The sequence below is a fragment of the Phoenix dactylifera genome, unplaced genomic scaffold, assembly GCF_009389715.1.
Source record: "Phoenix dactylifera cultivar Barhee BC4 unplaced genomic scaffold, palm_55x_up_171113_PBpolish2nd_filt_p 000373F, whole genome shotgun sequence".
In the NCBI taxonomy this organism is placed as follows: Eukaryota; Viridiplantae; Streptophyta; class Magnoliopsida; order Arecales; family Arecaceae; genus Phoenix; species Phoenix dactylifera.
Window position 1 is genome coordinate 188,912 of NW_024067824.1, and position 72,089 is coordinate 261,000.

Here is a 72,089-nt window from a genome sequence, read left to right on the forward strand (position 1 = left end):
CCAATAATTCTTTGTCAATTTTTTTTGGGTATCTTTACTTTGCTTTTTTTATTGCAATTTCTTATACTCTGTTGCGACAAATTTCGGGGATTGAAACTTAGGGGAAGGTCCATCCAAACCGTAAATTAGATTGTATTAAGCCTATGAAAGGCTTGGTGGTGGTTTTCGTTGATTTTCAGAAAAAATCAGTTGAGTTGGTTGTGAGCCCAGTCAAAACAATTGTACTGTAATATTGGAGAGATTATAGTAAAAAAATTTAAAAAAGATGTCTTAGGGAGTGGACATAGGTGCAGGGTTAGCACCGAATCACTATAAACCTTTTGTGTTTGTAGTGTTTGATTTGTATACTTTATTCTCTTTGCATATTTACTTGCTTATAGTTTATATTTTCTATTGCACATTACACCCACATTAAATTTTCATTCCGCTGCACTTATACCTTTGAGTTTTGAAAAGCCCAATTCACACCCCTCCCCCCTCTTAGGCTGCATAGTTGGGCAATAAGTGGTCTCAGAGCTTTGGTACTCTAGTCCCTCTTTGACCAAACTGTCAAGAGATAAAAATCAATAGCAGCCCCAATTGGATCCTCTCTTGCTGAGACACAATCTACCAATGGACCTCATCTTTTCAATAGCACAAATCATACATATTGAAAAGCACACATGTACATTTTTGTACAAGTATTAGATTATGACATTTGGAGTATCATAACTAATGGATCCCACATACCCACCAAAGTCATAGATGGTGCATCTCTTCCTAAGCCCGAAAGAGAATGGGATGAATTTGACAAAAAAATGGCTCAGCCGGATGCTAAAGCCATGAATGTTGTGCATTATGCATTAAATGCTAGTGAATCCAATTGAATTTCTACTTGTATTTCTGCAAAAGAAATATGCGATAGACTAAAAGTTACTCATGAAGGAACTAACCAAGTAAAAGATCAAAGATAGATATGCTTGTACATAAATATGAATTATTCAAATTGAAATCAAATGAATCTATGGTTGACATATTTACCTATTTTACTGATATTATAAATAGTCTCAAAAGTCTTGAAAAATCTTACTTTAACAATGATCTTGTGAGAAAGGTTCTTACGTCATTACCAAGAACATAGGAGGCCAAGGTGACTGCAATTCAACAAGTGAAATACCTCCACAACCTTCCTCTAAAAAAGTTGTCGGGATCCTTAATGACTCATGAACTTACCATGAAGCAGTACAATGAAGAAGAGTCAAGAAAGAAAAAGACAATTGCCCTCAAGTCTATAGCTCAATAGGAAAAGAAAAGTAAGATCTCGAAGGACGCTGAGGATGATGAAGCAATGGCTTTAATCACTAGAAAGTTTGGATGATTCATGAGGAGAAGAAGGCAAGGAATGAGAAAAAGACCAATGGCTAAGGAGGAGTCAAGCAAAGAAAAAAAAACAAAAAAAAAGAGAAACAACTTGCAAGCTATGAATGTAAGAAATCTGGCTATTTCAGAGTGGATTGCCCACTACTCAAGAAAGCTCCCAAGAAGCTAAAAAAGAAGGTCATGGTTGCGACTTGGGAGTGATAGCAATGAGTCAAGTTCAGAGGAGGAAGCACATGAAACAACAAATTTATGTCTCATGGCAAACAAGGAAGAGGTAATTTTTAAAACTCATACTGAGTTTACTTTAGAAGAAATGCAAGATGCTCTACAAGATCTATTGTGTGAATTGAGAAAAGTAAGGCATAAAATAAAGAACTTAAAAAGATAAATCAGGAGTTAATCAAAGAAAAGAAAAACTTTCTTCAAGAAAAGAAACTCCTAACTACTGAAAATCAAAAACTAAAAGAAGAAGTAGATAGATTAAAGCCTATTATAGATAAATCAACTTTAAGTTCTAAAAAACTAAAAATGATCTTAGATAGCCAATGTGTTGTTTACAATAGGGCAGGGTTTGGCTATAATCGTCTGCAAAAATAGAAACTCCTGAAATCATGTTTGTTAAGTCATCATGTAATTACTTTAGTAATGTAAGATGTTTCATCTATGGAAAAATAAATCACAAATGTTTTACCTACAATTCTATGATAAGTGGCAAAATAGGTGAAGTAACAATTAAAAAGATATGGGTACCTAAATGAACCATAATTGTTAACCATCAAGGACACAAGAAAGTATTAATATCACCCCTTCCACCCTTATTAAAAATATATTATTAGTAGATGGATTAAAGCATGACTTACTTAGTATTAGTCAATTATATGATAAAAATTTTAAAGTTGCTTTTGAAGCTTCTATGTGGCTTGTGTCTAATCCCATTGACAATGGAATACAATTCATTGGACATAGACATAGAAACATTTACATGGTTGATCTTGATAATCTCCCCATGCTAAGCGTGAAGTGTCTAGTAACAATGAATGCTAAAACCAATGAGAATAGTTGATTGTGGCATCGTAGATTAGCTCATACAAGCATAGATCTAATTTCAAAATTAGCCAGAAAAGATCTTGTTATAGGTTAATCTAAGATAAGTATTGAAAAAGATAAAGTTTGTAATGCATGTCGATTAGAAAAACAAACTAGAGTTTTATTTAAAGCAAAGAATGTGATTTTCACTTCTAGTCCATTAGAACTTTTGCATATGGATTTGTTTGGGCCAACTAGAATCATAAGTCTAGGTAGCAAACATTTTAGATTTGTTATTATTGATGATTTTTTAAGAGTTACATAGATATTGTTCTTAGCTCATAAAGATAAAGTATTTTCTACATTTTCAAAACTATACAAAAAAATGTTAAATAAAAAAGATTTAAAAGTTTTAAGAATTAGAAGTGACCATGAATAGAATTTGATAATCAAAATTTTAAAAAATAGCATTGAAATAGCATTGAACACAACTTTTCTGCACCTAGGACATCTCAACAACATGAGATGGTAGGAAAAAAAATGAACACTTGAAGAAACGACAAGAATAATGTTGTGTAAAAGTCATCTTCCAAGATATTTTTGGGTTAAGGTAATTAACACAACATGTGGCACTTTAAGTTAGTGCATTAATAAGAATAATTTTAAAGAAAACACATTAAGAACTTTGCAAAAGAAGAAAGCATAATATAAGATACTTTCATATTTTTGGTTGCAAATATTTTGTTCTTAATAATGGAAAAGATAGACTTGGAAAATTTGATGCTAAATCAGATAAAGCTATCTTTCTAGTAGATCATATAGAGTTTTTAATAAAAGAACCATAGTGGTAGAAGAATCCATTTATTTTACTTTTAATGAGACAAACAATCTTTCATCAAGGAAGATAGAAGTGTGTGATGATGCAGATGCTATAAAAGAAGTGATGGAACAATTCACCCTAAGGGACACACCAGTTGAAGATAGAAGGATGATGGATAAGAGGATGAAGAAGATGAATAAGGAAAAAATACTTAAATTAAAGATCAAGGAAATAATGATCTACCCAAGAAATAGAGGTATGCTCGCAATCATCCCAAAGATTTAATTATTGGTGATCCATCGCATGGTGTTAGGACTAGATCATCTTTTATGGGCATGTGTAATCACATAGCTTTTGTATCTCAAATTAAACCTAAAACCATAAAAGAAGCTGAACAAGATCATAATTGAATAAATGCTATGCAAGAGAAATTAAATCAATTTGAAAAGAAATAATATATGGATACTTGTATGTAGACCTAAAGACTATTCTATAATTGAAACTAAATGGGTGTACATAAATAAATTAAATGAGAATAAAAATGTAATTAGAAACAAAGCTAAATTAGTTACTCAAGATCACAACCAAGAAGAATGTATTGATTTTGATAAAACTTTTTTTTCTATTAGCAGATTAGAAGCTATTAGATTATTACTTGCTTTGGCTTGTTATATGAATTTCAAATTATTTCAAATGGATATTAAAAGTGCTTTTTTTAATTGGGTATGTAGTTGAAGAAGTATATGTAGAATGGCCACCCAGTTTTAGAAATTATAAATTTCTAAACCATATTTTCAAATTGAATAAAGCTTTGTATAGTTTAAAGCAAGAACCATGAGCTTGGCATGAAAGATTGAACAAATTTCTATGAAATAACAAGTTTACAAGAGAAAATGTAGATACCACCTTGTACATAAAAAAAGATAATAACTTATTAATTGTTCAAATATATATCGATGACATCATTGTTGGTACCACTAATAAAGTTTTATATCAAGACATTGCGAAGCTCATGCAAGAAGAACTCGAGATGAGCATGATGGAAGAACTCACATTCTTTCTTAGACTCCAAATCAAGCAAACCAAGGAAGGCATTCAATTAGCCAAAGCAAGTATACAAGAGAGATCTTAAAAAGAATTGGCATGGAGAAGGCCAAGCACATTGGTACTCTTATGAGCCTCTCATGTAAGCTAGACAAAGATGAGCATGGTAAAAGTGTAGATTTAAAAATTTATAGAGGCATGATAGGTTCATTATCGTATCTTACTTCTAGTAGACCAGTTACCATATTTAGTGTTTGTTTGTGTACTCGAATTCAAGATAATCCTAAAAAAACATACTTAATTGTTGTTAAAAGAATATCAAGATATCTAAATGGCGCACAAAATTTAATCTTATAGTACTCAAAACAATCATAAATTAACTTAATCGGATATTTAGATGCAGATTTTGCTGGTTGTAAAATTGATAGAAAATATACTAGCAAAATTTATCAATTTCTTGGAGTTAACTTAATCTCTTGATTTAGCAAAAAATTAAAATTTGGTGGCTTTATATACGGCCGCAGCTAAATGCATTGCAGTCGAAGGTTTTTGTGCTCAAATCTTATGGATTAAGTAACAACTTGAGGACTATGGCATCAAAATTAACAAAATTTCTATAAGACGTGCTAATACTAGTGCAATAAACTTAAGTAAAAATTCTATAAAATATTGAAGAGCTAAACACATTGAGATAAGACATCATTTCATGAGAGATTATGTTCAAAATGATGATATGATGCTTGATTTTGTTATCACTGATAAATTATTAGCTGGCTTCTTTACCAAATCCCATAATGAAGATAAATTTAGCATGATAAGGGATGAGGTAGGAGTGTGTGATCCTTTTAATTAAAAATCACTCCTCTAAGTGCTTGATTGTTCATTAATTTCCTTGCTGATCAATCTGATTTCATTCCAATTTTTGACTCAAAAGAAAACCCCATTGTATTATCTCCTTCCTTCTGAAGAGCCGACTCTTAGTCTGAAGAGTTAACCCTTTGGAGTGAGGGGGAGCTTTGAGTCAATTTAAAAGTGAATGAGAGTCAACTCGAGGTTCTGCAGGCTAGGGAGGAGTTGACTTATAAAAATTGACAAGTTGACCCCCCCACTCAGGAGTTGACTGAAGGATTAATTTGAGTCGCCCCCTGTGCCGAGAGACGGGTTTTATACCTGAATCATCCCTATTCCATTTCATTTCAAATGCTCTTCTTTCTCATTCAAAGCTTTCTCTTACTCTCCTCTCTTCCAAAATCACCCATTCCAAGCCCTAGATTTCCTCTCCTTTGGGTCAATTTGGTATCTCTTGGCTTCATGGGAGCAACTCACTCAACAGATGAAGCGGACAAAAATCTTAATTCTGTTAGAATAGCAAAGAAAGGCAAGGCCGGACTACATTCCTCCACTAGTTGAAGAGCTAGTTCCCTCTCCTCCTCAAACAACTTCTAGTAAGATACCCCTCTCTGCTAGAATTGATGCCAATGGGAGAAAGGTGGACTTCGATTTTTTGGAACAAGAGGGTTTCTCTATCGGGAGGAAGTTCAAAAAGATGGGATGGAAGTTTGTTTTCTCTTTGGATGTCCCTACTTACACCAACCTAGTCAGAAAATTCTGTGGAAGCATGAAGTTTGGCGTTTGAAGCTTGGATTCCACAAACAAGAGGACTCAAATTCTTCTAATGTGCTGAGTTTGAGGAGGCTTCTTCGAATGCTGACTGATGGATCTTCTGTAGGCCATCTAGACGAGCATAGGTGATGCAGAACCTATTCCGGGAAGAAAGATTTCAGTGGTATTTGAAATCAGAAACAGAAGAAGAGGGAGAAGAGGAGGAAGAGAAGGAGAAGAAGGAGAAGAGAAGAAGAGAAGAAGAGAATACGTGGGGGAGAAAATTTCTTAATTCTTCATTAACCCTAATCAACATAAAAGTTCCCTATAAATAGGGCCCAATAAGAACAATTAAAATAAAACCCCTTACATAAAATAATTCCCAATAAACCCATAAATAAGCCCTAAAAATGCAAATAAGCCCAGAAATAAAATAAACCACAAATAAACCCTAAAACACAAATAAACCCAGAAATAAAAATAAACAAATATGCAAATAAAATGGGGACCTAGCTGATGTCCCCATCAATAGGATTGGACTCCAACACATTTTGGGATGTGAGGACATTGGTGAGCTAGAGGAAGTCAATGCTAGTCAGCTGTCTATGGAGATGAGGCTCTTTCATCACATGATCAGCAGAATATTCTTTTCCAAGTTGGAAAATTTTGATTTTGTATCTGAAAGAAATATTATAGTGATGTTTCATGTTCTTAGGGAGTATCCCCTAAATTTTCCCACACTTATGTTCTGCCAGATGCATAAGGCAGTGAGTACGTCGAAGATATCTCTATCTTATGGCATAATCTTGATCTTACTATTTAGGAAATATAGTGTTGAGCTCGAGAAAGAAACCTCAAGAGTATTGTTGCACACTGACACCTACAATGACTGCTCACTACACAAGATGGGATACAATAAGATTGACGGTCAATGGGTGCGTCATCATGGAGGTGGTAGGCATGATGAGACTAGAGGAGATGAGCACTATCATCCAGAGGTTGGACCCAGTGAGCCTGCTAAAGATATCGACCCGACTGCCCTCGATGCCTTCTGTAGTACCGAAGATTCTAGTGCAGCATGGAGCTGGAGATTTCTCTGCATCTTTTGACTTTTAACCTCCACATTCAAAGAGCAGCACAACTCATACCGTCAGATTGGATGAGGATCAGATTAGATCTATAATGGAGCAGGTGATTACTGGACTGATAGCATCTGAAGCCTTCAAGAAAGGAGAGCAGAGGGCACTTGTGTGGTGCACTACCTACTGATCAAATAGTGGAGCCTTGTGTTTCCACTCAAACTCAGATGGTGATGGACTTGAGGCATGACATCTGAGATATTCATCTCTTGGTGAGTAGCTAGCTTAGGAGGTTGCCGATATCGAGAGTGGGGCGAGATTTGTGTGGACCTCTGTCCAGGTTGACATGAAGAGATTCACTGCTGAAGCATAGAGGTTGGGGAGCGAGATTCATAGTATGATCAGGGAGGCTCGAGATGAGTCAAGGAGACAGATCGATTCTCTCACTACTATCATCCAAGCGCTTGAGGTATTCACTCAGAAGATGAGAGCCAATCGACCCTTCATCCTTTTTTTGCTCAGCCTATACCCTCTAGACCATTAGCCTCTAGATCTAGAAGATCTGCCATTCACTGTACCTATCGAAACTCATTTCATCTTCATCCTTATATTCTGATTAGTCATCTAGGAAACCTCTATCCTCTTTTTGTACAGACTCCTAGGATTTTCAGAATTTCAACTTATATAAGTTCTTAAAAGAAGAATATGATGAAGTTATCTTTTTGTATGACTCTTTGCATGAAGTTATTTCTTTGTATGTATATATAGCTATGTACTATTGAACTTATATGTGATTTTGTCTTAATTGTATCTTGTGGAATTCTCACTTCCATCTTTTGCGTATATGCCTCTTAGCGTCTCTTACTTTCACTTTTATGTGTTTATATGGTCAACATAACTTTTTGATTTTGACAAAAAGAGGAAGAATTATGGTAGTACGAAATAACCAAAATTTTAAAGGAGAATTTCTCAAATCTTAAAAGATTTTAACATTAAGAGGATAAAAGTCTTATACAAACTTTTTTAAGAAAATTATAAAGCAATGCAAATCAATAGAAATTGAAGCACTATTTCTATATGATTAAGCACTATTTTTTGTATGATTCAATTAAGAGTAATAGCGAATTCTATAAATCAATTTAGTATCAAAAGGGATGTTGTTCTCTTCTATACTATTTTCTTTTGATTCAATTAAGCACTTATATGGTCTCCTAATTTTCTTAAACCTTAGTGGAGGACGGGTGGCAATCCAGGTGTCTAGTACAATCACAAAGAGACTTAACAACTTCTAGGCCAAGATATTTAAAATTTATTCATGGTTTCATTTATGTGCATTCTAGAGTTCAAATGTTGGAATAAGTGTAGTAGAGTGCTTAGAAAATGCTACTATTGTAGATGCTAATGGTTTTTCTTATCACCCAAATTTGAAAGTAACTTTTCATTGTTATTAAATCCACAAACTAATCAACAGCAACTTTCCCTAGTATTTCTAATTTCAATTTGAAAAGAAAAGGTACCATTTTTTTAAGAAATAGGTTGGGGGCTTAAAAGCTGATAGTTTACATGATAAACTTCATTAGATCCACATTAACATTAATATGATTTGCGAAAAAAGAAAAAGTATGTTGCTTTTACTTGCTATACCTATTTCCAATCAACATGTCTATAAATTTATAAAAATTAGGCAAGTGAAACATGTATAAATGTGAACAACTTCGACTGTCAAATTTTTCATCCCTAAAAAGTTAATATACACAAGTGGCATATAAAAATATGTACAATATATCATTGAAATGTTTAATATTTTTTCTCTGAATTTTTAAAGATTCTTCCATCTTCCTATGTTCATTGTTCCAACAACCTTTCTCAATAAGAAAAAAATAGAAAACCTTATTAAGTTTGCTCCTATCACCCCACCTCTCTCTCTCTCTCCTCTCTCTATTCAAATAGCCATTCATAAATTATTGACTTTTCCTTGGCCTCTCTTATTCCCTAACTTTGTCTATTTGGTGAATTGAACCAATCTGAATTATAGAAATTTAAAATAGAAAGATAACAAACATACCCGTGATAGTAGAGATGACAAGATTATCATTAGTCTTTCCAACAATCTCCCTTAAGTTGGAGTATGAAAATTTTGACCATCCAATTTGTCAAGATTTAATATGGTGCATCATTTTTTAAGAAGTATCTTTATCCATATTTTTACATATGTCTACATACTAGATGTACAACAAACTTGTTGCATAGCTTCAAAAAAATTGTGCATCATTTTACTGAACACTATATAACTTCAATGCAAGTTGTGCAGATTATGGGCTATGAAATACTCACATAGTGTGAAGTAAAAGTTGTGGATCTTTTAAGAATATTTTTGAAATTTAATATATTGTACACATACCTTTACTTGTTATTGCATAGTTTAATCATTATAGAAAAACTTGCTTAGCATGATAACATAAGTTGTGCATCTTTTGAAGAAATTTGCACACAATACTATATAATATGCACCTTATATGCCATTGTGCACATTAACCTTAATAGATAACATGTGTAACTTGACAAATATGCTTGATACACCTTTATATATATAGTATGTAGCTAGACCAAGGGAGAGAGGGAGGGAGAGGGAGAAGCTGATGAGGATCTTCCTTTCCTCTGTAGTTCAAAATTGCTAACCAATATTATGAATATCATTATAACAAATAGAAGAAACAAAGCATGAATTACAACAATATAAAGAAAATTTTGCATCTTTAATACTGTGCATATCAACCATGATGGATAGCCAACATAAGTTGACCACAAGAGTTACACATCTTTATATTCAAGTTGCCTCCCTTGGTTTCTTGAAAAGTTAGTAATGGACCGTCATAAGGTAGGTACCGTGAAAATCAAATATTTACATAAAATATTGCAACCATGTCATTTGTGATATATTGTTCACATTAGAATGACAATTCAATCTACAATCTCCTTACACATCATAATTTCTTCTATTAATTCAAATATTTCATATATTTATCATCATATTGGGACTATGCATAAAGTTTATATGAGGGAAGAAGGGGTAGAAAGGAGAGCAAGGAGACTTCAGTGGCATGGAGCTTATTATAAAATGAAGTATTAGAGATCGACAAACCACAATAAATAGTCAATGACATTATATCAATCTTGATCTAATTGATTATTTATGATAGATTAATTTTAGCCACTTGTGACACATGCAAGAGCTTACGTTTAGATAGATGTTTGCTTGAATTGACTATCCAAGAGAAGCAATTAGGATGAGTTATTTCTGCATGTCACCACTAGCAACCACTACGAAAAGAGTTGCCAAGTCATGAAACTACTAAAAAATGATAGTAATTGCTAGAAATAACTACAAATCTATATCATAAAAAAAGAAAGATCAAAGCGAAAGAAGGCTAATTAACTAATAATGATTGATCGACAATGTTGCTCAACTATACAGCCCAAGAGGAAAAGTAAATTAGATTTTTCAAAAACTTTAACTAACAATGCAGAAGAATTAAATGCTTGATAAAGAAAAATAAATTCCAGCAAGTGATTAATTAGTGAAAGAATTGAAGATAAAGGTAAAAAAGATCAAGCAATGCAAATACAAAAAAAATTATAATAGTTTGGTGCCAACCCTGTACCTACATCCACTCTCCAAGATTTTTTTCTTGAAAATTCTACTAAAATCTATAACCCATATTACAACCCAATTATTTTCTAGATTCACAACCAAACTCAATTAATTTTTTTAGGTTAATCAACTAAAATCTAAACTGATTGTTTTCCAAGTTCACAACCAATCTAGTTGATTTTTTAGGCAATTAACCAAAACCTTCCTTCCGAGCCTATCCTAGGCTCAACACAATCCAATTTCAAATTTGAATGGACCTTTCTCAAGTTTCAATCCCTAAAACTTGTTACAGTAAAGAATAAAAATAATTAAATGTTGATACAGTAAATACAACTCTAGGACAATAAATACAAAATAATAAATGGAGCTACACTTTATTGGTTGACTTGAATGCTTATGAATACGCTTCACCAACTCAATGATGTTGATTTGAATATGCTTCACCACTCTATTGGTTGACTTGTATGTCCTCTAAGACTGCTCTGCGGCCGACTTGCGATCCGTTGGAGTCGGCTCGTGAAGGTGTATCAGTTAGCGACAGTGTACTAAGGTCGACTCGTTGCAAGCTTGGGGTCGACTCTAGTGGCAGCTCAGAATGAAATTTTCTATGCTTATATGTGAGCTTCCAATAAATATTTTCATAGTTTTTTGGAGTTTAGCTTCTTGATGTGGAGTTAATCTTCTTTTGAGAGTGGTTGAAGGCTTTCTTCTTTACTTTCTGAAATTTATCACATAAACTCAAAGCAAATAAATTAGTCAACTCTTGACTCAATTGTTTTGCATCATCAAAATCAACTTTTTAGGTTCAACTGACCAAGACCAGAGTATGCCATTCAACAAAATTGAACAACTAAGGCCAAAAATTACTAGGCAATTGAAAGCATTAAATGGATCAAGACAAGGAAAGGTCAATTAACTAGAATAGCCAATTGACCAAAAAATACTTATTGATCAAAACATTTCTTCATGTCGACTACAAACAATAGCATGAATGATGACAATTGATCGTACAAAATCATTTTTTGTGTTATTTATTTTTACCTTATTTGGCTATTATGGGTGCTCATTTAGTAAGAACTTGTGCAATGCTGTAAGTACTCATAGTGCATATATCTACACTAAATAAGATGTGTCTCTAATTATCCACTACCATGGCTGATAGACTTTGGTCAATATTTTTTATAGTCAATCGATAAAGTATTGGCTTATGTTTTTTGGCTCAATATATATGTTCATTTTAATTAAGCTAAATGGGGTATTGATTTTTATAAAAAGTAAAATTCTCAACTACAATAGATAGTTAATGACAGTATGTCAACCTTGGTTCAATTAATCATTTATGGATAATATGTAAATAGATTATAATTGCCACTTGTGACACCTACAGGAGGCTACATTTGGGTAGTTAGTTGCAAGAATTAACCATCCAAGAGTAGTTAATAGGACAATAAGGAGTTATTCCAGAAAATAACTACCAGCAACCACCAAGAAGAGTTTGCAAGATACCGCCAAAAGAGAGTAGCCTCTAATTTTAGATTTAGGTTTCTTAAGTGAAATTGATCTCCAAATTAAATCTTAGTTTCATATCAAATATCTATGAAATCAGATTGAATGAAGGTGGATTCTTTTTTTTTTTTCTGGTTTTGTGCATGAAATGTGTCACGGTATATTTATTTGGATCAATGGAAGTCGATCCATTTTTTATTCTAATCTAGCTCATCTCTTTGACGCTTCGCCTAGTCAATCATTTGGTATATCGAAGAGATACGAAATGGGATTGGATAAAGATCAATATTTTTTCCTTTCCTTTTATCTAATTCATTCTTTTTGATTCTCATCTCTCTTTTTTTTTTCATGTCTACTTAACATATTTTAAATTCTCTTACTCGAGGCATGAAAAGGAATCCGGGCAGTCCTCTAATCAATCTAAACTAAGGTCGAGTATGAGAGGAAATTAAAATGTGGGAACACATGGCGTGCAGCATAATCCCAAAGACCAAAACCCGACCATATGTTTTGGAGGAATGATATGGAAATAAGAGGAACACAGGCATGTCTATGTATATTTGGGATATTTTGCATGCGGAATAAGGTTTTTTTCCTGTGACCAATCATTCTATTCCATTAACTTCCATAAAGTATTGCTGGGTGGGCTGGTTTGGAATTCAAAATTCCATGCTCAAATCTTTTCAGCATAATAACATAAGAAATTATGGCATGTTACATGATGCACATAAGATAGGGTGCTCATAATGATACTCGGAAATAATAACCAATTTTGAGAATAGTGCTTTTTCTATGCATGCATTGAATTTTCTAGATCGAGTATATATCCACAATCAAAATGGATGTCTGACCATCTTCTCTCTTACCTAGCACCACGGCGAGGAAAAGGATATACAGATGTGTGGATCTTTAGTCAGATGGGATGTACATCAGGTGCAATGCAAACTGTGAAACCAATAGTTCATCGAAATGCCAATGGAAGCAAATGAAAGATATTAGAAATCCATCTTCATATATTTCCCAATTAACATCGTTCATTTGATACATGATGCTTTGTGGATTATGTGATATAAAACAGCATTAATTTCAAACTCCTATCTCAAAAAATTGCCAAAAAAAGAATGAATGTGCCAATTCCAGTTCTATTTCTTTTTTTTAACAGATTTTTGTTTTTCGAATGAAGAAGGCTTTTCTTCTTCTATTTTTCAAAAAACATAAGATGAATTTTTGTTCTCGTAGCTATAAAATTGTGGATAATCCAGAACATTTAATAGTTATAGTTACATCAAAGAATTAGTTTTGAGGGTGAAAAACTCACTCCATCGCAATAAATTTAAACACCGAGGCTCTGTTTGATTGCCAAGAAAAAAATATATACCAAATTTGGAATCAGAATTTTCTCCAACCACTGTTAAATTTTTCCCCTCCAAGAGATAGAGATTTAAAAAATAAAATAAAATAAAATAAAATAACTTTAAATAATGATTTAGTTAACATAACACCTATTCTATCAAACAAGAAAAAATTTTCAACTTTTTTCTTGACCTTTCTACTGCAACTAAACAATAGTTTTTTCCTTCCATTTTCCATAATAGAAATTTTTATTATTCAGACTTTCTCAGCAACCAAAGTCGTGGCCAACTCTTAAAAAATATCAAACAGTGAAAATGATAAGTGACCCACAGCCGCAGAACAAGGGCAGCCGGACCTAAGAAGGCCTCCAAAACTTCTTGACCCATAGAGTAACGCAAATCCGCAGCCAGTTAATTTCTTTTCCATTCATTTCTTTTTCTTTTTGCGATGCATAAAGATCACCTGTCAGGCTTTGAAAAGTTTAATAAGATCTCCGATACAATAGCAGGAAATCTAAATAACAAGTATATTAAAGCTCTCTCTGGTACCGTTGAACAAAACATGAAAATTGAAACGAAAACCTATTTGATAGAGAAACCTATTTTTTATTTCTAAAAGATTCTATTTTGATTTTTCAGAAACAAAAAATCTATATTAAAAATAACTCTTTTAAAAAGAGAGACAGATCTTTTTATCCCTCTCTTTCCTACCACCACCGCCACAACTGCTCTGGCCATCACCGCCAACATCATCTCAACTGCTGCTGCCTCTACCACCATCATTGCTATTCCTGCGATCGCCATCATGGCTAACACCACTTATAAAACATATATTAATATTTTTTATGGACAATAGAATATGCCACACGCCTTTTTTACGATTCAGAAAAAACAGAGATAATTTAAATTTTTAGATTTCAAAAACAGAAAACTGGGCAAAATGGCAAAGCAAATGCAGCAAAAGTTTTTTACTTACTACTTACTGCTAACAATTCAATTTTTTCAGGAAAAACAAACTAGGATAGAAAATCCTGGCCAAAATCACAGCTTTTCAATTCTCACCACATAATCACAGCTTTTCCAAGATCTGTAGCCACGAACTCTGAAGACATCAAATGATACAGCATGCAACGTACTTCAGTCTCATCATCACCTCACGAGTAAATGAACAGTATAACTAGGCTAGAACTACAACTCCCCAACATAAAACAGCATCCCCAGGGATCTGCAAGCAAGGGGAACCACGAGTTCAGAGCACATCTACAACTCAAATTAATGAGAAGACAGCTCGCACTAAATTGAAGGCTTATATCCAAAACCAACTCATTCACTGCTGATAATATCCCCAATGATCAATATGACTGAAATGGTGAAAATAAATTACAAAGATGATGCCAGAACTAATCTGCAAAAGGGCGATGTTACATTAAAAGAAACTTCGGAAAAAAAAAGAGCTATTGTGAGATCTTAAAGTTTTTACAAAAAATAGTGGAAAATAGTTCAACATTGATTAGTACCAAAAGCTACCCCCGGCCATGGGACCTCCTTGGCGACCTCCTCGAAAAATCAGAAGAGGTTCTATTTCTTCCATCTGCATCTGGCTTCTCCTTGGGATCAGATGCTGCTTTCTGCTTTCGCATCATGTCTTCCACATATCGGTGCCAGAGGTACTCTCGGTCTTTAGTAGGCATTTTCAAGTACCTTGGATCAGGCTTTAGAAGGCGTTTTGCTTCTGACCAAGAACTCAGAATAGTCTTTCCATCATCTCTTGTTTGGGCAGCTGCTTCTGCAGTTATAACTTCAGATAGCAGCAACCGGAAGTCGCGTGCACAACGCTGGACATGATACAGGGCAATATAAGGACTATGCCTTTGTACTACTATAAAGGATAAGCCTATGAACTGGCCATTCAAAGACAACTACTAATTGACATCTGAGAAGTGAACCATTTAAAAAATGCAAACACAAATGGCTCAAGGATACGTATTTCAGATTTTAAACAAAATGAGCAAAACTACCAATGGCTTCTTATGCATTAACTGAAAGTAAAACTAGAAATAAAAATTTCTTTTAAGAATAGTTCAGCAAACAAGATGCCACTTCTTATTTACAAGCCATTATGTTTAATCTCTTGAGCTCAAGCTTGCCATGGAATGTTAGCTTTTTAAATTATAACTAGAAAATTAGTTTATTGCACATCTTGAGTGGACAACCCTTCTAAGATTAGGAGGGCAGAATTCCCATATTTTTCTCGTATACCCACTCCACCCATCGAGGGTTGACTCCAACTCAAGGTCTACTATGCCAGTACCGAGCACCGAACCGGTTGCCCGGCGGCACGAATCGGTACAGGCCATACCGGGCCCATAGCAGGAGAGAAAACCAGCCAAAGCCGGAAAAGGAGAAGAGAGAACGAGCGAGGGAGGGAGGGAGAGAGAAGGAGCGGCCGCGAACGCCTGCGGAGGGCCGCGGGAGCGCGGCAAAGGCCAAGACCGCAGCTACGTCCCTTGTTTTGATTTTTATTCTAGTTGTTTTTTTCTATAAAGCTGTCCATATTTTTGAAATGAGCAGTTTATATTTGTCATCCTGTCCAGATGATAACCTGTTATCCCATGAAAATCTTCCACCTGAACTCTCCACAGTCCACACCCCTCTCTAGGCTTGCCCTTTCTCGCATTCTCTTTCTATCTTCCTACCTCTTTTCACACAGTTGAGAGAGAGCAAGAGAGATCCTATTTTTTAGAAAAATTGGTAACTAGAATCGTAAACATTTAAATATCTATTTTGCCCTTCATAATTTTAAAGGCTGAGATTTAATGCAGAGAATAGTAACTATCTTTTAAAAAAAATGAATCGAAGCAAAACTCATCATAATTAAACTGGGTAACATAACCTCAGTGTTGGTACAAGATCTGAACCTAAAGGATAAATATGATTGAACATAAAATCATAGTATATCAAAGTGAGTGCCTGGAAATAATTAAATGAAAGCAAACATTCATGAGTTGATTAGTTGACCTAACAAGTCTGTTTTATCATTCTTGTTCAAGACAGACCCTGTGGATCTGATAATTCTACAGCAATTTTTTCTCCAAAAAAGAAAAAGATATTCCTACAGCATTAAGCTTAACTGTAATTACTGTGAAAACAATAAGAAATTTGATGGAGAATTGAGTATGGAGCTCATGCTATATGTCAAACAGTTCATGGTATGGTTCTAGTGCAGGCAGCATTATGACAATGATTTAGCAAAACACAACCAATAAGCAGTTGCAAGTAAGCAGAATAGAATTACCTCATACAAGTCCTTGACATGATCCCGAAATAGTTTCTCTGCATCTCCTTGGCCCAGATCAAGATTTGTTGCACGGCCCTGAGGATCCTTCTCTAGTTTGGGCTTAGATTCAGTCCAAGATGCCTATGAAAGATACGGCAATTTAAAGTTCAAGACATTACATTAAAGTTGCAGAAAGAAGAAAGCAGCAACTGCCAATTGCCTACTGAAATTAGTCCTGCAGTTTGGATACCGAATAGTTAACTGGGTTTTTCCTTTTTTTTTAAGAAGGGGGGGGGTTGATAAATTAACTAAACCATTGGTAACCACTCCCTAACCAGATATCCAGGGATGTGAGTTATTCACTGTTTGGTTGACATTTTGAGGGTTAGAGAGATAAGCTGTGGAAAAAGTATAAACAGAGAAGTGAGAGCGTTGGGGGTTAACCCTAATTCATGCTCCCCTTGAAATAAAGTTAATCAAGTTAGGCTGCTTCTTTAGGCTATGATTGGACATTCCATTTTTAAGTTATCTAGAAGTATCAACCAAAGTTCGCCGTCATGATACCGGACCCTGTACTGCTACCATCCTGTTATTATGTCGATGCGCTCGGTACAGGGGCCAATTCTGCATACGACACTCGGTATGCCTCGTGTACCATATATCGTTTATGTACCGGTACGGTATGATTGGCACACAGCAGTACCGATTGGTACGGCAAACCAGTGTGTCAACACTTCTAGATACGTGGACACAGCAAGACACAATATGACATAGCTAGAAACTCCACTTTAAAGTGTCTTGCCGACATCAGCAAAAAGTGTCCAGCACTTGACACTTTTTAGGGTGCAGAGGATTAGTTTTTAATACCACACTTCCATTGCAGAGTCTCCAAGTTTTTCTCTATACGTCAAGCAAAATTTCCGTATGTTTCTAATATAAAGTTATCACGATTATAGACATTTTAAGCAATGTATCATTATATTTTTAATATAATGTTACCGTTAGCTGTATGAAAACTTAAGCAAAATGTCCTTATATTCTAAATATAAATATACCAAGGTTAGTTATCATTTAAAGTATCTCAACACAACTTGAATGAACCTAGAAATAAATTAAACAACTTGCCAAACTTATGACCATGGTATTAATTTATTTGTTAAATATAATTTAAAGTTTCTGATTTCTTTGAATAAGTCAGTACTCGATTAGTTGGTACCACCCAACCAATTTTGTTCAGCCAATTCAATCGTTTTACTCAAAAAATGAGTCAATTTTGTTCAGCCAATTCTTTTTGAAAAATGTCAAGTAGATGAAATCGTGATCCCCTATATCGAACACTCATTACTATCTATTGATAGAAAGATCTAAGAATCAAAATGCACAAATACACTACATACACAGATACATAAACAAACAGATACACATAAAGACATGTAAATCCATATACTTATGTATGTGTTTATGTATATATATATATGTACATGTATATATTTATAACTATATCTATATAGATATGTATATGTATGCATGTATGTCTATATGTATATGCATATGAGACACTTGCACACTTGGCACCTATGCCTGAGTGTCTAGGTAACATGGATTTTAATTTGGGATGTCAACCAAGTTTAACAACACCATTTTGGGATCTTGTTTGGCTGGTTAAAACCGCTAACCCACCCCTAACCATCACATAACTAGCAACCAAAACAGCACCTAAGAAATAACAATGTAATAGGCATTCACATGGCCTATCAAGTTAAGGAAAAAGATGGAAGTATATTAAATTCAATCAACAAGCCCTAGACATTTAGGCTAATAGATGAACATTAACTGCACCACAAACTATATACAGGAAATTTAACGGAGCAAGTTCTGTAAGTCTGTAACTCTACAATACTGTCGCCAGGGAAGTCTTTGGGTAATCTTATCTACAATTAGCAATAAATTGGCAGCATCGGCTGGAACATGAAATAACGTCGAAAGTGATTTTTTAGGATAGCAAACCACCTTAGGATCTTTTATTGTTTCAACGAGTAAAGCTTGATAAGAAGCTACTGCCTCTTTCCTGCGAACTTTCAATCTCACTCTCTCCATTTCTTGTTCTTCTCTTTCTTTTCTTTTTCGCGTCTCCCGCTCCCTCTCCTTTAATTTCTCCTGGAAAGATTAATATTAACATATAGATGAGAGAATCCCATGTGCAACTTGCATGCATGCTTAATGTACCACCTCGCATACCAGATCTATGAATCAAACAAAACTAGATTAAGAAGAGCGATTTCAAACTTGACTAGAAATTCAATTGACCTGCTCATCCCTTTTGGCCCTTGCAGATCGTTCTGCTTCCTCTTCAGCAGCTTTCAGTTCAGATATATACTCATTAAACAAGTTACCCTCTCTTCGTGCTTCACGGCCTTGTATCTTGGATCGTTCCTTAAATTATCTTTCACCTGAAAATATTATGTCACGTATTCATAAGAAGACTAAACAGAAAAATGGTAGAACATCTAATCAAAAATAATTTCACGTGTTTGTGATCATACACATTAGAAAAAAGGATATCCTTTCCTATAGAAAAAATGGGCTAAGTATATTACAGCAGTTCTTGACATGAGAGAAGAAAATATAAATGCAGAATTAATTACAAAGACCAAATAATAGTTATTATGAAGGTAGTATCTGAAAAGGTTTTACATCTTGTACTTCATATTAACACCTGGATCAAATGCTCAGATAGCCAATCGACCATAATTGAACAAATGCTCAATAGTAAAACTACCACAAATGCAAGGCAGTCATAATAGTTCGAAAAAGTACAGTTGAACGGAAATGCATACATGATCGACGACACGAAGCATGGCTTTGTTCTCATAAAAAAACTTTGCATGTAAACTTAAAAAAGAAGAGATAAAGGCATGTGCATTGCAGAGATTCATGCAGATACAGCTGACATCCGATTGAAACCCAAAAAATGTGTTAAATGGTGATTGCATCAACAGAATTTAATATGGGCCATTGTTGATGAACATGCAAATAAATGATTGTGATACACATGACAATCACATGACAACTTGTGGGTTAAGCAGCAGGGACACGCAAAAGCAAATTTAAAATGGCTATCAGGGAAACCACCTCAAAGTAATAGATTTACTCCAAAAGAGGGGGGGAAATGTACTTGATAGTTGAGTTGGCCTCACAAGGGCTTGAAGGGGGTATATATACATACATGCATGCACACACGTGCACACACACAAATACACGTCTATACATACATACGTATACATACGTCTATACATACATACGTATATACAGATGTCTATCTCACACACACAAGATATATATATATATTATATATATATATATATATATATATATATATATACACACACACGGAGAGGGGGAGCAGAGAGTAAAATTAGAAACTTATTAAAAGCTAAAAGATGCAAACTGCAAAGCAAGGCTATAGGTTTCGCCAAAAATGATTAGATTTTTGGTCGAAGTCAACAAAATTTTGATTTCTTGTTTTAATAAGTTAATGTGTTTACTATTCTCTTTTAACAAGTAATATGTTTACTATTCTAGATAATTAATAAGTTCTAATATTATTTGATCATTAATATTATTTATTAATATGTTTATTCAGGACATTTATTCCATCAAGGGTATCACCTATCAGCATGTTTACATGATGACAGCTTTGAAATGTTGTGACATAGCTTAGACAGGAGATTTTTTGGAAATGGACTATTTAAGGAGAGAGCATTTTAACATGTGAACCATAAAAATGCAATGTGCTATTAGACTTGAAGAATATTGCAACCTGTAAAGATAGCAGTGCAACTGTCTGGGGAGAAAGATTTCTTTAATTTAACGTATCAAGCTTCAATATAGTTCAACTTCAGCCTAAAAGTACCCAAAACTACACAAATTGTGATGTGAAATGGCTTCTCTTGATTTATTTCTTACTTTTTCCTTAACTTTTATATTATTTGTATTTTTTCTGATTTTTTCAGCTGCATCTCTGAAACTCACAGCAGAACCACAAAAAACTATCAAAGCTTCCAAAATCGAAACTCTGCCAGGCAGCCCTAACCAAAACCAAGTTTCAAAACCTTGCAGCAAATCTTTTTAAGGGATTCGTTCTTATTGGAGCCATGGAGATGAGATCATGATAAGAGGTATGCTACGGAAGATCAAATAAGGAACAAAGTTACCAGGTTACAGGTGGAAAAAGAGAAAGTCACCATTGTAGACATGCAGATCTGATTTTATAGTCTCATGCAAAGTTGTTGCCGGCTCATTGAGTTGGGCTTCATGAAAGTTTTGGATATACAGAACATAAACTAGGCCCATTGATAATCCTGGAGGACAGCATATGGTTCATCGGGGAAAGGTCACAATAGGAGGATAAAATGCATAGCAAAGGAAAGGACTTAAGGCCTTTGGCAACCAATGGATAAGCAAAGGGTGATGGTAGTTATTAGAAGATAGGAGGATATGCTGGATGGAAGGCATGAATAGAGATGACAATTGATAAGCAAGCGGGCCTACCCTTCCATTCCAACTTAACACTGATTAAATTACTTTTATGGCTGATTGGTCAAGTAATCTAAATTTAGATACAGATAGGGGTGCAAATGGGTCGGGTCGGGTCGGGTCCTAGGTGACCCCGATCCGACCCGGTTTTTTGTTCGAGTCCCAATTTTGGACCCGGACCCGACCCGGTTGAAGATCGGGTTGGGTCGGGTCGGGTCCGAGTCGGGTTCGGGTCGGATCCGGGTCTGATTCGGGTCGGGTCCGGGTCCGATCGGTTCCAATTTTTTTGTGCTTTTGGAAAAAAAATTAGGCAAATCTAATTTGGTCATATCATAATTATGAGGTGCTGGGTGACCCATGACTTGAAAGACTTTGCAATTGAGCTCCAGTCAGAACAGATGACCCATGACTTACTAACTAAGTCGGTCTACAAGCCAAATTTCATATCACACTATTTTTTATCTATATCACTGATTGGACGGAACTCGGTGTCTCCCAGCTCCCCTCTCATGAGGACAAAAAAAATCCTAGACCTTCTTCCAAAATCCAATTCCATTACAGAAAACTGGCACATGACCCATATTCAGTTGCAGTGTTCCCTCACTTTCTCCCTTCAAAAGTTAAAAGAAACAAAAACCAAAAAACAGAAGGAAAAAAAAAAAGGCAGCTACCGAGACCACCAGAGGTCTCAACAGTGTAATAGATCCAGAGAGAATCCTGACGGGCCGACGTTCCTTTGGATTCTGTGAACCTATGCTTGTTGCTAACTTGCTATCCTCCCACACTGACCAACAGTACCACAACCCACGCCAAAAAAAAAAAAAAAAGAAAAAGAAAAGGCTTTCTTTTGCTTTTTCCTCTCTCCCTTCGGGTCCATTCGGGTCGGGTCGGGTCGGGTCCGTTTGGTAAACCCAGACCCGACCCAGAAAATGATTCGGGTCCAATTTAGGACCCGACCCGGACCCGCGGGTAATTGGTCGGGTCGGGTCTACGCGGGTCGGGTCGGGTCACGGGTCGACCCGACCCATTTGCAGCCTTAGATACAGTGAATGTTGATAAAACATCACAAATTCATAACCATTTCTTTACTGCATGATATAATGTTTTCTACAGATGTCATCTGCTGTACCATACGTATTCTATATTTGATATTTTTATTTAATTTTATCCATCCTAGAAATGTCATATGTACTTCCAATGTCTTTACCAAAGGATCATTTACAACATCCTCAAAACCTGAAATGCAAAAGCTTGGCAATCAAGTGTTGGAGTGCATATAAACATTGTCAGAAGTGCGATAAAGAAAACTGCATGCAATTACCAGCACTTAAACCTAATGAACAATTGATCATCATCCTGTAAAACCAATGATCATAATCCAGACAATTAATAACCCTGTAAAATGAAAAATCAATGATAACCCTCCAAAATGAGGTCCAGACAATTGATCAAATCTGTAATGTCTAAAATGCCTCCAAACTAAAAATAACTAGTTTTGTAGGACTCTTGCTATGTACAAAATAGGCACAAAATGAAAGGTAGAAACATCTAGTGTGCAAAATTTTATTGTCGACTTCATAATTCGAAAGTCCGAACTATTGATCTTGATCTAGATACTTTGAAAATATAAAAGACAAAAATTAAGCCTATTTCGATGTTTGAAACAGTAAATCAAATAAAAGTACAGTATGTGTGTTGTGACTTGCAGGTAAATTACCTTTAAAATATATGAGGTTTTGGTTTCTACCCCTCTTTAAACATTGTAGATCCATGAGCAACAATGTGCATTTTCACTTTGAGAGGATTATTATCTATCTCTCTTTAGGAAGCATTCGCGGTCCAATGACTCTCAAACATCATTATAGCTTATTCTTTCCCTCCTTTAATAAATACACAAACCCAAACAAAGTAATCACCCCCATTGATCATTCATATAGAAGTCATACATTCATTTTGCAGCTCTTGAAGTGCCAAGTTTGGCTCCAAAAAATCAACTGCTTTGGAAGCATGGTTTGCTGTACCAAGCCATCCAATGCTGTACCGAGCATACCATCCTATACCGGTAACAAATCAAATAATGGGTTACTGGGGGCATACCAACGTGTTGGTACCACAAACCAACCTGTACCGATACTGGTACAATATTGTATTGGTACAAATACCAAAATTGGTGCTGCCGATGTATGAAAGTTTACATAAACCAAAAATCGTCCAAAAGGCAACTAAAAGAAGAAAAAAAAACAACCCATTATAAAGCAAATAAGAACCTAGAACATCGAATGGATAGTCATAGATGATAAAATAGAACACAATTTAGCTTATTACAGGATATAAAACGCATCATTAAAGCCAAATGAAACCCTAAAGCTAAGTAGATATTCAACAAAAGAAAACAAAACATGCTACATCACTAAAAGATTGAGATAAAAAGAAATAAGTTGGTAGTCTAATACATAACAAGCCTAGAGAAGAACTGAACTCTAGGATAAAGGTAAGGGACCATGATAGTAAATGTAAAAAGTCCGAGGTAATGAAGATTGTGACAACAAGTAGCAAGTGAAATGCATCAAAGAGTTGAGACACCAAAATTACGAAGGAGGACCAACAAACAAGAAAAAACACACAAGACAGAGCAATGGAGGAGAAAAAGTGCTTTGAAGAAATGGATGAGGGTCCATAGGAACATGAAAAAGTTAGTTATCGAGAAATTATCAAAGTTAATAGCGTGATATACTATCACTTTACAAAATTTCTAATAGCACAGTATATCTATTGATATAGTAAAAAATATAATTATTTATAAATAATAAAATCATGATCCAACCTGTGTATAATAAGAAACAGAAAAGTATTGGCATAAAGGGGATATCTATAATGCAATATGGCGGGGCATTAGTGGTCTAATTATATTTTTCCACCTTTCCAACTGTTCTTGAAATGCAATTAAGAATAGACATAGTAGAATAGATAGCAAAAATAGAATAGAATATAATATATATAAGAGCCTAATCATTTACTAAAATAAATTTTTGATATTATATTATGATATACTAGCACTATACAGAGAAAATGATCCAACTTTTATATAATAAAAAATAGAAAATATTGTTATATATAGGATATTTATACGTATATAGCAGGGTCATTAATAGTTGTACTTTCACTTTAAGTAAGATTTTGATTATAAAAATATAATAGAAATTAATAAATATTGGTGTATTCGCATGACCTACATGAGATATGGGCAAGATACAGTACTAATGAAAAGTGCTTTCATTAAATCAGCATATATTAAGCAAATATTGCCTATTAATAGTGTCGTTGATTCTGTATTAATTTAATAGTCTTAATGAAAGTACTTTATTTAATATGATTTAATAGGTTAATAAGCTTTTTATTAATGATATTAATATAGTATATTTTGATAAAGAACCGTATCAAATGAGAGCCCTACTTAGTATCCAAAGTAACAAGATCATGATCCAACCTTAATATATAAAAAATAAAAAAGTATTGCACATAGGGGATACTAGTGGTTTGCACTTTCACTTTAAGTAAAATTATGGCCATCAAGATGCAATGGAAATTAATAAAATACTAGCATAATCTAATGACCTGCGTGAGATATAAGCAAGGTATAGTACTAATGAAAAGTGTTTTTCATTATCATCAGCAATGCATTAAACAAATATGGTTATTAATAGTTTAATACATTAATTGTTGTATCAATTTAATAGTACTAATGAAAAGTTGTTTATTAATCATGCTTGATAAGCTAATAAGCTTCTTATTATTGATATATATTATCATTTTTTGATAAAGAACTATATTAAATAAGAGCCCTACTTATTATGCCAAAATTTAATACTGTAACAAATATGGACATTCACCTGACGAATAGAGAGTTGTGCACAAGTAGAGTCTCTATTTTAGTATATATACATATAGACAAGTGGAATAGGAAATATAAAGCAAAAGTCAAATATATCAAGCAACGTGGTTCGATGGATTATGTGTAAAAGAGTTCTCAAAGATGAAACATGACTGAAATTAAGTACAACTACAGTTGGAAAAAACAAAAGAGAAAATATATGTTTGAATGTGTTTGAATGCAGTGCACATGTAATAGTGTGACAAAATGGGGCATTCATATATCATAATTTGCAAGATGAGGCACTTACCCTGGACCATCGGCTAGTTGTAGTTATATCCTTATTGTCTCGAAGCATTGACTTGAAACTAGTCACAGCAGCCATGCGTATCGCTTGCATTTTATCTCAGCAGCCTTTACCCTATAGAAATCCACAAATGCATGCTAACATATCATGGAAGAGCTAGACACTACGGAGCATTATAAATTTACAACAGAAGGATCAGCTAAACATACTTCTCATTTAGGAGAAGCTCCCGCTCCTTACGATCTAAGTCCCAAATCGTGGATCACTGCCCCATTTTCTTTTAAATGTTTGATAGTCAGTTTTGTGATCAATTTCCTGATAGATTAGCTAGTCAGTGATGCTACTGTCATAATAAAATACCGCTGATGGGCACCAAAATACCAAAGGGAAACTTATTGCAAAATCTCATTAGAGAACAGTCAATTAATCAAATCATAATGAATGACAAGAGCATATGACCTCTGAGCTTCTTCTAATAATTGTTTAAAAGCATCAATTTGCAGCCTTCTGAGCTGCCCTTTCTCCTTGCGCTCTTCTTCCACACGAGTCCGAACATAGTGCTCGAATATAGCCTTCCGAGCAGAATAACTTGGGACAGCCTGCAATGAAACTCAATTTAAGTAAGACATATAATACAACTGGCATTTTAAACCCAGGTTAAAAAATTAACAATCTCAATTAAAGGAGAAGAAAGCCCTTGTTTACACAGATCAAATTATAATTGAAGCTACAGTACAGATGAAGAATACAAAGAAACACTTCTATATAGGTTTAAAAAATTGACAATGTCAATTAAAGGACAAAGAAAGCGCTTGTTTACACAGATCAAAAATCTAATTGAGCTCCAAATAAAGATGAAGAATATGAAGAAACACTTCTATAGAATAAAAAAATAAATAGTACGAAAGCAAAAAGACAGCACTTGTTTACAAAGCTTTAAAATTAAATCATAGCTAGAGTCATGAGGATGATTCATCTTGTATTGCAGGAAACATTTATTAAAAGAATAGATTATCCCATATATTTTTTGCCTAAAAGACATGCCAAGATGTAAATGTTCAAGTGAGGTCTATGATTTTCAACAAAAAAAACAATCAAAACACTTCTGAATAGGACTCCAGGACCCCACAGAAAGAAGGATTATTTGGGATTAATGTGCATCAGGGTGTTCTCTCCATCTCTGAATCTAAGAAAACGAAGGTTATAGGACTCGAAGCTTAATTTAAGGAAGGTGATAGATCAAAAAAAGGAAAAAAAGGGAGAAAAGACGAAAAGAAAAAAGAAAGGGGCACTCCCATCAAGTGGATGGATTTTCAGCTACCATAACCAAACTGAGCTAAGAGCATCAAGCTATGTAAAGGATAGCAAGTCTTTAGGACAAAGATTATAGACATTGCTTGAAGCAGGCACATTACGACCACCTTGTTTGTGTATTTCTTGAAAACTGAAAGATGATCTATCTAATGGACACGGCCAATCCAATCTGCAACAAGTGTTTCAGCTAAAAAACCTTTTCCCCTCATAAAAATACAGATAATATGAAAATTGCTGACATTATAGTGTGTATACCTTCCAGCAATTAGCACAGCTATACTATTTAATCCTCTATGTTATGTTAAGAGATTTTTAACCAGGAAGGTCTAACCAAACGGTATTACAGCTGCAAATCAACAGACCCAAGTGTAACAATATCTAGAAATGTTTCAAAGTTATATTACCATCCTACCATAATAAGAGATTCATTAAACTTCCTTTTATTCCATTTATGTTTATATCGATGGATATCCATGCACAAATTCATTCATTTGATCTTTGTATAAATGTCATTATGTTAATGTCATCAGTGAAAATGCCAAATGTAAGTCAAACCAAAATAGGTGCAAACCAGGAGCCTCAACTTACACAACCCTCGGACAAGCAGGGATTATCTTTACAATAAAGCAAGGATGCTTGAAGAGTTAAAGCAGCACATTCTTGAAGTTCATCAGCATGAAACTAAATAGATCCATCCTATAATCCATTAGAGAGCTGAATGGAAAGACTATGCCATAACATAATCATCAAGTATAACCCAACTATTTGGAGTTGGTTTGAAATCTTATTCACCGTCATTATATCAAGGGCTGCCTCTGGGATTATTGCAAGGTTTCTTAAATCTTTTCCCACAACTTCCATCCATGTTATCTTAAGTGTTCTCATCTTCCTAATCTTTTGACAGAGGTTTACAGCATGTTTCAAAACCACCAGAATGGGATGGTTATGATCAGTACCGGTATCATTCCAGCACAAAACTGGCACGATGAGAAGTTGCCAAAATGCTGAAACAGCTATATTGGTACTGTACTAGCCGTAACATCCATGCGGGTGCATACAGGTGGTATCACACCAGCTGTGCTAGTTTGGTCTGGATGATTTTCAATTTTTTTGGAATCAATTAGTTTCAGTGCATATCGTCAATACCAATACTATCAAGGTTCGCCATCTCGGTATAGGACCCATACCGATGCCACACTAGCACAGTATTGGTACGGTACGGTACGGAATTTTTTTGGAGTACCGAATGTCGATACCGGTACGCCGCCTGTACTGGATACGGTACCAGTACCGAATCAATATGATACGGTATCCCCTGTACCGCCCGGTTCGGGCTGGTACAACATACCTTGGATACTATACTATTCCGACTGAAAAATGGTATGGGTCCGGCAACAATATTTAAAACTTTGGATTCTAGTAACCACTCTATGTCAGTCTTCCCCATTGCACATGCTCATACTATCTCAATTAATTTCCCGTCACTGTCTTCAATTAATGCAACCTCTGTGACTATTCTAGTATACCATATGCTTGTTCCTCACTCAATCCATCCTAATTTTACCATACATCCATGCAACATTGTTTGCTTCTGTTATCCTTGGACCTCACTCAATCCCTGCCATGACAACACAATTGACATACCGAAGCTACTATAATGTCTGCTATTGCTCCAACAAACATGTCTATACCGTATACCTGTTCCTCACTCCATCTTTCCTAATTCTACTATACACGATGCAACATAGTCTACTTCTGTTACCTTTGACCGTATAAAAAAATAGAAACTTGGAGCAAATCCTAGCACAAACCCCACCAGGACAATAACACTCTTGACATGCCACAACTACTACAAATGTTTGTATAGCTCCAACAAACATGTCAGCAATAATAACAAGTATGTTCCACCATGGAAAACTAACAAATCTAAACAAGCCATATTGCCAGGTTTATGAGCAGGAATTTATGGAACAGCAATAAAGGACAATGATTTCTAGAAATAATCAAATTCTAGTATCAATATCTTATCAAGATACAGTCAACTTTATAGTGCCCTGAAACCCTTAGGTATGCATGAAAAGATATTAAGCAATTGGATTATCGAGGCTGCTTCAACTACAAAGAAGCAGTCTGGCAATAGATACTAGCAAAGTTCTCATGTTTATTGTTCTTCTTTACTCAGGATATGCAGTTCTTATAACTTGTGAAGAAACATGGGCAATTTTCCACAAAATGAAAACAAAGAACCAAGATGCTGAACATATATAAAGAGAGAGACATGCATGAACCCACACAAGTGCACACATAGGCGGAGGCACAGACACGCACATGATGTGCGCGAGCACACAAACATATAAATATGCATCCATATACATGCATAGATATAAATATATATGTACATACATTGTGTCCTTATATATGTTTGTATCCTTACAGATGGATATGTATATGCATATTGTACATATATACTATAACTCGATGCTCGTTATGCACGTGCACTATGTGGTGCAAAATACTACCTTCACTTTTTTTATTGGAGAGAGAGAGAGAGAGAGAGCTTTTAACTAGTTTTCCCCTCCAAAATGGGATCCCAAATATTATCTTGTTTATGTTCCTTCTCTTGTCTAGGGACTTGGGTCTCTTAGTGCACAACTAAAAATCGCCAGGCTAAGGACTTCAGCAGCCACGTGGCACTGTGGAAACTGAAAACATGGAAACTTTTGGAACCCAGCACGCATAAACAAATATTATTTTCTCTTCACAAAATTGCAATAGTTGTGATTTTTTTCAAGGTTAGTTATAGATCCCATGAAGACCATAGCATCAAAAGGAGCCTCAGGCCTCCAAAGTATGCAATCAGTGGTTACATATACCATTAATCTCCAAGACACAGAGTGAAAACTCAGGTTTAACCACTTAAACTTGTTTCCAAGATGCCAGTCCCAGTAATAATAAGACTCAGATTCACAGAAGCTATCTCCAACTAAAGTAAATTCAGTTTTCTTCCTATCCAACCCCACTCATAAGAATTCTCTAACCACTTCTTGTGCCAACACAAGAAGAATTGTTGCACCACATAACCACCTGGGACTTCACCTAGTCGAGCTCACAGACCTAATCCAAAACAAATACAAGTAGGTTTGCAATCGTACCCTTTGGCCTCTTCTTTACAATGAGTGTGACCCCAAAAACACTTCTCAAACCTCTGCCATCAGCAGCCGGTCTCCACAACCATATGAAGAGAGTAAGTCATCTTCCCCCTTGTAGATCCTAATCTCTCATATTAATATCCAAGCAAGGCAAGTCAACAACTTTATAACCTAAAATAACCCACCAGCATATAATGACCTAAAGAAACAAAATAAACATATGCAATCCAAAAGTCTAACACCTCAAGAATATAATTGGGAATAAATCAGAAGGCAAATAGATAGCACAGCCCAGTATCATGATAGAAGAATACAAATAAAGTAAAAGAGAAGAAATAAAGTTCACCCTGTCACAAGTGATCACCATAAATGGGTCTAACAAACCTGAGCCATGGGGGTCCAGTTGTAGGAAAGGCCGAAAATTCATAACTTTAGACTCAACAAACCTTAAAGCGTGGATCAAACACTATCTTTGGCAGCTCTTTATCCCACTTCGAAAATGGCGCCACTCCTCGTTCTTTAAGCATTTCCTTTACAATGGAAAATATATGACAAAGCATAAATGTCAAGTTTAGAACCAAGCTTCAAATAGGAAAACCAAATGAATTGAGAAGTAGCATTAAATTTGGCAAAAACATGGAAGAATAATAAAAATTCTACTTTTCTTTTTTTCAGTAGAAGCATTCAATACAAGCAAAAGTTACAAAAGAGCTGGTACCTCAACAAATATAACAAAAGTTAACATGGATATTATCAAAGTTGAAATACCAATTGGATGGTTGGACTAGTTTGAATAAATTGGAAATCACAAATTATTGGATGGATCGAACCATTTGCCATTTGAAGCAACAAAATAACAAAATATAAACCTTATACACTAGGCTTTCAACTGACATGGTACTTCAAGCAAATCACTTAAAGAATGCATGAAGGAAAAAAATTACCTTGAACTGAATAATGCACTCCTCTTTACTCGGACCACTTTCCTCATCATCTGAATCAGATGAGGAATCTGACATATTTCCATCATCTTTAACTTTGTCTTTGTTATTTGTCCCTTGTTGTTCCTTAGCTGCAGTCTCAACTGCTTTTGAGCCACTTAAATCAGATGCAGCTGGTCCAGAAGTTGGGGCAGGTGAGGATGTGATAGGAGTTACCAGCATCCTGCAGTTTCTTTTTAACCAAATCCAATGCAGATGAAGAAACTGGTGCACCTGAAGTCCTAAGAGCCATAGAATCACGACCACCTGTCTCCACAGCAGGAGCACTCATACTAATAGGAGCAGATCCTTTATCAGCTACATTTTGTAGTTCATTCGCATGTAATTGATTTGCATTTCTTTTCAGGGTATCACTCTCTTGAGCCTTTCTCAGCTCCAAAATTTCCGCTGGGACTTGCCAGCTACTAACCTGAATTTTCCAAAACCTTATTAATGCCAGATACACCAGTACGCAGGTAGAGGTAGTAGATACAAAAAAAAAAATCAGCGATCATATGGCTTCCATTAATGGAAATGGTTGTCATAATTGTTGAATAAATATCTAAAAATTCCTTACTAGCACTTGAGTAGCGTTAATAAGTCAAATTCTATAATTAGGCCTATGAGTTACAATTGGAATGCTATACCAACAAAACTGATTTAACATATTTGGGTTTCCCCTGGCACAATTATTTGATGCTTCCTGAAACATTCTCCAATGATTTGATCAAAAGCACTAAATCAGCAGTTAAAAACCCTTTTTTGTAGATAATTACTGTTGGAAGTCCTCAGCTTAATCAAAAGTAGCATATTAAGTCAGCAAAATAAATTACAAAACGTCTCTTGAGAAGATGAGCATTTCAATGATGGAAATATAATTTTTACAACTACTAGAAGTCCAAAAGGTCACATTAGTTTAATGATTAGAGCTAAAGACCCCTCCCGACTAGCCATAAATGAAACAATAGAAGAAATAAGACAATTCTATATACTTTGCTTCTTTGAAAAAGAGAGTAAAAAATAACCTGACATTTTGCTGGAATTGAATTTTTCATCATTTAGGATTATGCATTGTGAAGGTGATGGCGTATTAATTAGCAGTGCCATAAGGGTCTCAGGTGCTCATATCTTTGTCTTCTCAGGTGTTCATGTCAGTCTCATTGTGTTTACACATATTAACGACTCTTGCATAATGTTTCAGATAACTTATGGACCAAAAATAAAATAGTAGATATTTGATTTATGACATCTTTTGCTGTTTAAAACAGACTATATTTCTTTAAGCAAAATTTTGACTGGAAGGCTGCAAATATCCAATTATCTCACAAAACACAGAGTGGTGTCAAAAGAACCAAGATTAGTAAATACAAACAACTTTTAGCTAAAACATCTGAACTAGCATAATGCAGAAGCATGTTGAATCTAATGCTTCGAGAACATAATAAGGGTTCAATTAATGCATTATAACTTAGTCATCTTATAATATGATTTCCTTATCAATTTCTTTACATTGCTTGTAGGAATAAAGAAAGATATAATAGTTATTACTGCTTAATCTGTGACTAGTATCAGTCATCAGTTATGCAGCTTGATAAATTTATTTAGGGCAAGCATAAAGAAAGTTAAGTTGAATGGAAAGAAGGTGAAGAGACACATGATTTAAGTTGTGCTTTGAAGGCTTATGTGAGACGGAAGCATAACGTGTCATTTGGGAACACTTTCTTTTTCTTATTTTTAGAAATAGAAGAAATAGAATTTTTGGTCTATATTATGCCTAAACTTTTAAACATATAAACATGTTTGAAATAGTCAATTATTTTAAAAAAAGATAAACATAATGACGGTGGTCGAGGCAGTGATGGTAGTGGCAAAGATAGTGGAGGATGTAGGTAGTGGCGAAGCGACAATAGTGGCGAAGGTGCTAACTATGTGGCAATAGCAATGGTGGTAGGGGCACCAATGCTATAGTGGTGGCAGCAATGATAATAGTAGTGCCGCAGAGGTCAAGATGGCAGCAGCAATATAGCAGAGTTGAAGGTGGTGGCAGCAGCGATTGTGGTGATGGTGATGGCAACGGCAATAGTAGCAATGATGATGATGGAGACGACAACTATGGCAGAGACAGCAACAGCGGCACAGCTATTTGGTGGAGGAGACGGCGGTGGTGGCAATGGTAGTGGTGGAGAGGATGATGGTGGTGGTGGCATTAATGGCGCAATGGTGGAGGTGGCGTCGATGGTGGTATCACATGAATTTCTTGTTTTTGAAAATAGTAAAAGTAAAAAATTTCATACTTCCATTTTTCTAGAAAAATGAAATGACTTTCAAAAACAAAGAAAGAAAAAACAATTGCATCAACTATGTTTTTGGCCTCAATTTCTATGATTTTATTTTTAAAAAATAAGAAATGAAAGCAATGCCAAACAAGATCTAAATAATGTGGCCTTGCTTTGCAAGATTTTGTCTAGAATTTTTTTTTCTCCCTCTTTTCTTGTTTCCCTCACTTCTCCCTCACTTTATCAAATTAGTCTAAATTAGTCAAAGGATTAGCATAGAGATATTAATATTCTTTAATAAGCCACTTGCCAGTATAATTTAAACTATATAAGTTCAAAACATCAATGACCAAATCCGACAATTTAAGAAGCTCTTCAGTCTGTTGATTTCACATTTACTGACTGTTAAATTTGAGAAGTGCAATGTAGATCACAAAATAACGACCCCCCAATGCACCATGTTAGGTGAGCTTGTCCACTACTTAGTTGGCATCCACCTGGTATGTCTAAATCTCGCCTCTCTTTCAAATGGTGAACACATTCTACCATATAATCTACTAGCTAAGATAGGGTATTTTCCAATATTATTCATGCATTTCAAAGCATGAGTATCTTTAACACCCACTTCTTTCTTAATCTTAAAAATTTTGAGGAAACAAGAACATGAACAGATGTCATAATCCCAACTCAAGTAGTCTGGGTAACTTTTGATGGCTATGGTTGTGGTTACATCATTATGCCTCAATGCAGTTATAAAAATCCACTTTGAAATATGCTTCATTCAGATGCCCAAGTCATAAGCACACCAATCTTGGCATCACTAGGAATTCTAGACGATGATCCACCATTTCAGAATGAGCCCCATGTTTATCAAAGATAAACATGTCGACATAACTGCCTTAATGCTTAAATAGGTCATTCAAGAGAATTCATTATAAATTTTCTAAAACGAAGAGAAACATGGGGTATCATAAGTCAACACAACAAATTCAGCATACCTATCCAATAGGTAAATACATATATGTCCAAGGAATATGTCCCATAATATATCAAATTGTCTAACTTATAACCACTTCCATAACCACTAAGCTTTGAAAACAGGCCAACCTTTTCTTTGCTCTTGCATGAAACTCCATTTAATTAGATACACTGTTTTTTCAAAATGATCTGAAAGCTCCACAACAAAGTTCTTTTAAATGCTTAATTCATCATTCACAATTACAGAGATATGGAGCACCACAATAACGAGTCTTTGTGCAGAAAAGGTTACAGATGACATTTTGATACAGTAATAGGTTATTATGGGGTAGGCTCCATGTTTAAATAGACTTGGATAAGTGTCAGGTGCAACCGCATGTCAAAGTAGCTGATCCTTTTTATGCTCTGATAATTTCCTCCTGTAGACTTATCAACCCAAGTACCTTACCTGCATCCATGGCTAAGTTTCAAGTGTGGGTAATTCAGGGTAAATTGAAGGGTTTGAAGAAGCCTAGTGTTGGATATGGTCTAGAATAAATATATAATTAGGAGATAAGGTTTTTAATGAGAATGATGGTTAGGGAGTCTATAGGTTTTTTGAGCTGAAGTGCAAACAGCATACCCAATGGATCTGCATAAATAAAGGTGCCGTCCAACAATGAAAAGAAAAGAGGAAGAATTCTGTGCTACAGCAACTAGGAATTTACCTAGCCGAAAATACACCATCATCCCATTCTAAGGTCTCATCATGGAGAAAGAGGGTAAAATTTCTACAAATTTGTAATATAAAACTAATAGGAATTAACACTTTACATATGCCTCAAGATAATTATGTCATCATCCTCATCCTCAAAAGGTCACATCATAGAGCAAGAAGGTAAAATTCCTACAAAATTGTAACTTACAACTAATATGACTCTATGTTCTTGACTAAGCCTTCATTGGGGTCCTAGTATTAGCCAAAACACATATTAGCCTCTTTTCTTATCATGTTAGCTCCACTTAATTAAGGAAAAACTAGGAGTTAAACCTACAATCTCCAGTCCTAGTCCCCTCTAAAGAAACCAAGTTTCTGCTTTCACACCACATTACTTAAATCATAATAACGATGATACTTGTTCCAGCAATAAGTTTCAGGAGCAATAGTTCATATCGGTAAAAAGAGTAGGTTACAGTTAAGCAGTCCATTGATAGGACAAGTTCCTTTTTGTTCAATGTTAAAGACCAGTCCGTGACAGAATGGAACAAAAGAAAGGAGAAAAAGAATAAAATGTTAAATTCTTCCTTTTATGGTTCCATCGTTACAACCAAAAGGAAGAAATAAAGGAAAACACAACCAAGTAGATATTTCTCATTGAATATTTCAAACCTCATTATTCAACAAACACACTTTTTAACTTGCTCCATCATCCAATTTGATATCAAAGTTTTGATAAACAATGGTTCCCCTCCTCTCTCCATCTCACACAGTGATGAAAACCTAACCTTCTTTATTTAACAAAGTTACTCGCTCTGTTAATTAAAATTAAGGGTGTAGTTTGCTAGACTTTTTCTTCAAGAGCAAGACCACTATTGTTCAAAAGAACTAATGGAATAAACAACTAAGTTTGACAGATTAGCATCTTCATGAACACACATAACACACAAAACATATTACTGATTGCCAACAACATTTTTTTAATACATCTACTGCATGGAACTCTTGTGGCTTCAGTGTCCACCCAAACTGACTAATCTCACATCCGAACCATTCAGACCTATATTCTGCAACCATAACATAAGTGACAATATAACAGCCATGATCAAGAACAGTAGAGCCTTCCCTGAATGTATCAATATGAGAAATTACATTCCTAAACATTTATGAGTTATGACAATAATATACGATTCAACAACGCATGCTCATTAGCATAGGCACAACAATCCGTTCAGGGTTCATACAACATAGAGGGCTAAAAACAGAGCTACCTTGTTCTTGGCATCATAGTAGTACTTCCTTCCATCATTTGTAGTTACTAACGTCCAATTGGTACCAGCCAACTTCTCCCTGAGCAAATAATAAGAGAAAAAGAAATAGTATTAAATATACGATATGCAATATGTATTATAAGTCATAACTCCCACTTTTCAGCAAATTAGAGAATGAGCCATCTTGCTGAGACCACAAGTAGAATATCAGAGATTGACTCTAGTGAGACACAATCATGTTACTACACAACAAGTGTGTGATATCAATAGCATGCCCATCGAAGATGTCAAGAACAATACTGTTACATATGGGTCCACAAGTACATGATACAAAAGATTGCATCAAGGCATATTTTCTAACATGATATCACTGATCATATACAGAGATTCTCTTATTGTAGAAAACTGGTGTTCTCTAACATGTTCCTTCTAAACAAATGTTTGTGGAGTCACTTGCAGTACTAGTCAATGCTATGTCCAACAAGCAGACAAGTGTTGTGTGAAGAAACATAACCCACTGCATGGTATCACAAGTCATAAAAAGTTTCAGCAACAGCAATTAGAATGTCCATACTAATTAAATGGTAATCTTTTGTGGCCAGATTCGCCAACCTTTCTTTTGTCATGGCCGTGCCTTTCTTAGACTCCTAGTGCAATGAGTATAGAAGGAAACAGAAGGTCACTCATATCTATGCCATCTCCCAATCAGATTCCCTACCCACATAATCTATTCAGTCATGGATCTTATGTTCGGCTTCTTAGTTTAATACGAAACAACCAGCCAAAATAATTTTATATTTTGAATTTCAAAAAGAAACCATGGATGAGAAGGCACATCAATTATCCCTCCCATTTACACCGCACTTCCTAATAGGGATTGAAGCACCAATATTGGTGGCTGTACCAGTACATTATCAGTATGTTATGGTAAATCCCTATCAATATGATATAACATAATGGCACATGGTACTGTATCATGTGTCAATACAGTACTCTACCGACGAGAAATATGACCAGACACCGTTATTCACCATCATGTACCACTATCTAAATCTTGTTTTCTAGAAATGTCTCCCCAAACACCTGAGGCTACTCCAACAGTCAACTTGAAGAAGAGTGTAAAAAACCAATACTCTTATCAGCATTTTTGCACTATGTATACCATGAGAAACTGATTTTTTTTTCTGGAAATGCAGTCTTAGCCTTAATCAGGAAGCATTACCCACACCAGTTTGAAGGATCAGGGCATAATCCAGGAAGGTGTGATGGACACTGAAACTGGCATCCTCTAAACTAAAGACAGATTTTTGACTCATGCAACTTTGCTATGAAACCTAGGACAGAAGGCCTCCCCCCCCCCCCTTTTTCTGAGAGAGAAAGAGAGATGGAGAGCAAAGACCTACTCAAGATTAACTAATCAGATACAGGTACTCCAGGGTGTGCCACCCAAGACTTCGACCTAGACCTTCCCCAAGGAGGGGGCAGGGGTATGATACTAGGCACGTTGGAAGATCTGCAATTTACTAGGGAGTTTAAGATCGAACTATTGAGAAGAAACCCTTAAGGTTTTCCAAACAGAATCCAAAAGAAAGGGAAGAGTGTAAAAAATTAATAAAGGGAGCCATCATTTTAAAGCATAAATTAAGTAGATGTTTAAAATATTATATTGGAGAGTGGGAAATCCATTTCCTTCTTCAATTTAATCCCTCTATTTTCTTTGGTGCAAAAATGAAAGCAATCTGTAGAAGAAATAACAAGTTTTTGAAACATTTCAATTGGTAAAATTATCTACCAATGAATGGTTAAGTCACATGACATACTTGACATGAATTAGAAAATTAAGCACAAATATTAAATATTTAAATCACTCACATGCCTCAAAATCCAATTACAGAATTTGAAATGCTTAAATTGGTAAAATTATCCATTATTGGATGTGCATAACATATTTATGCATGTATTGAAAAGAAAATCCATAACAATAAAGACAAGGTTTTTTCGATAAAAAAGAAAACATAACAATCACAGATAATTCTATGCTCCAGAAAAGTTTGTTATTGATACAAGTTGCAGAATAGTTGAGCTCAAGACTATTGATAAGCATTTGATTTTATATGATCCTCATAAAGTTGAACCACATAAAAACAATTAGGCTTGCTGTTTACTGCATACCATGAAACTGGAGTTGATCGAGCTGTAACGTTCTCTGGCTGCCAAAGGAAACCAAAGAAAGCAGATTAGTTAAGTAGCATTACCAAATAATCATATGCTGTCACTAGAATGAAGTCATATTACTTGATATAACAAGTCCTCTGTGCAAATACCTCCCCCTTAAAACTGGAAGGCTTTTCATATGTTGACTCCCCAGTTACAGAATTGTAGTAGTATATGACACCTGATTCTGTCTTGTGTGCCGTCCAGGCATCTGCCTCTTCATTCTTGGTACTTTCTCCATCCTTGTGGGGATCATTAGCTTGTTTTTCATGATCTGCAGGAAATTGAACAGGCCAGTGACAGAAATTTCAAACTAGTGGTTGTTTACCCAGTTAATCAAGAGAAATAACCATACCAATGCCTATAGAAGGTGATTCTATGCCAACATTGCTCCCAGACTGACTAGATCCCACGGTGGTTGCAGCTGGTCCATGATTTGCCACCGTGGAAACACCAGGAGGCTGGATACTGGGCAAAGGAATAGCAGGAGGTGGCATGCCATGCAATGGCAAGTGAAAAGGAGTAGGAAGTACGCCAGAATATGGTAGAAATGGGGCTCGCTGCATGCCTCCAGCTTGAGGAGGATGCAACCAAAGAGCCTGAGGGGGTGGAATGGTGCCTGGTACTGAAGGATAAGGTGCATAAAACTGCTGCTGAATATTTTGTTGAACTGGAACTGGAGTAGAAGTTGGTGGCAGAGAAACAGGCGATGGAACCATGGGCCTCAAAGGAGAAGAATTTGTGGCTGCTGGTTGACTTGTAACAGTAGAGGAAACTGTTGCAGAATTAGGTATTCCAGGGAGTCCCGGTGTTCCAACAAGCCCTGCCATCCCAGGATGGCCAGTAAAAGATGGAGTACTTGGCATCAAAATGCCCGAAGAGTTTGCATTAGGATTTATACCCGAGGCTGTGGAGAAACTTGATGGCACAGTGGCTGACAATTGTGCAGACTGAGAATCAACTGATGTTGTAATGGTAGTGCCATCTTCTCTCGCAACAGCATCAGAGGTACCCTGTGATCATCAAAAAAGGGTAAGATTAATTCATTAAATAATTTTTCACCATGCTAGCAAGAATTATGACCAAAAACATACTGTTGGAACCGCCAATGGCAACCGCATTGGTGCTGGACAACTTGGTGTAATAGCTCCAGGAACATTAGCACCAGGACGAACCGATTGCCCTGGAACTGGAGGTTGCAATGATCCAGCAGTAGTTGGTGGGGCAAACCTTCCACCTTGCAAGTTAACTTGATTTGCAGCCTGAAAAAGACAATAATAATGAAAACCAGAATTACAAATCCAATTACATAGAGAATAAGAATCATACAAATGACTTCCAATGGACAGGCCATGAGAATTACAGTAGTAAGTTGAAACTGCTGACCAGTTGCCGAGTTAGCATTAGCATTTGAAACCACATTATATGAAAATGAAGGTCTGTTTCCTAAAAATTGCCCCGGAACTGGTGGTTGAAGTGCTGATGCAGGCATTGGTGGAGTCAACCTCAAACCCTGCATTAAAATTGACTTGTATAAATTAAAAAAGATATCAAACTGAGAAATTGAAACTTCGAAATATGAGGAGCACAAGAAACTGAACACTAACAGGAGCAGATGAAGATTGTTGAGCACTCCCAGATGAAGAGTTCACCCTAGGAAATACACTGTAAGAAAATGAAGGAGCAGGGATAACATAGCCTTGTGGGGTAGCAAATTTTGCTCGAACAGGATCTTGAGATGGAGTGTTTGCATTTACAACAACACCCCTTGGAGGTGGTTGGCCTACAGAGGTCATTGTTGAAACAGTGACAGTCATTGATGGACCAGAATCTGTAGTTGGAGGGGATGTTACTGAAGTTATTGCAGTTGTAGCTGGTCCTCCGACTGAAGAAACTACCGTTGTAGAAGCCATAACTGAAACTGGTGGACTTGTAGCTGGTCCTCCGACAGGTGACTCTAAACCTTGGGATTTAGGTGTTGTGCTCGCTTGTGCCTCCTGTGCTAGCCAAGCTGGTGTCGACATTGTCTCTGTGAAAGGACAAAGGTAACGTGTAACATATTAGTATATTACCGCATTTATGTAAAATATCCTTGATGCTTCACATATGTGGCAGTCATTTATATATTAAGACATCCAACAGGCAACACTTCCATATATATTGAAACTCTAATGAGAGGTATCAACCTCCAGTTAAAGTGTTATACTGGTTATACCATTTAAATAAAATAAAAAGACAACAGAGTCATAGTTATGTTCGTTGGTATAAAAAAATGTAATATGCCAATACATCTCATATTTATACATTTTAATTACAATCCCATCACAATATATAATATACAGCAAGTAAGGGGAAACATACTGAGTTTAATGTCGGATATTTTTTTTGCAAGTTGAGCTCTGCTAAGATAACTGCCAGATAGCCAAAATGAGGTAGAAGAAAACCAGGATTTAGATCATGTTACGCAAGGTTCTAAATACTGATGCCAAACCTCTACCATATCGGAATGGTACTGATGTCAAACCTCTACCTAGCGATGGTACGTACCCAAACTGAAAGCTTCAAAACAAATGAAAAACTATAGATATACACCAGTATAATCAGTATAGCACTGCCAGTATGTATCGGTACACATGGTGTCGACGTCCCAGCAACCATACAGATGCTAATTTCGCATCAAAATGGCATGTTACTCATCGTATCTTCCTGTTATGGCAATTCTTGAAACCATGATGTTACGTATACATGATTGTAGTTACAATTGTAATTTTGTTAGACATTGAGATCATGGATAAACAAATAGAGAATGAGAAACACAAAGAAGAAGCATTCTTCCAACCAATTGGGTAGGCTATGTGAATCTTATTTAACCATTCATTCATATTATTTTTGCATCATATGACTGTTATCTTTTGAAAATCCTTCCTCACAACTTCCAATTGTGTTAACCCAAGTCTTCTCTTCATTTTTCTAGAAACTAGAACAAATGCAACCCCATCCTGACCTGCATAAAATTATTGCAATGTTCATACCATCTCATTAGGTTCTCCATCACCCAGAATTATGAACATTAACCTCACAACCAACTTGCAAATGTAAAGTTCAGAATTATGTCAAACATCCAATTTTAAAATAAATACAAAAAGATCACAAATTATACGATCAACCTTAATTCCATTACTGCTAGAGATACAAAGCATAGACTTAGCAAGGACCCTTGTTTGCAAGTGATATGAAAGTAGAAACGACTAAAGTTATCTGATTCATTAAATAAAGTGGCTTCAGCAAATTTGAAAAGAAGTAAGCCATTGGAACTACATGGGATAGCAATAGAAGTTTAAAAAATGATTAAACAAGCTAAACATATGGTATAATATGAGGATCAAGGGAGTACACTGGTCTTCCAAGTTTAAAGACAAATAGTGGGCCTCTCCTCAGATACATTAAAGTACAATATAACTGATTTGGAAATTTATCTATTGCAACAACATATAATAATAAACATAATAAGGGTATGAAGCATTTTAAGTTGAAAAGGTAAAGAACCATATGGCCAACTATTAATATTTCTTTCTGCACCACCCCCTAGCTCCCCTTTGATAAGTCCAGCAATCAGGGGAAAGACAATAGGAAGGAGGAGTTGGGAGGCAAGAAGGTGAATGGAGATATTAAGGGAACAGAGGAACAATGATGCGTATAGTTTTTTTTTTTCTTTTGATTGATCATGCATACAGATTTCAAAAGCAATTTATTGCAGATTTTTAGCCATCTGATTTATTATTTTGATGCATACAAGGATTAATTTTGAGGTCTTTTGAGTTAAAAGTTCTAGATGCATAACTTGAGCTATACATGTTCATTTAGGCATTTGGGTTGTTGCAAAGCTAACTCCAATTCCTTCCAGTATTGTGTTCTGAGTTTTATCTAGTTCAATTTCAAAGTAGGCATAATATTTCCAAAAATGGATTAAGCTTCAGTTTCAGATTAGGAAAATTTTTGTTGGTTTTTTGGGGTGCCTTAGGAGTCATGTAGTTTTATTCGGGAAGAGTTCTGCAAGTATCCTGGTTGATTTAAGAGTCATCTATTAGTTGGCAGAATCAGGAATGGGTGCCGAAGCGGGTGTGGTGAGGTAGGGGAAGCGAATATTTTAGAGGCACTTTTAACTAGGAAATGTATAGGAAGTGTGGGTTCGACCTTCCTGAAAGATTCCAAAGCATATGGGTAACCCTAACTAGAAGATCACGGCTACTAAGATTCTTTTTGATGGTTGTATATATTGGGAAAACCTTGATTACAAATTCACAATGTATTTTATCTGATTAATGACCCGTTTTTATTTCTCGTGATGGATTCCATGATATTGTAAGTTAACCCCCTCAGCCCCCACACTTACATTTGCAAATATTGGTATCAAAATCTTGCTTAGTGTCTACAAAAGCATGGACTAACAAACAAAATATGTCAAGTGATTGATCAAATCAACAAAAACAAATCCATGAATCCATAGACACTTAAGCAAGGTTCTATTCCAATTAATTCATTAACCAACAAAGACAAGATGCTTTGCTCAAAAAATGAGAAGAATCCATAGACACTTAAGCAAGGCTCTATTCCAATTAATTCATTAACCAACAAAGACAAGATGCTTTGCTCAAAAAATGAGAAGAAGAAAACCCGCTCCTTGAAGAGTAACAAAGTGAAAGCTACGTATAATAAAACACAATAGAGAAAAAAGACAATAATTAACAATGTTATGCACACCCATATATAGAACACTGATACCATTCTAGTTGTACAAAACTTCCATTAACCTCTTCCTACCAAGATCCAACTCCATAACTTCAACCAAGACTCGCTTTCTTGAAAAGTCAAAACAAATCGATCTCTTTAAAGCCAAACTAGGATCAGATTCTTACTATTTGCATGACTAGCATCAGTTTGCATGCCAATGCATGTGTAGAAGGGAAAATATAATCAAAGGCTACAATTGATCATAATTTAATTACAAGAGTTCATCAAATTACATTAGCATATTACTTGACATATTCATGTCAGAATTGTAGTTTTGACCATAAAAATGCTTGATAGATAAGGTCAGGTAACTCAATTACACAACTATTCCAATTAGATTAATGTAATTGTTAATTGTTATAATAAAATTCATGTTAGAATTGTAGTTTGGAGATATGTTAGATCACATGGTCAAAGTCTATCGTAGTTCACATAGGACCCACAATCTTCCAAAAGGATTAAGTTTACACTGAAATATCAGTTTTCAGTGATCTAGGACTTGTTGAAAAGGTATTTTCGAGATTTGAAACTGATACTTCATGCTATGCTACCCAGACATTTGCATTTGACTCCAAAAACCCATGTAGGATTCGTATCCAAGTCGAATATGTATTAGACAAATGGATACGTATAAAGTTCTATCATTGCCACTTTTAAAGATTGCCGAAGAGTTGAACTCTTCCAACAATGGTTGTGGGCCACTTGTGGCCCTCTTTTTTCATGTTAGAAGTGATTTTTTTCCTTTTTACTAAATGTGCAAGGATGTAGATTTTCAAATAACCTTTTAAAATATCATTTTTCTTATATTCTTAAGTTAATTGGAAAGTTTGAATGAGAAACATATCTATTGAAAGATCTTAGCAAATAATATCTTCTTAAAATTTATTTTGATATTTAAATATAGAAGATTAAAAAGTACAAATATATATATAATTTAGTTAAAATTATAATTTTTCCTACACATCCATGTATATCCCTCTTTCCTTCTTGCCGAGTCAAACACTTGGATACGCGTCCATATCTAAATAAGGCTGCAAATGGATCGGGTTGACCCGTGACCTGACCCGACCCACTTAGACCCGACCAACCCCAAATTGGAGGGCCTACGGGGTCGGGTCGGATCCTAAAGTTGAACCCGTTCTATTTTTTGGGTCAGATCTGGGTTTACTGAATCTCGACCCGACCCGGACCCGACCGGATCCATTTTTTTGGATCAATTTTGAATCGTTTACCCAACGACCCGATCCGACCCGACCCAAACCCAAATTATCCGTTTAGGCCCGCAGGCCCACAGTCTACCGGTAAAAACTAAGCTAAAAATATTTTTTATTAAAAAATGCACAAAAAATAGCAAAAGAAGGTGGGGGAGTGGTACAGTAGTACTTGCCCCCTAGATCACGCCTCCCCACTCCATATGGTGGCGGAGTGTCATGTCGCCCTTAATGATGACGGAACGGCTATAGATACGAGCATCCCCTCTCCCCCTTTTCATCCGAAATCGGGTGGCCTTCCCTGTTCTCACCAGCTTTTTCTTTGAATTTTTTGGGCTGCAGGGCAGTGGAAATAGAAGGAGCCGCCGTGGTTGTTGCTGCTTCCCGAGGGCAACAGTTGATCGTCATATGACAGGTGGCAGAATGTCATGTTGTTCTTAATAATGATGGGACGGGCTATAGATACGGACGAACCCTCTCCCCTTCTCATGTGAAATTGGGTGGCCCTCCGTGATCTCACCACGAAGTAAAAAATAAATAAATAAATAATAATGGCTTAGCTCTGTCGTTAACTCTTTCTTCTTCCACTCCCTTTTTAGCAGCAGCAGCAAAAAAACCCTTCTTTGCTAACTCCATGCCTTGCATTCATTCATAAATTAAAGCAGCAAGTCCGGACCCGACCCGAACCCGACCTGGACCCAAATTTTTTAGGTCAGGTTTGGGTTATGCATGAATCCGACCCGACCCGAATGACCCATTAGATCAAAAATTATAGTCGTGGAACCGATCCGACCCGATCTTCAATGGGGTCAAGTCTGGATCCAAAATTAGAACCCGAACAAGAAACCGGGTCGGATCGGGGTCACTCAAGACCCGACCCGCCCCGACCCATTTGCACCCCTACATCTGAATCTTGTATCCATGTCCATGCAACAATAATCTCATGGCCCTCATCAAAATTTCAATAGTTTCCAGGTCAAAAAGATAGCCTAAAACTATAGTCTAATTTGTTGAAAATTTTCTAAAACTTTTTAATGCATAAATTTTGCAAGAAAATCGGATTTCAAGACCTTTGATTCATGCAAGAATTTTGCAAGAATAACTTTGAGACCTACAAGGCTACAACTGATTCTTCATAGCTCTTGGCGAAGTTCCAATATTTTCTAGGTCAGATGATGGCCAAGTCTATCGTTATAAACCAGTGTTTTGAAAGGCGCATTTAAGTGCAAAATGCAGGTGAGGCACACCCCTAATGCCTCGCTTTGGTCTAGGCTCATTTAATCAAGTGTGCGTGTATAGGCTTAGAGGCCCGTACGTCGTTGAAGCCCTAAGATGCCAAAAAGGCTGCCTTGTTTAAATGAGGTGCAAGCACAAATCAAAATTGTCCATCAACTAAGTGGTTTCTTTAGTTAGGAAAAAAGGGGAAGAAAGTGGATCAGATCTAGGACTAGGTTTGTTACGGTCTTCTCCACTTCCCACTTCTTTTGTTTGGCAACATCCAGCCACTTCTAGCAGTAGCTAGGCCTCTTCTGGCAGCATCTAGGCCTCTTCTGGTCCGAGTAAGTTCTTCTTCTTCTTCATGTTGCTGGAATAGGGACCGTGTCCCCTATGTCCTCTTCTTCCCAACATTCTTCTTCTTTCTTTTCTTCTTCCTATTGCTAGAATTGGCTTCCTCTTCAAGTTGCTAGAACAAGATCTTCTTCTTCTTCTCCCTTAGCAGTAGCAGCTACTACTTCTCTATTCTATGAAACAGGTGGTGTGAAATAGAAAATACTTTGATAGGCAAATTTTGTGGTAAAGTTACAAAGGAAAGGATATATCAAACAAAGCAACAGATTGTTAAAGGATATAGAAATCCCAAACCTTATAAGAAATGCCCAGAGCATGTTAAGGAATAAATAAGCTAATGAATTCGTTGATGAAGAAGATGAGGAAGATGACGCTATGGAGATCGGTCATCATGTGAAAGACCCATGAGTTCAAGTACAGGGAGAACTATCCAATCCGAATATAAAAAGCGAAAGCCTTAGTGTCCCATGGATTTACCCCTTACTTTTGATATAGAACATGTAGTGGACAAAAGAAAAGAAGGCAAGTCGATCAATAAAGCGTGCAAGACATGACAACACGAATGTTTGGTGCAAGGATTGCATTTAAAGCAATGACCTTAAATAACTTTAAAGTGATGATTAAATCCATAGAACAATATGGACCTGGTTTACAAACACCAAGTTATCATGAAGTGAGAATTCCTTCCTTCAAAAGAGCAGGGGATAGCACAGCTAAGATGATGGACCATAGGGAGGAGTCAGCAAAAAATGGGTGTCCAATCATGTCTACTAGATGGAGTGATAAAAGAAAAAAGCATGGTACATCGTACCGTACGGAACCGAACGAGGCATACCGAACCGAGTGGTACGGAGCATATCGTACCATACCGGTTCGGTACCTATACACGGTGTGGAGGGCGTACTAACACTCTGTACGCCGAACCGGCCTCGTACCATACCATACAATATACATAGTGACAGAGTGGCATTGGTACAGAGCCCAGTACTGAGGCGGCGTACCTTGGAGAGAAAACTTATTACTTTTTGGTAAATGCTTGAGAAGGATTATGTTTATTGCATCTATGGATTATTTGTTTGTTGAGCCTATAGATCCTTTCTCATATGTGAGGGTAGGTGATAGGTTGTTTGAACTTCTTGATGGTATGGTGGAGCATATTGGGGACAACTATTGTTCAAGTGATCACAAACAATTATTCAAGTTATGCGATAGCTAGTAAGAATTTGGATATCTTTCTATTTGATTATTGATTAAAGATATGAAAATTTGAACGTATCTATTAGCCTATTTCTTGATTCCTTTTATGTTAATCTTATAATTGAATTTCTTTCTTTTGTAAAAGGAGATTGCCAGATACTAAGCAATCACATTTTTATTGGACAAACATGTGCCACATATTGCTTGGATTTGATTATGGAAGACAGGGAAACTGGCTGATATTAAGAGGATATGGAGGCTAAACAGCTTCATCTAAATCCGGTGATATTAAATATGATGAGGTGATCTACAGGGCAAAAGGAATTGCTTAGGCCAGTAGTCACTTGATTTGCTACCACTTTCCTAACACTTTTGAGCATACATTGCAAAAGAGACAACATAAGAAAGATGTTTATGTAAGGAACAGAAGGGTAAAAGAGTGGCTGAAATTGTTATAATGCCGTACTTTTGGAACATGGTAGTTTATAGCCTCAAACTAACCGAGCCAGTTGTTCATGTTCTATGGATGGTTGATGGTGAAAAAAAGCTGGCCATGGGGTATATTTATTGAACTATGGATACAGCTAAAGAAGCCAATGCTGTGAGCTTCAAAATGAAGGAAGAGAAGTGTAAGGAAGTATTTGAAATCAATGATAGAAGGTACAATTGTCAGTTACATCACCCTGTACATGCAGTTGGGTATTTCTTGAACCCAGAATTCTATTATAACAATCCAAACGTTTAGAATGATCAGAAGGTTTATATTAATCCATAGCAAGGTTGGTTCCATCCATCAAGATGTGGGACCTGACAACAGAGGAGTTGACTTATAAACAAGCTGATGATATCTTTGGAATGGACATGACCCTTGGGCAAATAAAGATGAAAGCATCAAGTAAAACTACCTTTAGCCATTAGGACAAACAATAATATTATACTAGACTTACTAGTGGATTTATAAAAATTGATTGGATATTAATTACAACTTACTAGTTGAAAACAATACATATTTTTGTAGTAAGGTGGTGGGCTTCATATGGAGCTTCTCTTCGTAATCAAGAACAGTTTGCGATAAGGGTTTTGAGATTGACATGTAGTGCATCCAAATATGAAGGAACTTGGAGTACTTTTGAGTTTTGAACATGTGAGTCACTAGTGCATAATTACGTGATTGAAAGTAGATAGGAATAGAATCTTCATAAATTAAATATTCCATCAAGAAATCTTAGTTTTATGCCAAATTCTTGATAAAACTTGTCTTTCAAAATCTTGCAGCTTAATAACAAGAAGAGAAATAGGTTAGATCAAAGTCAGTTGAATGATTTGGCATTTGTCAAGTACAATCGAGCTTTGAAGCAACGAGACAAGTTTTGTGGTACAATTGAATTATTTATTATATATACATACAGATTAAGACAAAAGTCATTAGGACAACGATTCATTGCTACTAGTTTTGACAACTATAGCTTAGAGCCGCCCCTCATACCCGCCATTGTTTTAATAGACTAGAGACGGGCTACCAGGGGGACGCTTGGCAAATCTACCAGGCAGGTGCCCAGAGTTCCATGAATATAGAAGAAAATTAAAAGAACATATATCTCAACACAAATTAAGAATCAAGTATAAAGTAATTACCAAACATCTGTTAATTACTAAATACCAGTACAATATAGACAAGAAAGTAAGTCGTGTAATGGAAAAAGACAGTCATGTTCGAATTCCCTCGACTTTTAAGTCCCATATTACAATCACAAATGGTGAGATTTCAGATATAATAGTTAATTATTTTCTAAATTTTTTAGCACTCTGGCAACAGGTTGTCAGCCTCGACACTCGGCACCTAACCAGCCGGCGACGCCGCCCCACCAGCGGCAGCCCCAAGAACAGCCGCTGCTGCTGATGCCGGCGGCAGCCCTACCTGCAGCAGCTGCTGCCGTAGCTGCCATGGAGGCAGCATCAAACAAGAAAAGGGAAAAGATTTGGGGATTACGTGAAAAAATGAATCGAACAGACTACCTGCGCTCGACCACCGAACGCTGGCCGCTGAATGCCCCACCAAGCGCCGATCACCGCAACTCCGAAGATCCTTTTCTTCTCTCGCTCCCTGCTCTCTCCCTCGACCAACTAGGGTTTAGAGTTCTGAGATCTTGGGGCGTTAATAGCGAAATGGATCAGAAGGGAAGCGGGATAAGTTGAGTCGCAGGGGTTGGGTTCCGGATTACGTGTATCCCGACCCTGTCTCCCTCTTTCCCACTCGGGTTCTCGACTAGAAGCGAGCCGGCCGCGGGCGCGCAGAGCTGTACCCACACCGGACCCAATCCGGAGATACCTATAGATGGTCATGGGTCCAGGAATAGAATCTAGAAATTTTTCATATTAGGCATAGGTCTGCTGCCTTTCTTGATTAGGACACTAGCTCACATAGTATTTTGGAGTATTGCTTTGATTTTTATGAACCCAACTTCTGGCATGGACCCGAACAAACCCCAATCTAGACATGCAATGCTTTATCCAGGTATACAATACAATTATATTCCTACATTTTTTAAAACATATTAAATAGAGGCTGAAAGCTATCCTTAAATACTTTTGATTGCACAAGTTATATTGAACTTTACAAGTAACAAACTAAGCGTAATACAAGTTTCAATCATCACAAGGGTAAGATCTAGCAACTCAATATATTTATGAAATGATATATAAATAACCCAATGGAAGTCAATGGTGATACAACTAAATCCTCAACTTGTTTATTGCATGTTGGTGACTCAACAATGAACTAGGACTTACCCCAATTGTCACGCTTCTTTTTCTTAACGATTAGAGGTTATTGCAGTGCATCCTCAAAAAGTTAAACCTAGATAATTATAGTATAACCTATTTTCTCTTAGGACTCATTATTCTTAACTTATATATGATGATTTTACAAAGATTAAATGAGATAACGAAAAAATATATATCAAATTTATATGATGATATAAGCTCAAAATGCCTAAATTGAACTTGCAATTATAGGATGCAATTTTTTATTACCTTAATTATTGGAAATTCGTGCATCCCATTACACTCAACAAATAAAAGGACTTCAATATGTCACACCTAGCAACGCATAGATGACAGCAACTTCACAACTATCTTAATGTCTGTCGTCTCCAGCTCATTGCCAAATTAACTTAGGTCATCTTTTATTATGAGAAGATAAGAATTAAAGGGACAAAGCAATTTTGTGATCAAAGCCTTGACCCATATGTTTTCTAAGTTTCATACAATTAAGACTCAAGTTTATACCTACGCTCCTCTACTTTTATTCTATATTCATAGCCACGAGTCATCAAAGTGGGGTCTCTAGTTGGATCATCTCCCTCAAAATTTCCATCTTGCCATCTTCTCATTGAAGTGTTATCACAATCTTGAACCTCCATTTTAAAATTTACATCTAATCTCTCTCTAGTTGGAAGCCTAACAACTCATAGGTCCCTGCATCGCACCTTACATTTAGTTCAAAGAAATTCAGCCATTGTAATTATTGTTAAAACATCTATAGACCTGATAGAATCTATTAAAAAGAGAAAGAAAGAAAAGTTTTCTTATAAAACCTAGGGCCTAAATGTATTGCCTAATCATGATAATTCTTCTACTATCATCTATGAGCTTCTCTCCTTCCTAAGATTTAGCATTTGAAGCTGCTACCTAGCTTAGGTAGCTAGGAACCTAATTTGGACGAGGCAAAGAGTTAGATTTAGGCTAATAGGGAAAGGGCCATAAGTGCACTCCCCCATTCCTCCTAAGAGAAAGTCCTAAAGGAAAGAAAGAATTTTCTATCCTATTCTTATGCATGATAGTAAATAAAAAAGAAAAGAAAGGAGGGGGGGAAGAGGGAGAGAGAGAGGGAGCGCATGATGGTAGTGGAAGAGGGAGGGAGCATATTGGCACTCGAAGCTCCTCGAGAGCTCTTTCTTGAATAGATGTTATTGGAGAGGCCAAGATTAGGGATTCATGGAAGAGGAAGGGAAGAGGGGAGCAAGATGAAGCTAAGGTTAAGGGTTTGGAGGGGAATTCAAAGCGGCCTCTCTAAGCCTTGCTAATTTTAGCCTAATTTCTAAAGGGTTAACTAATTTTATTTGGGACAGAAGAGAGTATATTTATAAAGGAGGGTGGGTGATTCAGTATTTGAGATTTAGGAAGAAAAAGGGCAGAGCTATATCTAAAGGATAAGAAATAATAGGTACCTCAATCCTATTGGCTCTATAACTTTGAAGGGATTAATAAGGTGGCTAGGATTGAGGGTTAAGATACATGGAGGGTGTATTTATTGTATTTTTTTAAGAAACTAAGAGTTAGGAACTTATGATTGTTTGAGAGAGAGAGAGAGGTTGATTTAAGGGTCGAGATTTAGGTTTGCGAGATCTAGAGGCTAGGATAGGTTTGAGATGGCTTATTCTTATTAGTTAGAAGGTAGATGCATAAAATTAAAAATGTGTAGGGTTAAGATTCAAGACGTGTGTGTTTTCATATTGGTGTTTGGTGCAAAAATAAAACTGCTCTCCCAAGTGTAGGAGATTCGCACAAGTAATATAACTCGGGAGTCCGAGGTCGATTCCTCAGGGAACGATCTAAAGATTATTAGCGTAATTTTTAGATGTAATTTTCAGTTGATTTTCAAAAGTTAAAAGCAGAGGATTAATAGATAATTAAACAAAGTTCAAAAATATAGAGAAGGCTGGGGATCCGGAACCCTCCTTGACAATATTACTTTCAATAAATAAACTCGGCGATTCTTGATTAAAGATTAATATGATAGAGTAGTTCTAATGATGGAGTATACAATCTGAAAACATGAATTCAACATCTAAGTATTTATCGTGCCGGTTACGTCTACGACAAATCAAACATCGAAACAATCCATACATCAATATATATATAAACCATAAAAGATCTATCTAATAAATAAATATTCAAGAATTCAAAACATACCAATGGATATAAAACAATTAGAATAAAAGTTTAGAGTATACTTGATGAAAGCAACATGACAAGGATTCATCCATCACCCTTTGCCAACGGAATTAGCAAACCATTACAAACATCAGCCTCTCTCTTTCTCACTCTTTTTTTTTTTCTTAATAACAGAAACAGGGCATCCCCTGTTTCTCTTTACACTTTTTTTTTTCTTTCCACTCCAGCCGCCCGGCTCCTCCTCTGTTTCTCCTCCTTTCACCCCTTTCTCAGCCGTTTACCTCTTATACTCATCTCCCCCCTCTATGGATCTTGGGGATGCATTGGAGATCAATGCGAACGGCTGATCTTGGGCGCGTGAGGTTGGAAGGATGAGGTCGCGGATGCTGTGGAGGAGGCGGACGGCTGGGCGGTGATCGCGGATGGCCGGAGGAGGCGGAGGTGTGGAGGCTTGGCATGAATCCCGATCTTCTTCAAATGGATGCACAGAGATGCTCGGGAGCTGATCGCGGATGCTGGGAGATCGTTGTGAGAGGATCATGGACGCTGATCTCGGGTGAGGACGACGCGCTATGGATGAAATGCGGGAAGGCTGGAAGTCCGCTGCTGAGAATGCGGGGTAGGCGGATCCTGGCTGGCCGTGGGATGCTCGGACGCGAGTTCCGGCTGTGAATCGGCTAGGAGATGCAGCGGGATCGGAGGAGGCTCTGATACGGGGTTGCACGCTCGGGAATGGAGATGGAGGAAGCTGGGAGGCGCGTGATCTCTTCCGGACGGCCGCTGGGAGGATTCACGGAATGCTGGAAACGGCCGGATCCGACGCTGATGCTGGGAGATGATTACGGGCTGAAGCATGGGAGCGTTGATCGGGTTGTGAATGGACTCGAGGAGGAGCGGACGCTGGGAAGCCTCTGAGATCAAATCACGAATTCGGGAGCTCGCGGTATGCTGAAGATGGTAATGGATGAGGGCTGCAGCAGGATCTTTGGCATGTGTCACGGGAAGAGGCTATGGCATGTAGATATGTGTAGCTCCGGTGCAAATGTGCTTGACCAGGTTCAATTATGCTCCTAACATCATTAGGCTTGGAGCCATGCCTTATCCCAAACTATACAAAATGCGCATTTAAACTCTTGATTTACAATAACCTTTGCACCACAAAAATATAATATTAATGCAACACTTTTATCATTATTTATTAGCAATAATATTAATTTAAGTGATGTGTAAATCGCACTTTTGTGCTCTCATCACACCCCCCAACTAGCTTATTGCTAGTCTCTTAGCAATTAACGGACAAATGAAAAAAAATGAGAGTGCAAAAGGTGTAGTTTAAACTATGACTTTTTATTGAAGCTAAAGATACAAAACTAAGATACGTACCCACTTTCATAGGGCATCACGATTGCACTTAGCACGTGCAACAAGCCGTTAAATCCCTAGGTTATCCTAGTGGACGAGTGTTGTCTCGTGAGGGTTTGTAGAGATGTTACCCACAAACATCATTCATAAAATGATATGACATGAGGTCCTAAATTCTAAGCTAATACCCATGTAATTAATATATATTTTCAAGCATGGCAACTATCAAAGCAAGGGGAAATACGAAAGTGTAGTGTGCATAAAATAGTATGACTTTCTCAGAGTACTAATACCTCTACCACAACATGGTACCGCTTGAATTTTAGATGTACTACTCAAGTTCACAAGTGTTTACTACAGTTTATTAGAGCCTGATCCATCAAATTTTCGGAATATCTTATGTTGTCTAAAATTGTCAAGAATGGTTCGCATAAAAAGAAGGAGCTATCAATCCCAACTAAATATCCAAAGTACACAAAGGTCCAATACAATGGAGTCAAACCAGCCATTACCACATGTCACTGGGTTCAACCCGACCAACCCTATTCATGCTTTTTTTTTTTTTTTAACCAATGGTGATTACAATAGTCCAACCCCTTAGGCTCTAGCAAGGTCCATGTAGCGAGTTTTCGGCTAATGACTCCTGATCCAGTTGGCTCAAGGCATTAGGTGAAACACCCCTCGGGCTTAATTACTCGAACCAGACTACGCCACGAGGTTAGACTTGTCATCTCCTCATTTATTTATTTATTTATTTTAATTTTTTTTTTTCAAGATAGAGAAGGTAAACTGAACCATATAATGTGACTGCAACGTGACTATAGGTCAACCAAGGTCGGAACATAAGGCACTTAGATGATCTAGCCGGAGTATTCAATCTCTATCTTTATGTGAAAACCAAATCAAGAACCTTATAGTACGGACAAGGATACTCGTACTTCTTTTACAGATATGGCTTAATAAAAATGCATTAAACAAATGTGAACTCCTGAGGCCATCCTATAATCATTAAATACATGTGCGGGGATCTAATAATAGGTCTCTGATCAGTCATAGTACGCATGTATTTCTTGCCTTAATAGTTGCACAAACTCAATATGAAAATACATGTGCATTTGCTTAGAAAAGAATGCAAAATTTTTTATTATTATTTTTTTTTCAAAATACTTCCCTCCCCCCAACTTAAACATTGCATTGTCCTCAATGTAATAGATACAAGAAAGCTATAATGAAAGACAGTAGAGAAAATAATATTGAAGAGAAGAAGAATACCTTGAGCTGTTGATATCCAGAAAATAAAACCTACAAAACTAGAAAAATAATCCTAACTAATATACACATACCTTTGCCTTCATGCTCAGTCATAAGAAGGCTCCCCCAAGAAAAAGGAGTCCTCTTCATCTGCAAAATTCTCAAGAAAAGGTTTTAACCTATGTCCATTTACCTTAAAAATTCTACCATCCCGTGAATTCTCAATCTCAACCGCCCCATGTGGAAAAACAGTTTTTATAATGTAAGGACCTGTCCATCTCGATCGCAACTTACCAGGAAACAGATGTAAGCGGGAATCATATAAAAGAACTTTTTGCAATGGTTCAAAAGATTTTTTTTAAATTGATTTATCATGTAAGATCTTCATTCGTTCTTTGCAAATTTTAGCATTGTCATAAGCATCTCTGCGAATCTCATTAAGCTCGTTTAATTGCAATTTTCTAGCTAGACCGGCATCTTGTAAATCAAAATTCAATTTTCTAATTGCCCAATACGATTTATGTTCTATTTCTACAGGCAGATGACACGCTTTTCCATAGACTAGCCGGTAGGGAGACATGCCAAGAATGGTTTTGTATGCAGTACGATAGGCCCATAATGCATCTGATAATCTCAAGGACCAATCTTTTCGTGATAGGTTCACCATTTTCTCTAAAATACGCTTGATCTCCCTATTGGCTAATTCTACTTGGCCACTAGTTTGCGGGTGATATGGGGTAGCAACTTTGTGGGTGACACCATACTTTTTTAATAATGTCTCAAAAGGCTTATTACAAAAGTGTTTTCCACCATCACTAATTATGACCTTAGGCATCCCAAATCGTGAAAAAATATTTTCTTTTAAAAACTTCAGGACGGGTTTGTGATCATTGGTCTTACAAGCAACAGCTTCTACCCATTTGGACACATATTCGACACCGACTAAAATGTACTCATATCCAAAAGATGGTGGGAATGGGCCCATAAAATCGATGCCCCAACAATCGAAAATTTCGATAATAGTAATGGGTTGAAGAGGCATCATTTGCCTACGAGTTAGACTTCCAATACGTTGACATGGATCACATGTCCTGCAGAACTCGTGGGCATCTTTGAACATAGTGGGCCAATAGAAACCACATTGCAAAACTTTTGCAACAGTTTTCTTAGAGGCAAAGTGTCCACCGCAAGCATCAGTGTGGCAGAAAGAAAGTACGCTTTGTATATCATGATCCGGTATGCATCGTCTAAAGATTTGATCATTGCAATATTTAAACAAATAGGGTTCGTCATAGTAATAATTCTTTACTTCGCGCAAGAAAATTTTTCTATCTGTCGACCCCCAATGCTCCGGCATCCGGCTTGTAACAAGAAAATTTACAATATCTGCATACCATGGTATACTAGAAAGTGCAAACAACTGCTCTTCGGGGAATGAGTCCTTGATGGAAAATTGTGGCACTGAATCATGAAAAATTAATCGTGATAAATGGTCAGCAACCACATTCTCTACTCCTTTTTTATCTTTGATAGTGATGTCAAATTCTTAGAGTAGAAGTATCCATCGTATTAAGCGTGGTTTGGCCTCTTTCTTATCCAACAAATATTTTAGTGCCGCATGGTCCGTAAAGATAACAATAGGAGCACCAAGGATATAAGAGCGAAATTTATCTAAGGCAAATACTACTGTAAGCAATTCCTTTTCGGTGGTAGTGTAATTCATTTGAGCATCGTTTAAGGTTTTGCTTGCATAGTAAATGACATATGGCTTATTATCCTTGCGTTGTCCTAGGACAGCTCCTATTGCATAGTCGCTAGCGTCGCACATAATCTCAAAAGGTAATGACCAATCGGGTGGTCGCACGATGGGTGCAGTGCTAAGCATAGACTTCAACTTTTCGAATGCCTCCTGACAGGTTTCAGTCCAATTGAACGGTGTATCAAGGGATAGGAGATTACATAATGGTCGAGATATGACACTAAAGTCCTTGATGAATCTCCTATAAAATCCGGCGTGACCCAAAAATGATCTAACATCTCTAACCGTCTTGGGTGCAGGTAGCTTAGCAATTAAATCAGTCTTAGCTCTATCTACTTCCATGCCCTTCGATGAAACAATATGTCCTAAGACAATTCCCTTTGGCACCATGAAGTGGCATTTCTCCCAATTCAGTATCAAATTCTTTTCCATACATCGAGCTAAGACAGCTTGTAAATGTGACAGGCAATCATCAAATGTGTTGCCAAAAATGGAGAAGTCGTCCATGAACACTTCCAAAAATTTCTCGTTCATGTCTTCAAAGATGCTGAGCATGCATCTTTGAAATGTTGCAGGTGCATTACACAACCCGAATGGCATTCGTCGGAAAGCAAATGTGCCAAAAGGACAAGTGAAGGTAGTCTTCTCTTGATCTTCCGGTGAAATTTCAATTTGATAATATCCCGAATAGCCATCGAGAAAACAATAGAAATCATGCCCTGCAACCCTCTCCAATACTTGGTCTAGGAAGGGTAGAGGAAAGTGATCCTTTCGTGTGACCAAATTCAGCTTTCGGTAGTCAACACACATGCGCCAACTCGTCGGGACACGAGTTGGAACTAGTTCACCTTGTCATTTTCTACTACCGTCAAACCCGATTTCTTAGGAACGACTTGAGTAGGGCTTACCCACTTGCTGTCAGAAATTGGGTAAATAATACCCACGTCAAGCAACTTAAGGACTTCTGCCTTAACCACATCTCTCATTGTAGGATTTAACCTTCATTGCATTTGCCTTGTGGTTTTGGCATTGTCCTCCAAATATATCCGGTGCGTGCAAATTAAGGGGCTAATTCCCTTCAAATCGGCAATAGACCACCCTAAGGCTCCTTTATGATTCTTTAAAACATCAATTAATTTTCTTTCTTGGGTATGATCAAGTCCAGACGAGATGATTACAGGAAAAGTATCTTCGGGTCCAAGAAAAGCATACTTAAGTTCCTTTGGTAAGGGTTTCAATTCGAGCTTGGGTGCTTGCTCATGGGATGGTACTATTTTCACCTCTCGAGGCGACAATCTCTCAAATTCTCCTTCTTTTGGTCTCCACCCATTGACCATCTTGATATCCAGATTATCCACAATAGGTGTGACTGACAAATCATCATCATTGGTTCCATTAGGACACCAATCAATTAAGCTATCATTGAATGGGTCGTTAATTGCTTTAGCTAACAAATAATCTTCTGCGATGGTTTCAACCCAATCAACCTCCTTACTCTCTTCGGGATCATTGAGTTGTTTGCACACATTAAAAATGTTCAATTCTAAGGTCATGTTACCAAAGGAAAGCTTCATGACGCCATTCCTACAATTAATCAATGCATTAGAAGTTGCAAGGAATGGACGTCCTAAAATGACCGGAATCTGAGACTGTGAGTTCGAAGCCGGATGTGTGTCCAATACAATAAAATCGACAGGAAAGTAGAACTTGTCTACTTGGACTAATACATCCTCGATAATCCTCCTTGGAATTTTAACTGACTTGTCAGCTAATTGCAAAGTGACGGAGGTTGGCTTCAACTCACCTAAACCAAGTTGCTCATATACAGAATATGGCAACAAATTCACACTCGCCCCTAAATCTAACAATGCTCGCTCTATCCTAAAGTTGCCTATGATGCATGAGATGGTTGGGCAACCTAGATCTTTATATTTAGGAAGAATGTTGTGCTGCAAAATAGCACTCACATTTTCAGTTAAAAATGCCTTCTTCTTAACATTTAATCGGCGCTTAACAGTACACAAGTCCTTCAAAAATTTGGCATATGAGGGTACTTGTTTGATTGCATCAAGAAGAGGTATGTTGATCTTTACTTGTTTAAAAAGCTCAAGAATTTCAGAATTAGGTTCGAGCTTTTGCAACGGCTTTAACCGTTGTGGAAAAGGTGGAGGAAAAGGACATTCAACTTTCTCGGTAGAAGTTGGGACCTCAACTTCTTCTTTGTTCCTTTCATCGACTTTGGGAGCATCAGAATTAGAAGTGACTCGCGGTCTCAATGGGACGGTCTGATCGATAACTTTCCCATTACGCAAAGTCATAATGCTTTTTGCATGTTCTGTATGCGAACTAGAGGGAGCCGTATTATTACTACCGTGCATTTGTGGGTTAGGTTGGGGTTGAGCTGGAAGCTTACCCTTCTCTTGTGTACTTAGGACGGTAGTCAACATTGACAATTGGTTCCTTATATCTTCAAAATTTCGAGTATTTTGAGCATTGATATTAGCTTGACCTTGTAGAAAAGTTTGTATAGATTGCAAGGTATCCTCAATATTCGGCTTCTGAGTGGGTGGTGATGCAAAAGTAGGATGTGCAGGTGGAGGAGCTGAATGGTGTGACTGTTGAGGATGATCATTTCTCCACCTAAAATTTGGATGAGTCTTCCAACCAGGGTTATAGGTATTCGAGTATGGATCGTTATAAGGCTTTTGGTAGGAGTTCATAGCATTTGCTTGATCGTGCAAGACTTCTTTGAATGTCGGTATGGTGGGACAATCTGTAGTAGTATGACCCGACATATCGCAGATACCACAACACTCGTTTCTAAGCTCTATAGTCTTGACAGGCTCAACCTTCCTAAGCTCAATTTCTTCTACCTTCCTAGTGAGGGCTGCCATTTTAGCATGAAGATCATCCTCAGTTCTGAGGTTGTAAAGGCCTCCCTGTACAGAGCTAGTAGGCTTAGGCAAAGACTTGTTGTTTCTATCCCCGTTATCCCAAAGTTGGGCAGTCTCAGCAAGGGAATCCAAATACTCCCATGCCTCATCAGGTTGTTTTTCTAAAAATCTACCATTGCACATGGTCTCTACAAACTGTTTCAACTGTGGAGATAAACCTTCATAAAAGAAGCTAATGGTTCTCCAAGTTTCGAATCCGTGATGAGGGCATGAGAGAAGAAGGTCTTTAAATCTTTCCCAACATTCATAAAATGTTTCATTATCTTTTTGTTGGAAATTGCTGATATGTCTTTTCAAAAAGTTGGTCCTTTGTGTGGGGAAGAACTTCTTTAAAAATTCTCTCTGCATATCTTGCCAATTTCTTATTGATCTAGGTCGCAAAGGGTTTGCCATGTTTTGGCCTTATCCTTTAGAGAGAAAGGAAACAATGTCAACTTGAGGACATCCTCGGTGACATTTGGCACTCTAAATGTAATGCTCAATTCTTCAAAATCCTTTAAATGAAGATACGGACTCTCGGACTCTAACCCGTGGAACTTGGGCAGCAATTGAATTATCCCGGGTTTGATGTCAAAATGTCCTACATTATCAGAAAAAATTATGCATGAAGGCTGACTAGTCCTAGCCGGTTGTAGGTATTGTCTTAGAGTCATAACATGGGGTTCTCGTTCTTGATTGTGGTGACTCCCCGCATCTTCATTTAAATCAGCCATCTCACAAGGTGTGAGATACTGCGAAGGAATTTCAGGGGTATGTCCTAAGGGATGATCTAAAGTTGTACGACTTAATCGACCGGTGTCATCCCTATTCCACTTTAGCATGCAAAATATTTCCCTCTCTTTTTTTTTCTTTTTTTTTTAAAAAAATAAAAAAATAAATATAAGTACCAACTAAAGTTACCCTAAAACGATATCCTAAAACAAAAATTTTATTCACAATCAAACATGCAACAAAACATTACACCTCAATTTCTAATGTTTTTCTTAAATTTCTAGACAGCTCCTAACTGGTTTGAAGAGGACACCTAAGCCTCCAATCCGGTCTAATGAACCGAGTTGACCAGGTAAGCTCCCAGGTAAGTGGAGGGGTCACGATGCGTTCGCAAAGGTCCCACTTAAAACCCACTTGCCTCGAACAGATGAACTGTCTCCCTTATAGGGACAAAGCTTGCCTAGACATCAACTAAGCCACAGACCGAAATTGGTGCAACTTTCGGTGGGCTTCATCCTATTGAGCTCGAATGTCCTTAGAGGCCAACGTCTAGTTGATTTTAGTTAAGCTTAGGATATTTATGCATTGGGGTGATTTTTTGGGCTAAGGACGAGTGATGAAATCCCGACCTTATCTTTTTAAATGGGTTATGCCCTTAAAATATTTTATGCTGATGCCTTATACTATATGCAACAATCAAGATTTTTTTTTTAAATGTTTTATGACATGACATTAAATTTCATTGAATAGGTGATCAAGCAAATTATTTATTTATTTTTTAAAAAAAATTTATGAGTTGAAGTCTGAAATTTGAAATTTGAAATTTGAAATTTAAAATTATTAAAATTTTAGGTTTTCCCTCTTTTTCTAATTTTGAATGATCACACTTGATCTTTTCTTAAAGTTTTTTTTTTTTTCAATTTTCAATTATCAACAAGGGTTAATAAGATATGATAACAATAAATTTCTTATTCTAAAAAAAATTAAATGCAGAAAATTCAAAGTAGAAAGCAGCAAGGTTTCGTATTAATCTAATGATCTTAAAAGTCTCAGAATGTCAATCAGACCGTTCAGATTATTAAAAAATATGTCTTGCACCAGCGGACAAAATTTGAGTCCAATCAGACGGCTAATTTCTATGATATCAGAGTTTGATGCAGACTATGCAGTGAATTAAAAATAGTAGTAATTTTTTTTTTCAAAAGAAAAATACTAACTACTAAGGTAAAAATTAAATCTAAAATTATACTAATAACTCAGCCGTTCCCCGGCAACGACGCCAAAAACTTGGTGCAAAAATAAAACTGCTCTCCCAAGTGCAGGAGATTCGCACAAGTAATATAACTCGGGAGTCCGAGGTCGATTCCTCAGGGAACGATCTAAAGATTATTAGCGTAATTTTTAGATGTAATTTTCAGTTGATTTTCAAAAGTTAAAAGCAGAGGATTAATAGATAATTAAACAAAGTTCAAAAATATAGAGAAGGCTGGGGATCCGGAACCCTCCTTGACAATATTACTTTCAATAAATAAACTCGGCGATTCTTGATTAAAGATTAATATGATAGAGTAGTTCTAATCATGGAGCATACAATCTGAAAACATGAATTCAACATCTAAGTATTTATCGTGCCGGTTACGTCTACGACAAATCAAACATCGAAACAATCCATGCATCAATATATATATATATATAAACCATAAAAGATCTATCTAATAAATAAATATTCAAGAATTCAAAACATACCAATGGATATAAAACAATTAGAATAAAAGTTTAGAGTATACTTGATGAAAGCAACATGACAAGGATTCATCCATCACCCTTTGCCAACGGAATTAGCAAACCATTACAAACATCAGCCTCTCTCTTTCTCACTCTTTTTTTTCTTAATAACAGAAACAGGGCATCCCCTGTTTCTCTTTACACTTTTTTTTTTCTTTCCACTCCAGCCGCCCGGCTCCTCCTCTGTTTCTCCTCCTTTCACCCCTTTCTCAGCCGTTTACCTCTTATACTCATCTCCCCCCTCTATGGATCTTGGGGATGCGTTGGAGATCAATGCGAACGGCTGATCTTGGGCGCGTGAGGTTGGAAGGATGAGGTCGCGGATGCTGTGGAGGAGGCGGACGGCTGGGCGGTGATCGCGGATGGCCGGAGGAGGCTGAGGTGTGGAGGCTTGGCATGAATCCCGATCTTCTTCAAATGGATGCACAGAGATGCTCGGGAGCTGATCGCGGATGCTGGGAGATCGTTGTGAGAGGATCATGGACGCTGATCTCGGGTGAGGACGACGCGCTATGGATGAAATGCGGGAAGGCTGGAAGTCCGCTGCTGAGAATGCGGGGTAGGCGGATCCTGGCTGGCCGTGGGATGCTCGGACGCGAGTTCCGGCTGTGAATCGGCTAGGAGATGCAGCGGGATCGGAGGAGGCTCTGATACGGGGTCGCACGCTCGGGAATGGAGATGGAGGAAGCTGGGAGGCGCGTGATCTCTTCCGGACGGCCGCTGGGAGGATTCACGGAATGCTGGAAACGGCCGGATCCGACGCTGATGCTGGGAGATGATTACGGGCTGAAGCATGGGAGCGTTGATCGGGTTGTGAATGGACTCGAGGAGGAGCGGACGCTGGGAAGCCTCTGAGATCAAATCACGAATTCGGGAGCTCGCGGTATGCTGAAGATGGTAATGGATGAGGGCTGCAGCAGGATCTTTGGCATGTGTCACGGGAAGAGGCTATGGCATGTAGATATGTGTAGCTCCGGTGCAAATGTGCTTGACCAGGTTCAATTATGCTCCTAACATCATTAGGCTTGGAGCCATGCCTTATCCCAAACTATACAAAATGCGCATTTAAACTCTTGATTTACAATAACCTTTGCACCACAAAAATATAATATTAATGCAACACTTTTATCATTATTTATTAGCAATAATATTAATTTAAGTGATGTGTAAATCGCACTTTTGTGCTCTCATCAGTGTTTCTTGGGTGGCTAGGATCAAAGAATAAAGGAGAGGACTAGGATTGGGGGGATCAATTCTCATCTAAGGTTTGGAAGATAGGCTGGGTGGAGGAAGAGGATTGGGTCTTTTCTCTTCTCTTAGATTGGTGAGCTGTAAGGTAAATGAAGGATTGGGAGGAGGAGAAAAAGATCAAAAGATGGAGACCAATGATGGCAAGTATGCTAATTTGAATAGATTTAGGAAAAAGCTTAAGAGTTAACTAAATCTTTTAGAGAGGATATGAGGGGTACATACAAAACACTCTTTCTGACCCAATGTGTATTATGATGATTGCATTAAGAGATGATAAGATTTATTATCGAGGATATCTTGAGTTTTTCATGTAGTGGAGATAATATTTAGTGCAAGAAGAGGAGAATGTGATGAGAATATTAGAGAGGACGTACGGTAATAGGAGGATAAATGAGGGATTTAGTTATAAGAAATATCTTAGATGGTATACTAGAAGGTGACACATGATAAGCGCGTCATATGTATTTATGACCTCCTTGAGAGAGAGATGGAGAATAAATATGGAAAGATTTTATCAAAGCGCATCATATGTATTTATGAAGATTCCAATTTGGGGTGCACTTATGATAAAAGAGGTAATTATGAGTTATGGATATCAAGGGGTCCATAAGCTGGTTCATGATATAGCCTAAATCTATAAAGTCCATGATAGGTCTAATTTAGATGCACAGACAGAATTTTAGGCTATTTAGATGTATTTGTGATGACTTGGCCATTGAGATTGGGTTACTAAGGCTAAGTCAAGGTTTTAAATCTCATAGGATGGGGATGTTCCAGTTTCCTATGGAACGAGACATTGATCTTGCCTTGTCCCAGTGGCAATTCATTTTTCTTCTTCTTTCTTTTTTTATCCTTTCCTTTGCTTCCAGCTTTCTTTCTTTTTTCTTTTTCTTTCTCTTTCCTTTCTTCCTTCTTTCTTTCTTTTCTTTTTTTTTCTTCTCCCTTTCTTGCTTTCCTTTTCTTCTTCTTTCCTTTTACTTTTCCTTTTCTTCATCTTTTCTTTCTTTCTTTCTTTTTTCCTTCTTCTTTTTCTACATGGATGGGTTTCAAAATCTCGATCATGTTTCGGTCTCATTTTTTTGTAGAAACAAAACCGGATAGGACAACCAAGATGCCTTCCGTCCCATCGAAACTTAAAACCTTGGGCTAAGTTGAGTTAGGTAAATAGAACTAGGTTGGGACAGTGTTGAATTTGGTCATATTGGATGAATAAGGTCAGGATTGGGTATGATTAGGTTCAATTATGTTGGTTGGATTGGGTTGAATTGGATAGGATTATGCTAGCTCAAGTTGGATTGGTTAAAATTGAGTTGGAGTGGATGAGCATAAGCTAGATTAGGTTGGATTAGGGTTAGATTGGCTAGGACTAGATTGGATTGGTACGATTGGGCTAAATTTTGTTTGATTGGGGCTACATAAATTGAGGGACATTAGTATTATCCTCCAATGCAACTAACAGAGAAAGTTATGCCCAGTGATGCAGCTGGGGAGTGAATAAACCATCATAAAATCTCAAGATGGAAGGATTAAAATAATGCCACATAATGGCCTAACGCTTGGCATACCAGGATTGGAAAAGTTACCTAAGGACTTCTTTCTCTCATCAAAAGCACTACATGGATCCATAACATCATTTAACTATAAAGATTTGGAATATTTCTTCACCCTTACCTCCCCAATTGATCGAGCTAATAAGTAGATAAAGCTTTCAAATCTTATCGATAGCTCATTTTTTATGTTGGTTTTGACTAACAACTATCAAGATTTGTAAACAAATATCACCACATTGGCATTGAAGAATTTTCCAATGCCAAGAGGATCTAACAAGGCTAGCATATTACTCCCACTTATCATGGAAGTTATATTCAATTTGTTAAAATATTTAGCACGTTAACATAAGACAAGCCGTCAAGAAATTGTAAGATATTTATTGGCATAAATACATTAGACTGCTAGCGAGAAACTGGAAAACTCTTTTGTATGATAAAAAGTTGGAAGATGGACGAGAAAGGCATTGAGAAACTTGGAGCTATTTTGTTTCATGGAGTCCTAAATGCTTGGATGCGCTACACAAGATATATGCCACAACAAATATTTTTATTGATTGAGTGTGGTGGGCTACAGAAGTTTTCTATAGCTAGGGTTGTAGAGGAGTGCAACCGCAATTATGACCTTCATCTGATATCAACCAAGAAAAGAGTAAATTGATAGAATAAATTGAAAAGAATTTGACCTATTTGGGTGAAGATGAGATAAATTATTCATAAAAAAAGCTTTTTACAATGGGCTAAATATACAAACTATATGCTGATCCCACTATATTCTCCAAACAAAACTATTTATGATAGAAGACATAGTAAATATAAACAAGGAGGAAATAGCTTTTTTGCCTTTATTTATATATATTCTTACACTAAAGGCGAGAGTATTTGATGGTTTTCCTCAAAACCTGTTCATGGTTCACCAGTTCAATCATTGGGTCAACCAAAATTGAATCATGATATCATGATCATATAATAAATATATAAACAATTAATTACTTATATATAGAAAAATAAGATTGAAACCACTTTGAGAGGTTCTTTATTTAAAACCTATTATTTTTTTCATCAATTTAGATGTCAAAACAAGTAATGCTAGTTGTGCATAAGAAGGTCCAATTTTATAGAACTTGATGAGATCCTACCATCCATGATTTGTGGTTGGGGAAGAACCTCTAAAGCTATCCTTCCAAGTCTCTTTCCTTCTAACCTCTGAGAAAAACATCTCAGCAGCCAACTTCCAAAATTCTGAGGACCTCAGTAGTCATTTTCTAACCAACATGGGTCATAGAAGAGAAGAAGAGTTCTGGCAACCCAAACAGTGTCATAACAGTGTACGTGGAACTTTCTATGGAGGAAGATAGAACGATTTGGAAATAGGATAGGAAAAATGCATTCACTGTTACAGGCTATTACAAATTCTTTAGCCATGGCGAAATCCGTCCAAACTTCCCAAAGGTTATTTGGCAACTCACTCTACTACAGAAAGTCAAAAGTATATATTCACCTGGCTCTCCTTCTAGAATAAGATCTCCATAGTCAAACATTTACGGAAGAAGCAGTTCCCTGCTCCATCGGCATTCATTCCTTGTCGTGAAGAGGATGAAAATACAAATCGCCTCTTTCTGAACTGTGCCTACACCAGGATTTTCTGGATGGAAGTTGAAAGCAAACTGCCCCTCCCACAAACAGTGAGAGATCTATGGATGCACTAGCAAAGACAAATTCTAAAAAATCAATCAAAAGAAAGCAAGGGACCATCTAATATCCACTAGTTGTTGGTGCACAGAAAGAAAGGAACAAGCACAGCTTTGATCATGAAGCTGATTCCCCATGAAGGCTGCTTCAGAAGTGTACATGGCTGCTTGAAAGCTGGACGTAAAATGCCAGAATGTAAGCACCAACCAATAATAGCCGAAATGATGAGGGCATTAGGACAATGGGAAGTCCCAGCTGAGACTGGAGGAACGTGACAGGAATGGAAAGCATAGTTAAAAGAGTTACTTTTTATTTTTTTATTTTTTATTTTTTTGATAAGGGCAACTCACACCATACGCGTATGAGTGTACCCATAGAAATCAAAAAAGTAAAAGTTGACCAAAGAGTTACTGTTTTTTTGCTCCCTCTCTCTACGTGGTCAGTTATCATCTCCGTACATTAGCCGCCTCATGGGCTGAGTATAGGTCCACATCTTATCTCCCTCCCTTTTCATCAAAAAAAAAAAGCATCCTACCATCCAAAATATATTTCGGGTTTGAACAATTACAGATGCTCTATTAAATCTATTAACTTATTATAATCTTTGTTTAAACAATAACCATGGATAACCCTTCAACCTAAATTAATAAAAAAATAAAATGATACAAATTATTTAGATGATTGTAAATATTAAGCACAATATCTTGTTCTCAAAATATCCACAAAAGCATATCATTAAAATTCATTGTTCTACAAGAACCTTCATGTAATCCCATCAAAGCACCAAGAAAAACGAAGCTTCTAGAAACCCTATGTGAGACCCAAGACTGAGCCCGGTCTACTTGACTGGAGTCGCCCCCCCCCCCCCCCGCGCGCCGATCGTAATGAAATAAGGAGTTCATCGCGATCCGGAGATTGACTGGAGATCATGACAACGGGCTGATTGATCTTGGCTTCGACACCCCGAGATTAACATAGTGCAACAATCGGCAGGAGTAGGCCAAAGTATGGGAGCCATTTGCCTAGGATCGTCTTGGACCACTGTCCAATTCTAATCAATACCTCATCCCCACTCATTATTGTTGCCCCTTTAGATTTGAGAAATTCTGGCTGTCATATCCTTGCTTCTGGAAGGTGGTTCGAGAGGCTTAGCAGGCACCTGTCCTAGGTTGTGCTATGTACAGAGTATCTCGGAAGCTGGAGATCACTAAACGGCATCTGCGATGGTGGAATAAGGAGAAGGTGAGGAACATTTTCAGAAAGGTTGAGGAGTCCGAGGTAGCTATATCTAAACTACAGACTCTGGAGGTGCAGAGGGGGCCTATCGACTGAGGAAATGGAGGAGTTCAGGTCCCACTTGTCCACCCATGACACTCTTCTTCGGTAGCAAAAGACATTCTGGAGGCAAAAGTCTCGAGTTTAGTGAATCAAGGAAGGAGATCGGAACACTAGGTTCTTTCATCAGTCAACCATCATAAGAAGATAGAGGGGTGATCTGGAGATCAACCAGATGAATAGGAGATCCAGAGATTCCTGAAGATTCTTTCAATTATTGGCTTTTTAGTTAGACTAGTTATAGTATTTAATTTGATTTATATTATTAGTTAGCACATACTACTTTGAAACTATTGTAAGAATTATTTGAATAAATTAATGTTTAAATAAATTTTAAAGATTGTCATTACTTTGATATGATATGTAGCCTTACAATATCTGTTTCGTCTGTTGTACAGGCATGGGACATCTGTTGCGCTTCGAGTTCGGGGCATGACAACAGATGCCCCATGCTATGTAGAATAATATGCATGCAACCAATCAATAAAAGTTATCCAGGGTTGATAGTTGCCCTACCAATATGTCAACATAGTGAAGCTGAAGTTACCTAGTTGTGCATCGGGAAAACTAACAAGAAGATAAATGCATGAAACAAATTAAATCCATATACAAGTCTTAGATTAGTAAAACTGATCTCAAACAAGTAGTTCCTTTTTAAAAGTAAGCTTGAAAGATTACGAGGATATAGAGATCTTGACTTTGTTTGGTATGATTGTCAATTTTCAGTATGTGTTTTCAAAAACACAAAATGAAAATGAAATTTGGTAACCTAATTTTGGTTTTCATTTTTTTTATTTTTTATTTCTAAAAATTATAAAAAAATTATAAAAATAATTTTTGTTTTTTGAAAACTAAAATCATCTATGACCACCACCACCACCATATCACTACCATAGTAGGTTGCCATCGCCACCGAGAGGGGTTGAAAAGAAGCACACTTCGACGACCGATCCTCCTCATCTAAAGCACATGCATCACATGATAATGCTGGTGTGCATGATTTCTCTCACCTCATATTTCCCAAGTGATAGATACTTCACGATACAATGCAATAAAGCACCAGTCAATATCATAAAAAGAATTATACATCATTTTAGAAAAATGGTCATGTCTGAACTTTACTATAATAATTTATTCGAAATAAATAGTCTGGTAAGTATCTACTACTATATGCTTGCACTGCTTCCAAAGATCTAAACCCTATTTGAGGGTAGGAGGTGGTCTTCGAGGATGGTGGTAAATCGAGCTGTACTACATGCAGGGGAGATCACCGGAGCTACTGCTTTGTTCTCCTCAGGGATGGTTAGGGACATCTGAGGTACTCTTTCCGCTGTTACAGCGCACAGGTTCACCCTTGTTTCATGGGTGCCCCACCTCTTGGTTATCTTAGGGTAAACTTTGATGGTAGTCGGTCGGTGGATGGTGTTTCTGGAGGTGGGGGTTTTGTGATCAGAGACTTCTTAGGCAAGCTGATAGCAGCTGGTGGCCGTCGCATGCCAGGGCTCACTGTTGGTGGGGCAGAGCTGTGGGCAGCTTGGGAGGGTTTATCCTATGCGAGGAGGGTTCTCGGTGCCGAGCGGGTGCATCTCGAGGGGAACTCTTCTGCGGTAATCGATTGGATCCGGAGTGCGGATAGGTACGGTGAGGGTCGCTCTCTCTTCCTGGAGACTCGGAGATTGGTTCAGGAGATGGGTGTTTTTCAGGCAGCACATGTGTACCGGAAAACAAACAGAGCAGCGGATTGGGTCGCCTCTTACGTCGCCCGGCACTCCGGGGAGCTCCTTTGGACATATGTAGCTGACATTTCCACTCCTTTGTACTCTTTACTTTCTTTTGATTTGGCTGAATGTACTCATGTTAGAGTTAAATGAATTATCGTTTTCACTAAATAATAATAATAACAACAACAATAATAATAATAATAATAATAATAAATCCAAACCCTACACGAGGCCACGATATATATATATATAGTCTCAATGACCATTCAACAACCTTCCATAAATTGGTAAGTATCCACTACTATATGCTTGCATTAATTGCTTCCAAAGATCCAAACCCTACATCAGGCCAAAAAAAGATATGATCTCAGTGACCATTCGCCAACGTTCTATAAATAGGTTGGTCACAGCCCATAGGCCAAAAAAAGATATGATCTCAGTGACCATTCACCAACCTTCTGCAAATAGGTTGGTCACAGCCCATAGGCCGAAAAAAGATATGATCTCAGTGACCATTCACCAACCTTCTATAAATAGGTTGGTCACAGCCCATGGGCCACAAATATAGCGATCTCAGTGACCATTCACGAACCTTCTATAAATAGGTTGGGCACAGCCCATATATATATATATATATATATATATATATATATATATATATATATATATATAGAGAGAGAGAGAGAGAGAGAGAGAGAGAGAGAGAGAGATAGGTTACAACAATAATACAATATAATGTTAGAAAATCCATGGATGACATACTGAGTTTGGTGGGAAAATGTGCCAAGATCTGTGATCTTAGGGGCCAATAGTGCAGCATCAATTTTAATAGTCAATTGCCACAAGATCTACTATAAATGTTTTAAAGGATCTTGGTTGGATCCTATTCCTTTGAAGCAATGGCCAACTTCTATCAACATGGATTAGATACATTCAGATATGCAGGTGCAATCTCTAATTACATTAGACTGGCAATGGAATGGGGTTATATTATCATCACTATTTCCGGCTGAAATGATGACCAAAATAGTTGCAATTCCCCTTGCAGGTTGTACCTGATCACCTGTGCCGATTTCGGTGGATATGGAGGATGGCAGTGCCTGTGAGGGTTAAAACCTTCGGTGGCATCTGGCTTGGCGTCGTTAATGTTGTAAATGATTGCTATTTTGTAGGGGAATCATCTTGCAATGCTCCGGTTAAGTACTGGGGAGATATTACTTCTTCTATATTTGCTAAAACTTCCAAACAGGCGTCGTGGGAACCCCCTCCCTTAGGAGTATTAAAAGTTAATTTCGATGCTTCGGTTATTCATTCTTCAATGGCTGCAGCTGCTTAGTTATCTTATTCAAGATCTCCTTCACTACAGGAAAATTGGATTTTACGACACTTTTTTGCCGACGTTTTTTACAAGCGTTGGTAAATGTCGGTCTAGAACCAAAAATAGCCGACGCTTTTAAAAGGCGTCGGAAATATGCAACACTAATTAGCGTCGTTGTAGTCTTAACTTAAGACGGCGCTTATACACATCGTCGAAAACCTAATTCCTAACAAAATCATCGGCCGCGCCCCTTCTCCTCCATCCTCGATCGATATCAAGCCATAATAGCTAGCCGACCCTTCTCCCCTCCTCCTCCCTCCTCTCCAGTGCCGACCCTTGTCCCCTCCTCTTCCCTCCTCTCCGGCGCCGAGCGATCTCCTCTCCTCCTCCCTCCAAGCGATCTTATGAAGCCAAAAAACTAGTAAAAGAATTGAATTTTGGAAATGAGAAAATACACAGTTGTCCAAATGACTGTATTTGAATATTTTACATAATCTCTCATCAGTGGAGGGAGCTTGTCCGCTACTGGTTTTTCGAGAAAGCTTAGGTTATATATATTTTTTCAATAACTTAGATTGTATTTACTATTATTATAGTTTAAAAATTTATACATTGTATATATTGCATTATTTACTGTTTTTTGGAAAAGATATTGTTGTGGGGAGGGGAGGGGGCCTTGAATTTAGTCCCACATCGGCTAGTAGCGGAAATGTTCCATGCCTTAAATGGGGGGTGGAAATCCTTTCCTCTCGAGGCGCCTTTTGAAGGGCAAACCCGTGAGGGCACCAGTCTCCCCCCGTCAGCGCTGGACGCGCAGGCCGGAGCGCCCAAAGCGGACAATACCTCGGGAGGAACGTGGTCCTCTTTCTGTGCTAGCTTAATGTGGGCTATGCTGTTGCGCGAGGCTCCGGCCAAAGCGCCGTCCCCGCAACAGATGGCGCGCCAGGAAGGGGCGCCTCCTCCCTCTATTGACTACCCTTCAGGACTGTGGGGGCCCCCGGCGTTAAAAACCGGCAAGGAACCTTCCCGCTGGGGGGGCTATGTTGTGGGGAGGGGAGGGGGCCTTGAATTTAGTCCCACATCGGCTAGTAGCGGAAATGTTCCATGCCTTAAATGGGGGGTGGAAATCCTTTCCTCTCGAGGCGCCTTTTGAAGGGCAAACCCGTGAGGGCACCAGTCTCCCCCCGTCAGCGCTGGACGCGCGGGCCGGAGCGCCCAAAGCGGACAATACCTCGGGAGGAACGTGGTCCTCTTTCTGTGCTAGCTTAATGTGGGCTATGCTGTTGCGCGAGGCTCCGGCCAAAGCGTCGTCCCCGCAACAGATATATTTCAACATTGGTATAGCTGCTCGAGCATCGCAAATTGTTCC

General features: G+C 37.1%; 1 protein-coding gene and 1 non-coding gene across 2 annotated transcripts; one reads left to right on the plus strand and one right to left on the minus strand.

Moving 5' to 3' along the window:
* Positions 1-14,734: 14,734 nt before the first annotated feature.
* On the minus strand, positions 14,735-49,329 carry LOC103696764 (pre-mRNA-processing protein 40C). The gene is given in 20 exon segments (XM_039118558.1): positions 14,735-15,275; positions 16,736-16,858; positions 18,728-18,874; positions 19,025-19,104; positions 19,107-19,167; positions 25,435-25,545; positions 25,637-25,683; positions 25,686-25,746; positions 25,878-26,030; positions 30,341-30,424; positions 30,839-31,036; positions 31,038-31,304; positions 36,097-36,175; positions 38,269-38,306; positions 38,421-38,584; positions 38,666-39,323; positions 39,405-39,572; positions 39,674-39,823; positions 39,918-40,339; positions 49,095-49,329. Coding segments are annotated over 19 exon segments (3,318 nt in total). The 5' UTR covers positions 40,335-40,339; positions 49,095-49,329; the 3' UTR covers positions 14,735-14,963.
* Positions 49,330-59,553: 10,224 nt separating this feature from the next.
* LOC120105821 lies at positions 59,554-59,662 on the plus strand. The gene has a single exon (XR_005508103.1). It is a non-coding gene; the product is annotated as a small nucleolar RNA R71 (small nucleolar RNA).
* The last annotated feature ends 12,427 nt before the right edge of the window (positions 59,663-72,089 follow it).